This window comes from Akebia trifoliata, chromosome 6, assembly GCF_017979445.1.
Source record: "Akebia trifoliata isolate Shusen 1 chromosome 6, ASM1797944v1, whole genome shotgun sequence".
Classification (NCBI taxonomy): Eukaryota; Viridiplantae; Streptophyta; class Magnoliopsida; order Ranunculales; family Lardizabalaceae; genus Akebia; species Akebia trifoliata.
The window spans coordinates 617,753-689,139 of NC_141380.1; the positions used below are offsets into that span (position 1 = coordinate 617,753).

The following is a 71,387-nucleotide window of genomic DNA, read 5'->3' on the forward strand; positions in this document are numbered from 1 at the left end:
GTGTTTGGTGTAAATCCCAAAGTTTATTGATGGTGTAATTCACTGGATAATGCTGCTAAATATTATGCTAATCAGCACGATTAGATCATCCAAATGTTTGGGGTCCACTAAAAGAAATTTGTTCCTCCACTCAATTTTGTCGTAAGTTTTGAATTATGTTTATATCCGCTCTCACTATCATAATTTAAATTCTTTTTGGATTGACTTGTCAACTAGCGGAAGTTGAAGATTTTAACAAAATAATTTAATGACAAAGATATTAAATATACACAAAGGCATTTTCACTCTCGATTAATCAAATAGCATTAGGAGAATTGATGGTGTATTTTTGAAAGCTGTTAAGTTGCATAATTTAAATAATTTTTTATATTATTGCATTTATACCAATATTATGACAAATGATTAAATCTTCAATCGTAGTTATGAGAGGTTGGATTAGGACTTTAACATATATAGTGATTATTTAGAGAAACATTGCATCCCACCTAAACTGTTTAAGACATTCGTTTAAGATTAATTGGGTCGATAGAACTGAGAGGGAGCATCGATTGTTGTCAAGAACCCCGTGAGAGTTAGGTGTGATCGAAACGTTGAGATTGTTATATTGGCATTGATTTTTAGATGGACCCTCTTTTTATATTATGTGGATTTGACTTCGATGAAGAAGAGAATTCCATGTCATCCCATGCCATAAGTCTACGTATTCTGTCATGGTTGGCGCTCTAACTTATTTTAGTGTTTTTTTGTTTTTTCAAGAGTTACTATTGCCATGCCAACTTTTACAATCGTCACATTAATTGCGTATAATTAATTGTGATTTACATAAGAATTAGTGTGACATTAGTAAAAATTGGTATTGGAATATCAACACTCTCTCATTTTATTTCCCTTAATCCCTGAAAGTCTATTACGATTTGGCTTTTGACTCTTTTTTTAACAACTTGCCACTAAAAAAAATTAAAATAAGAATCTTACCCTCCACGATCTTTCTTTAAAAGCTATACATGCTTTTCTTGAATTTTTATAGTTGTATAGAAAATGCTTAAATTATAAGTTGTGTAAAAATCAAGGAAAGGGACATCTGATCTAGAAAAATAAATTAGTGATTAAAGTTACATTACATGTTTGATCTCAGTAATCCAACACACCAAAACTGCCACATGGGACATAGTCTTAAAACATTTTCTACTGTGGGGCACTCCCTTTGTTAAGAAGCCAATGATGAATCAAAGACAATAATTAAAAATAAGTGATTAAACTAGTTTCTCATCTGTAAGACTGTCCAATGGTCGGGCAATAAATATTGGTTCATTGGACTTCAAATGTTCACCACTTGATAGATTAGGTTATCTATCTCGTTTTTTATTTTTTTAAGACTTTAATGAGTCATATTTAACATTTTACTTAGCACATGTACAACAGTTAAATAATCATATTTTTTTTAAATGAATATATAAAAATTTAAAGTCATAATTTAAAGAGTAAATTAAATTAATCTTACAATCTCAACTAATCCATGTTGAGTTTATTAGGAAATGAATCTGTCAATGATTTTCAATGCAAATCTAAGTAATCGAAAAATGAGTCTCTTTATTATGGTTTTCTTTACTGATTTATAGGATTTACATTTCATAGACCTTCATTCAGAAGTTTCCATTAATCATGCTTCCTTCCGTATCAATCCCTTGATCTCAAGGATCCATAAATTATTTGATTCTTGGGTACACTATGCGACTCGCACGTACGGACAATTTTCTTTAATGGGCTGCCTGACTTGACAAATGATCTTTGTCTCGTTCACTTGAGACGGGTCACCTAGGCCAACTAGGTAGGATATGTCACGAAGGGAAAATCATATTCTGACAATTTCTGAACCACGTTGCAGGGATTGGCCTTACCCATAGAGCAATGGAACAGTTCCTAAGCTATTTAGAATATGAATCGGTTCCGATTTTTCAATTCCGATCCAACACACCATTCATCCTATCAATTAGGGTATAATTAAGTAGTTAGAAGTAGATGTTTTTTAAATAAGATTAGAAACTACAGGCAATGGGAAGTCTTTTGCTTCTTCTCTTTTATATGACTTTCTCTTATAGTTTTTTTATTCATTGAAAATAAGAGAAATTCCATTACCACATCAAATTTTACTAATGCCACACCAATTCATATGTAACTCATCAAAGAATTGTCATATACTTGAGGTGGCCTTAGTAAAATGTGGTGTGACAATAACAGTTCTAACAAATAATTATCTATCTTATCAAGTACTGCTGGATAAAGAATATATTTGTAGGTTTAACTCTTACTAAAATGTTTTATATACGTTTTGATATTCTTGGCATATATGGTACAGAACAAAAACTGGCCTGTCGAGTGTTGACACTCCTAGTTAACACATTTAAATTTTCATTTTTTATTTTTGGACTTTACTCCACGATTTGAGCATGGCACCTAACATGAACATGACCCTCATTGAAAGCCATATAAGTTAATGGAACACGTTAACCGAAGCACCTCGTGACAACATTTCAACCCCTTATCATAGAGATGCACGACTAGTCCCCCCCGTGTGGTGTGTACATCATACTCTTGGTGGTACTACGCACCCTTCCCCAATGTTAAGGGGCCACTGCTCTTTGCCAATCTGTGGTAGTTACTACTGCAATACAAACATAGCAATCTCATTAAGTGCTTTAATGGCTTCTTTAAATGTGCTATAGCTGCTTTATGTGTTAGCTTTTCTAAAGGGAAAATTACTCGACGAAATTCAAGACAAATTGTAAAAGTAAATTTTGTAATATACTATGTAATGGGATTCGTTTTGATTAAACTAAATAAGGATTTTATTAACGTTAAAGTGTAATAGGGTATGTGTTTGATTGCACATAGAAAATGATGGAAAATCACAAATTTTTCGTTTGATTGAAATTTTTAATGGAAGAACATTTTCTACCCTCATTTAAAAGTCCACCCTAAAATTTTGTTCTCTCCTCTTTCTCTATGTCCACCACCATTGTTGTCATCTTCATCGCTACCCTTGCTCTATTGTCGTCGTACTCAGACGTTGTTGTTGTCGTGATCCTTCTCTATCTATCTATCTCTTTTTTTTTTTTGGCTCTGCTTTAATACTTTCTTCTAGAAAAATCACCTAATTATCTAGATTTCGTTGGCATTGTGATTTTGCTCATCATCGATCGTATAATCAATTTCATCGAAGAAAACAGTGCTGAAAATATAACTGATGCTTTTATGGTAGATCTTGCTCCCAAGACAAAGGTAATTAATGAAACCTTAAAGAGAATAACTCATATGGGTCCCAAATTCATTGTGATTGTTTCATAAATTTTTCTCGAAAATGGTGACTTGGGCATTGTGTGGGTCGGTGAATGAAAGTGTTGAGAAACAAGGTGGAGGAGCAAAAGACAACCCTATACTCCACCTCTTGCTTCTGCCCTAACCTTGTCTTTTTAGCATTGCTTTCTCTCTCTCTCTTTCTCCCTTCTTCTTCTCCTTCCTTTTTTTTTTGTTTTTTTGTTTTTCTCACTTTATTTTTCAGATGAAATCAAGCACCAACACTAAACTTTTTTATTTCGATTTTCCCCATTTTTCATGGATTTCAAATTTTCTTACAATCAAATAGACCTTAAATACACTTTGGAAGTTGGAATCTGAGGGTATTTCATTAAAAGGTAAAAGTTTAAGGGCATTTTCGATCTAAATTCAATTTTCAAAGTGTATTTATTGCACTTTAACATGTGCCCTAAGGCACACGTTAACAAAACTCGTTAAATAAACATTAAAATGAATATATACATCTTTTAAAGAGAATTTTAACGTCCAAGACCTCATGAAGACATTAACATTATACAACACTTCCACTTTCCAAAAATCCTCCTACCCATTTTGTTTTTTAGTAAAAAATCAAGGGTATTAAGGTCTTTTACATAATAAATGCATTTATCATGCTTTTAATAAATAAATTTATTATGTTGACATTAATTGTTAAAGCATTAATTACAAAAAAAAAATATTTAAATTTGAAGAATTAAATCCCTTAACATCTATTATGTAAAAGAAAAACATTTATTATGTAAAAGATCAATATGTCATTGTCTTTTTCACTAAAAGACAAAATTAATAGGGGTATTATTAAAAAATGAAAGTGTTGAAAAATACTAATATCCCCATGAGATTTGAGATATGCATACCCTTTTGATAAATATTTTAAAAATAAGTTAAGATCAATACCTCTAAAAGGGAGTTTATATGGCCACACCAATTTTTACCAAGATTACATCAAATGTGTACTAAATTCTTCTCTGATATCATGAGCTGGGGTGCTCTTGGTAAAAGTTGGTATGGCAATATAATTTCTCTTTCCATTTTTATACTTTCTTCTCCTATATAAGTAACTTCTACCCTATTAGTATTTTCTATATAATAGATGTGTAAAATATTAGTAATAAAATAAATTTTAATCTTAGTTTAATACTAGATTTTTGTAATTCAGCCAACCAATCTTAAATAAGGTATTCAATACTTTTTAATTAATTAATTAATATTTTATATATGAAAACACTGAAGTAACATTGAAATTAACATAAATCGCATGAGATAGCTTAGTGGCAAATTGAGCTGTGATAAACTCCTCAACAAGGATAGGTCAAGTCTTCAAAATCCCATGAAGCAATGAAATCTTTGGGGCCACTCTTTAGGGTTTGGTTGACCCTCGACTTAATCATTTGCACGTAGGACATTTTGAGGGGGCGATGTGTGTGATCATGGGATTAGGGGTGAAGATAGCGCAGTAAGGGAAAAAAAATTGTATTTGACATTGTTTCACACATTGCTGATGCGAATGTGTACAGAACATTCGATGCTTTTCGCCGAGATACAAGTTAGAAGCACGTATGATTCTGTGCACACTAATGTGTGAAACGATGTTCTTTTAATGTCACTCTACCACGGCTAATTTATATTTTAGAATTCCGTTGATAGTTAGTAACAAAATGCCCATGACAAAGAAAGTGCATCAAACATTGTCGGTGATTTTATAAAGAAAACCTTGATTGCAATTACGTAAATATAATCAAAATCAGGGCTTATAATTAAAGGTGTTTCTTATATGCTGTGCTATTGCACGTGTGCAACGCACTTAAGGTGTTGCTTGGAAGCATTCCGCAAAACCATTTATGCCGGCGTTATAGGAGGGAAAAAAAACGCAAACGAAATCCCTCCGTTTGCTTCATCTCTCTTTGTGCATTTCAACGTCGAAGAAGAGAATTAAGGGAAAAAAAAAACTGTAATTCGAGTGTCGAAGATTTCAAGCAGAATACGAAATTTTCTTATAAACTCTACAACAGTAAGTTTCTCTTCCGATCTTCCCCTCTTTACGTTGCAAACTCTCACTATACTGATCCTTCATTCTACAGACCAGATCTAGGGTTTTGAGATTTTTGAATTTATTGGATTTTCTTTTCTGAGACATTACTTGATAGATTCGTGGCAGTTGAGCTGGTTTGGGTTTCAGATTGTTTGATTATTGGGAGAGTCTCGGTATGAGGTATGAATGTCGGTTTAATTTCTGTTTTTAATTTATTTATTTATTTATTTTGGAGTTGGAATTTCGATGCTGAGGGTTAGTAGAAATGTTAGATCCAGATCGGGAGGGGGCAATTAGGGGCAGTAGTAGAGAGAAGGAGAAGGAGAAGATGAGTGAAAGCGGAAGGTTTCAGCTGGGAACCATTGGAGCGCTGGGCCTCTCTGTGGTTTCATCAGTTTCGATCGTGATTTGCAACAAGGCACTTATTAGCTCATTAGGTTTCCACTTTGGTGAGTGAAATAATCTCTCTTATATCTTCAATTGTTGGATTTCATATTTGTTTATTAGATGCATGTAATATTTTTGTTAAATGTTAGTTACTGTTTATGTGGCTAGCTTTAATCCAGCAAAATTGGCGATGCTTAGTCTTGGTTTCAATTCCATATTGTTGTTTCCAGTCTATGATTTTTTGGTTATGTCTATAGATACAAAAAAATATTTTTTAATAGAATTATATACCTATTCTTGAGAAATTTCATCATTTGGCGCTTTGGGCAATGTTGTCTTAGTGAAAAATTAGCGCTGGAAGAGGTAAGAATCAATTACCAAAGGCATTTGATATGACCCAACACATAGAAGAACATAAGTACGAGTAACGTGTGGTTAATGTTTAAAATGCAAGTATCCTTGAGCATTTCTATAAGTTGCAAAGCCGATATGTTGTATGACACCCTACTATGCTAGAAAAATCATCAATATGTGTTAACTTATGTCACTTTAAACAGCGTTCGATGGATTAATAATGATTCAATAACATGACGCTGAATGCATCTAACCTACTCATACACCTTTTAAAGTCATTTGAGGCTTACACCTTGAGGTTCGTTCATATCAAAGGGAAACTAACCCAACATGTTTTGCACCATATTGAAAAGGCTTTAAAGTTTGTGATCCATATGGCTTGTCCACTATAGATATGGATTTTCCACTAAGACCTTGGAAAAAGGCAAATGCTCCATGCTTTCTACACCTTTATAGTGTATTGTGTTTGCATGTGCTGCCAGTGGAAATTTTAAGTTGTAGGAGCTTAAAAAGTACAATTTTATTTACATTTATTCTCCTCTATCAATCCTGATACTCCCGTTTGTTGTGATTGGGAATATCTGCAGGGATTAGTCCTATTTCCAAAGGGGATGGGGACATCCTGTCGCATAAAAAACAATCCCCCATATCCCGTAGTTAAATAATAAGATATTTTGGAGTGAACGATTGTAAGAAAAACATCTCTGCTCTCTTATGGGAAATGGATCATAATGTTTCTTAAGTTTGTATTTTTTTTTTAAATTCATATAATCATCATCATTTTTTTTATATTTTGTTTACATTTGAAAAGGCATTCACTAGCCTCACACTCCATGCCTTGATGGTTGTGCCCCACTATTTGGGCCATTAAAGCAACTTGATGATTCCTCCACGTCTAAACATTAGTCTTCAATCTATTATACTATAGTCACACTTTTGTTCCTTGATACCCCTAATTCATGAATTATGCATATGACAAAAGCAATATCCAACAATATCTGATTATGTGATATACGACATGTGCTGTAATGACTAAGTATCATATTAGACGAGAATGCCAATATTGATGAGTAGCTAGACTGGGCAAGATATAGTAGAAAAATGAATGAATCTAGGATCAGCACTAAGGGTGATAAAGTAAGGGAATTGGTTGAGGGTGCTTGGCAATGTGCAATGAAGGTCATTTATGTGAGGGACCGTACTGTTGTAGAAAGTCAGGCTCTAAAAACATGTTGTAGGATGGAAAAATGTGGTTTGTAGTAGTGAGCAAGGTTTAGAAAAGCTTGAAGCATTTTTGAGGGTTGATTCTAAGGGAGGACTTGTAAGGCTCTTTTAAAAAAAAATATGAGATAAAAATTCTAGTAGTGGAACTGACATATGGATTTTGTAACTATAGGAAGTTTGCAAACAAATATTTGCCAAATACTTTACTTGCCAGTTAGCTACATCGGATACTTGATTTTGACTTGTTATTTGAAGATTTAGTTTAATAGTTTAGGAATTGATTGATCACTATGCTTATTTAAGGGATGAATCATGTTCATGAATTTTGAATAGGTTGATTTATGATTTCTCTCAAATAAGTGGAGCATGGAGCTTAGAGATTATACCATTAAGGACATTTTTTACACAAAAGAGTAGCATAATGAGAACAAAAACAAAAAAAAAAAAAAATCATTTTCAAGGTTCAGATTGGCCCAATTCTGGACATACTTGAGGATATACACCTCGAGCTGTAGAGGGCTTTGCCCCCCTTTAAAATTTTGAGGCTATCTCCTCATGGCTAGTAGCCTATGCCCACCGTGATGGATACTCCTCTTGGGCTTGAGGTTTGGTGTTTTAAATCTTGGTAGTGAGAAATGATTTGAAGGTGTATGCATTGACAAACAGTATGACCCGGGATAAAGTGGGTGGTGGAACAAGACCCATGTTGCCAATCTCAAATAGTTGGAACAAGCTTTTAGATGATGCTGGCATTGACATACCACTTTATAAGTATTATATATATATAGTCTTTACCAATTATTATTCTTTTAAGTTGTGATATTCATAGTTAGCATCAGGTTGGCAACTACAATAAAACTGCCATTGGTGTCCAACTTTGACATTTAACTTTATAGAAACATTTTTTGATCTTTATAAATTTATTTTCTTTTAAGTTGTAATACCATGGTTAGCATCAGGTTGACAACTGGAATAAAGCTGTCGAAAATCCTTAACATGGACTTCTTGTGATATTCATTGTTAGACCATTAAGATGTTGCCCTTCTCTTTGTTATATTAGTTTGAACTGGGGAGTAAAAACTTAATTTCTGGCATGATTGGTCTTCCTTTGCTGTGCAATGTTTGGGAAAGTATGCAATGATCATTAGCAAACAAGGTTGTAAAAGTAGCACTAGTGTGCATTTTTTAGATTTCAATGCATGTATCTTCGTTGAAAAATTGGATTCCTTTTAATGTGTTAAGATCTTGATATTCTTACCTTCCATCTGCGGGTGCAGCCACAACTTTGACAAGCTGGCATCTTCTGGTCACTTTCTGTTCGCTTCACGTGGCATTATGGATGAAATTATTCGAACACAAACCATTTGATGCAAGAGCTGTGATGGGCTTTGGCATACTCAATGGGATATCCATTGGACTTTTGAATCTTAGTCTGGGTTTCAACTCCGTTGGATTCTATCAGGTAAAATTCTTTTTTTTTCCTCGTAATTCTATGCTCGGTGTGGATGTTTTTTGTGACCATTTGATGGATTTTCAATATTTTGTTGGATAGATTAGTAGAGATATTTGTTCACTCTGAAATCCTGTCGGATTGATGCTGTTTTGACTTTTTTCTACATAATTGTTCTTATCGTTTTTATATATCACTATGCTTTTCCTTACACACTAGTGTATTCTCAGATAAAATGATTTTTCTGTTACTGCAATCATTTTTGCTTGAAAACTTCATTTTTGTAGTATGGCACAATAAAGTTTTACAAGATGCTTGCTATGGGGTTATGCCATCATCATCATCATTAGAGCCTTATTACAAAAGTTTGGGTTGGCTGAACGAATCAGGTTCTTCCATTTAATTATCTAAATTCATATATTCCATTAGTTCAAGTGTGTTCATATCCACTCTCACTACCCCGATCCACATCCCTTGAAGGATCAAGATTCATGTTACATGCTTCCAAGATGGAATCCTCATCCTTTATCTGAGATTGACAATGCAGTCTAAATGAAAACTACACAGGCTGAGTTTGCTCTAGGATTATGTTACTTTTCCTCTACTGAAAATTGAACTGTAACTGCCCATCATGGAATACGCTTCTTTTTTTTTTTTCCCTCAGATTAGTATCTTCACAACATTTCGGTTGCTATTCCATTTACAATAAAAAAGTTCCTAAGATTTACATTTGACTCTTATATTTATCACGGGGGGCATGGGTTGCTTAATTGTATGAGATCCTCTATTATCTTGTCCGAATTGTATTTGAAATTTGTCTTGGTGTTCTGACCTCCTTGTTGATTTGAGCAAGAGAATATATTTGTTGAATTTTTGCTCCATTTCTTTTGTATTCCAGATGACAAAGCTTGCAATCATTCCTTGTACAGTTCTTTTGGAGACCCTTTTCTTTAGGAAGAAATTCAGGTCAGTTTGGTACACACGCTTGACAGTTACCACAGCAAAGAGGCTATTTTCTTAATTATGTACTGGTTGCCTTCATCTTTAAACGAAAATAGATATCGGATCGAAGTGTCCTCTGTGTTTTCAAGTGTGGAATCAAGTTCTTATTTCTTGCCTGAGATTTTTCTTTTTTCTTGTTTTCCCCACCATATAAATAATATATCTATCTTCTTTATCTTCATGTCTATGGCTTGTGAGATTGGTAAGGGTAATATTTTTTACCCATCTAACCTAACATCTTGATTTCTATGTGGGGTGGGATTCTAAGCTCCTACAGCCTTTTAACTGGCACTGTTATGGCCAACTGGTGTAAAAGTAACATGTCCAACTGGTGTAAAAGTAACATGTTAATGGTTCCAGCACTTTGTTACGTTATAATCTTGCTTTGACTAAGGTTCTTCTTGTCATAATAGTTGAAAAATGCCAATATATTTATTAGTATTGTCCTTGGAAAATGGTTTGATTTTTCAGTTATACAGTCAGGCATTCAGTCCTTAAGGCCTGTCAGCCCATATCTCTGGTGTTTGTTTGTGTTCATTCCCATGCTTCTAAGACTAACTTGGCAATTTTTGTTAGTCATTTGTTTTCATGATTTTTCTATTTGGCATATACGTAATACACAGTGATGAATCCAGCTTAGTAAAGCATAGGCATATGTCTTTCTAAAGAGTTCCAAATGGCGCCATAACTACCATCAGCTAATTTATCATTTTTGTGGATGTTGGAGATTCAGTCTCCAAATCTCTATGTTATATATGTCAATTGTTCTTGCACATTATTGACATGTTATTGTTGAATAGACCCCAATTGCTAATTCTTAAGGAACGGAATTTGATCTTTATATTTGTGCACGCTTTAAGCTTTAAAATGTACATATCTTCATTTATGATTTATGTTGCCTAAATTATTTTCTTGGCTACAACTGTGAGAGCTAACACTTTCTTTATCCTTATTACAGTAGGACTATCCAGTTCTCACTCACCATCCTTCTTTTGGGTGTTGGCATTGCAACTGTGACAGATCTGCAACTCAATGCTCTCGGTTCTGTCTTATCTCTGCTTGCTGTTGTCACAACATGCATTGCTCAGATTGTATCCTCAAGTGTAGTGGCCTTCATTAAGTTACGTATCTTGCACGTGTTCCACTATTTAGGGTGAATTAAGTTATGAAATGCTTGCATGTTGAACCAAAGGAATTAAACTTACTCTGCATAAGCATTATGTTTTTGGATTAGCATCGAATTGGAGGCATAACCTCATCACAAAGTTTTTGTTTCTTTTGGGGTTGTTCTTTTCTCCTCCCATAATTTTTTTCAATCACATGAAGCATAGGAAACCTAGGGTACTGTCTGGTAAACCTATCTTACATTTTCCTGTTGCATGCATTTGGGGAGTAAACCTGTCTGGCCTTGGGAATCTCTGGTGCCTGTATTTAACTAAGATTGACTATTGTCTCAATCCATTCTATCACATTCGTCTGGAGGGTCAAAACTATTGCAAACAATATTAATAAAGGTCCTGAAAAAGGTTAGTGACAATCATTCCAATTAGTAAATAGACAGTGCAGGAGATCTCAATTGGTGGGCCTACTATACGAGCGTGTGCCCCAGATATACATTTATGTCATGCACTATGGTGCACAAGATCTCCCAGATGGGTACGTTCATAGATATATGCTTGGAGATGGAAATTGGTTGGGCATCTGGTTGATCGACATGAACTCGGTTAATAACAAGGCGAAATTAGCATATAGATATTGCATACCTCTTGTTGAGGTATCTTTGGGCCAACAATGTATTTTCACTCATCAGTAAGTGGAATTGAAATCAAACTCTGCTGTTGTATCAGCATTTTCTATGAGAGAATTATCTCCTTAAGAATTTCCTACTCTATTTATAGTTAATGATGCTAACGGGCTTAATATTTTTATGGCAATATGATATATTTTAATATTTTTATGGCAATTAGTAAAGCTGGTAGGGTTCCACCTAAAAGTCCAGCCCCACCATTTTTTGTTTTTTCATGGGTAAGCTGGACTTGAACCCACAACCTCGGAGTTGCTTTGCAATGTGTCAAACCAACTGAGCTATGGGTCTAAGCCCTACCCAACCCCATCTCACCTACTTAAAAAATGCAATAATATGTGTTGCACACGATCAGACAAAATTTTCCGCTTTCTTGTTAAGATCTTAATCAATTCTCCTCAGATGACCAATACCATTCAGAAGAGGTTCAAGGTTTCTTCTACCCAACTCTTGTATCAGTCTTGCCCCTATCAAGCAATGACATTGTTTATCACTGGTCCATTTCTGGATGGGCTTCTGACTAATCAGAATGTCTTCGCCTTCAAGTATACACCTCAAGTGCTGGTGAGCATTGAAAGAATTTGCAAAACCATCTGTTCATTTAAGTTATTGGCTCAGAACTTCTAATTGCAGTTATATTCTTTTTATCCCAGGTCTTCATTGTTCTATCCTGCCTGATATCTGTCTCTGTTAACTTCAGTACGTTTCTTGTGATTGGGAAGACATCTCCTGTCACATATCAGGTCCTGGGACATCTGAAAACATGCCTAGTTTTGGCTTTTGGTTATGTTTTGCTTCACGATCCATTTAGCTGGCGGAACATTCTTGGAATACTGGTTGCTTTAGTTGGTATGATAGTTTATTCTTACTTCTGCACTCTTGAGAGCCAACAAAAATCTGGAGAAGCATCTGCACCATTATCTCAGGTACCATGTGCTATTCCTTTCCCATATATTGCCTTTTGTGTCGCTAGCATTGTTCTTGAGAGAGTTGATGATAAAGTGGTTGATTACTAGCATTTATAGACTTATTAGCACCTTAGACATTACATGTTATGTATCAGTGACCTCTGAAGACTCCATTATTGGTCAATATGATTTGCACCTCAGACATATTTCATATAATATATATAGGGAACAGAAAAAGGGACATATGAAAAAACATATGTAAAAACAATGTAATATTAATAAATTTTCAAAATATGGGTTAGAAGTTTCGGATTGAGCTGATTTTTTGTGAGGATGATCTCTATGATGGGAAGACCATCCGAAAAAAAAAATCAATCCAATCTGAAACTTCTAACCCCATTAAAAGTGATTTAGAATGTGGACCGTCGATTTTTTGCCAAATTTTGCCAATAATTTGTTAATCACTTTAGATGGATTTAGAAGTTTCAGATTGAGCTGATTTTTTGTGAGGATGATCTTCTCATCCTAGTGACCATCCTTGCAAAAAATCAGCTCAATCCAAAACCTATAACCCATATTTTGAAAAACCATTGTTTTTACATATGTCCCATGAACCGCCCCCATATATATATATATATATATCAGTGGCCTCTGATTTAGCGGTATTATGGTTGGGAGTCCTATGTGAAAACCAGAGTTGAAAGGGAAGAACACTGGCCCAGTGGTGCTGCACTTCTTTCTCAAATATTGATTCTGTGGTTTCAGTGATTACATGTGATAGTTACAATATGAAGCCTCTTTTTTTTGTTTTTTTGTTTTTTTTAAATGGTTACAGGCGAAGGAAAATGAATCTGATCCTCTAATTAGCAGTATGGAAAATGGAACTGGGATTGCAAATGATGGTGTTGTCCAGAAAGCCCCTATATGGAACTCAAACAAAGATTTGCGTGCGTAAAACCTTCCCTGATTGTGTTTATCATGTATGCTGGAAAATGCTCCAGCGATGAAGACGTCGTAAGCTAGGAAAGGTCACCATCTCATCTATTATGCAACACCTGGTGGGTGGTTGAGATCTGAAGAAACTCCATCTATCATAGTAGAAGTGGCTAGGAGAATTAAAGGATATGCATTTGTTTTTAGTAGAGCAATATTCAACATTTTATGAACGACTTGTCCCAATGATTAATTCTTGTGAGCGGGATACATATATATCCCTATCGTCAATTTGTCTAATGAGTATTGTTTTTGCACTCGGAAAAAGAGATGATTTGTTAGGCTCCTTAATTGTTCTTTCTTTTATACAGTTTTTTATTTGAATGATGCTTTTATTGCTGTAGAAATCAGTTATTGCAAATATAGGACCTGGGGGGAGTGGTATAAAATTCTATTCATGAATGGAGCTGAAATATGAGGGGGATTGACATACAAGAATCTTAAGATCATATCATTCCATTAGTCTGATTGTTTCTTTCAGGAGAGGTTTAGAGATCAATCAAGGACATACATACTCTTAAATGCTTCTAGTTGGTGCGAATAAACGTTTAATGCATCATTGACAGGCACAAAGCCTTGATACAAGAAGCTTGAGCCACAGCCCCAAATCCCCTAAGTCGCACAGCTGGCAATCCAATATGGTAAAAAAGAGATAATTTTGGGAATTTGATCAACATCTTTGGGTTTTCAATAGGGGTGCAACTTGGTTCGGGTTTTCAATAGGGGTGCAACTTGATAACGTTCCTTTTTGCCTTTCAACTAAGGGTTATTTAATGAAAAGGGAACTTATATTGACACGCCATGAAACTCTAAAGGTGGGTAAAAAAAGAAAAATTTCTTCTGAAGGAAGGCACTCTTCCTCCTTCGATCTTTTTCCCTCTTTCTGTTTTCTTCCTCTTCTCCTCATTCGATCTCTCCCTTTCTCTGTTTACTAATTATTAGGAATTTGTTGTTGTTGTTAAGGAGACTAGGATATAGTAGGATGGGTGATCTCTTGAGAAGTTTTCCATATTGCTCACTCTTTACATTTATATAAAAAATAATTTATTATTATTCTTATTATTACAAATCAATAAATTTGTAAATCGAACCACATTAATTAGTTGTTCAAAATCATAAAAATACTTTGATTATGTTATCTTCAAAATAGTCTTAATTTAAATTTAAAATTACAAAAAGGATCTTACAATAGAAAATTACAATCCCACAACTCGGTTACTTTTCTAGATTACAGAAATAGAAAAAAATATATAAATATTTTTATATTATATTACCTTCAAAATCATCTAAATGTATATTTTAAATTACAAAAAATTAAAAATATTATACATTTAAAATGAAATTATCTATTTGATATTTTTTTAAAGTATACTTTAAAGTATTTAAAAAAAAAAAAAAAATTATTCATGCATATATACTTTTTTATAATGCATAAAAGATGTGCTTTTCACATACCACCAGTAGTTTAGAAAATAAAGTGGATAACAAGATATTTATCCAAAATATCATATTTTTATTTAGATAAATTTAAATTATTAAAAAAATTAAGACCATTTTTAAAAACTTGGCAATTATCTTCTCCAAAGACTGGATATTATTGTAAAATTGAAGCTGAAATATTCAAGGTTTATACGCTTTGTGACTTTGTGGCTTATAATGGGTTGGGCTAATGATGGGCTTTAAGAGGCCATTGTGTGGCCCGCACATTTCCGGCTGGATTCCTCTAGTGGACTTATTGTCGCCTTCCGTAAGTTAAGATGACGAAATTACCCCTCCCTATAAGTCAAAGGATGCAATAGACAACTGGATGTGTGTAGTGGATAAATTCGTCATAGACTCTTTAATCGTGGACCATCAAATCCTAGGGATGCAACGTGGTTCGGTTTGAGGTTAAATTGGAATCCAACCCACATAAGTTGATTCCACTAAATAAGAATCGAAACTAAATCAAATTCCATTACAACCAAATCACTTCAAATCGAATTAAAATTGATTTGGTTCGATTCGATTCTACAGATTGTCAATATTTTATAAATTATAAGTAATATTTTTTTTTAAATAAATAAATATAAAATTTTATATAATAAATTACGAATTTATCCACAAAAAGATAATTAATTTATTCATAAAACTTACTAATATATCTTTTAACTATTAAAATAATTCATAATAATTATTATGTAATATACATTTATTTATTGTATAGGACTTCGGTTCCAATTTGATTCGGTTCAAAGTAAATTTGATCCGAGAATCGGATCAAATTGATCGATTCTCCGATTTCGTAACCCGGAAGCAAACCGCAACTTGTTGCAAACCGATTCAAACCACCCTAAAACTATCGATTTGGTTCGGTTCTCGATTTGAACCGGTTGCGCCCCTGTCAAATCCTCTTCTTTCCGTATAAAAACCCTTCAGCTTCATCACTCGCGCGGAAGAAAACCCTAGAAGTAGAATAGCCGACGGAGCGGAAAGCCTCACATCTAGGGTTTTGAGGATTAGGGTTTCAGAAACTAGTGAAGATGGTGAGCTTGAAATCAAACCCTTATCTCTCTCCCTCTCTCTCTATTTGTTCTGATCTATCAATTCTGTTTCTATGTGGCTATCCCTCTCTCTCTCTCTCTATTTGTTCTGATCTATTAATTCTGTTTCTATGTGGCTTTTTGTAGACATTCAAGCGCAGGAATGGAGGCCGCAACAAGCACGGCCGTGGTCACGTTCACTTCATCAGATGTTCCAACTGTGGGAAATGCTGCCCTAAGGTACGTTTTCTATTTCCTTCCTTTAGATCCTGTTTTTCTTTCGCAATTTTAGATTTAAAGGGATTTATGGTGTCTGGAGGCTGTTGGTGTTTTAATCTGTTAGATATCAAATGTAAATCAAGATTCTATTTTTAATCTCTCTTGTTCTCTTTATTTTCAGAAACCAGTTATTGAAAACCCTAAGTTTGTTGTTTTTTTTTTTTTGTGTGTGTAATTTGTTTTTAAAAGGATAAAGCTATCAAGAGGTTTCTTGTGAGGAACATCGTCGAGCAAGCTGCAGTGAGGGATGTTCAAGAAGCCTGCGTTTATGACGGTAACCATACCTCGATTTCCCCATCTTCTATTTTTGGCTCCCTTTGGGTGTTTTTTTTTCTTTCATTATTTATGATTCAGAATGAACTAAATAATGGTTTTCTTAAGGTTATACTCTCCCCAAGCTGTACGCGAAGATGGAGTACTGTGTTTCGTGTGCAATTCACTCTCATGTGGTTAGGGTTCGCTCTCGCACTAATCGGAGGAACCGTGAGCCTCCTCAGCGCTTTAGGCGCAGGGTACGTATCAAATGCATAATTTATTCATAGAACGATCCAAAAGTTGTTTTTGTTTCCTGCTGCATTATATATCTTTAACTTATTTAAAAAATTTAAGATGGTATGGTTAGACTTTTTATATAGATATTCATGTATACATTGGTAGTTGAGTGAACAAGTGTATCTAAGAATATGTATGAGCTTCAAATCTTACGTGTGGAATTAGGTGTGAAATAAAAAACTTAAGATTGAGAAAACTTGGCTTATACAAGTTGGTAACTACTTAGCCTAGCTGATGCTTGATAAAGTTTCTTTTTTGTTGGCCTTCTCAAACTAATTAACTCATTAGTGCCCTTTATTTCTAGGTGACTTGAGGTGCTTGATAGCTTAATGTTCTTTTGAAGTACATAATATATTTTGCTTATATATTGTTTTTGCACATTTGTTGACTTATACATTGGAGGGAAGAACATGAGATTCACTGCGGTGTAATTCATAATATTTAAGAAAAGATTTTGTGAATTATTACCAGAGTGACTGGTTAGTGTCATCCTTTGGAAACTAAGGTTTAATGCATGCGTGGCCAAATCAAAACATGAGTAGTGCAATTTTAACTTGGGACACTTTTAGAGATGAAGCACTTGTTAGGATTGATTGGTACTGTATATCTCAAAGAAAACATTTATTATTTAGGTCAAATTGTACATAAAAACGAAAAAGTTTGTGGATGATGTGACTCATATAATAAATGTTGGGTGGATAAGGTGGAGTGCTTATGGATGTTGAGTGATCTTAATTGAAGGGAAATTTTTTACAAGAAAATAATAAAACCATTTTTTATGAATGTTGGGAAATTAAGAAACATGCTTATAGAATGGGCATCACAGAGATGAGAATTTTGAGATATGTACGAGTGGATTAGGAATAAAAACATGAGAAACATGTATATTTGTAGAAGTTTAGGCATTTTCCAGTAGGAGATAAAGATGTTCCTCAGCTGAGATCTTGGCAGAAGAAATTGCCTCCAACCTCTTTATTCCTGCTTCACGAAACTGAAGCCTCATTTTTAAACCTTGTATTTCATCTTCTCTTTGTTTGGCCTGATTCACAGCAAAAGTTTCATATCCTCAAATTTCAATAAAAATGTTCATGCATGTGAAGTTTCATGCTAGAATAAAATGAAAAGTGCCCAAAACATATAATTACAATGATTTCTAATTAATATTTTTTTTATTTAAAAAAAAATAAAACTGCAGTTAGATACAACCACTTGGGGAGAAGCTTAAGTTAGTCTGTATTAACATGATTTTCACTTATCAAATGATTTCTAATTACAATGATTTTTTTTTTTTTTTTTTTTTTACTTATAAAAAAAAACATGATTTTCACACACAATTTTCTTCTAATTATACAGTTTTCATGTAGGCTTGTCGAGTTTTGCAATAGTCATATCCGACACTCAGTGTCCATAGCTGTCACTCCAATACAAGTATCCAGTTGAAAAATATAAGAAACATGTGTCATGCTTAAGTACATATAAGCTATCTGATTAAAGATTCTTTTTAATTTTAATGATAACCATATTTTTATTAGTTATTGACATTTTCAGAAATTGCATAATAGGCACGTTCTTGAAAACCTACATTGCATGGATTTTTTTCTAAACAAAACACATATCCGTTTAGTGCAAAATTGAGAGCTTTAAGAAAAGAGGAAGGTTGAAAATGGCATAGAGGTAGTAAGAAATGATATTAAGGAACATGCTTTGATTGAAAATATGTTTCATGGTTGAGTTAAGGCAAAATAGAATTTATTGTTGCCTAGCCCAGTAACTAGGATAAGGTGTAGATTGATGATGGTGGTAATGTTGAAAATATTTGTTTGCATTCTTGTTCTGTTTTTGAGTTTCAGATTTGAATGGTTAAGTAGGATTCTTGTTTGCCTATTCAATATTTGTGTCTAAGGCAAAAACAATGACGATACTGTGATATCTTTAGCTGTGTGCTTCAGTGTTTGCCTATATGGCACTGTGATATGAAATGCTAGACCGACTGTGCAACAAGAATTTGATTGCTGTGTATATTTGATTGTGCAGGATGATGCGGCGAAGCCCGGACAAGCACCACGCCCAGCTGGGGCTGCAAATCCTGTTCGGCCTTGAGATTTCTTTGATATTGAGCCCAATGTGCTTATAATTTTTTGCTTCATGCAGTGTGGGTTTTGACTAGTTTGTTTTGAAGTTTATTTTTTGCACTTTTAAGTGAACTTGTGAACTGATGAAGATTTCTTTAATGTTTATTTCAATCTGGAAATGGAAACTATGAACATTAGGAAAACCTTGATTTTATAATTAGATGCCATGAATTTTTTTTTATTTTATTTATTTAAATAATATAGTTCTCTCCATATTTATCACTTGCACACTTGCTGGGATCCGAGAATATTACATGGGAAATCATTTCTTTGTGGTTTGAACTGCTAACGGGTCTACGCCATTTGAATTCATGGTATAGGAGATGATTTGTTAGCTGACAAATTCTCTCTATTTGTAATTAGTACTTGGTGAACATATTTAATCTAAAGATTTGAATGGTCAGCCAAGTTTGCCCCCACAATTCTCAAACAAAAGAATGAAGTTCCAATGTAGATAAAGTTACTATTGCAGCGAGCCTGTAACAATGGCTATTGGGAACTCGTGAAGTCCTCACAATTTTGGTGGGTTTGGAAGTAGAAAAATGCATTTCGAACAAACCCGCCAGACAGATGTGTTATAATTAACCACATCACCACCTTTATTTTTTGAGATGGCAAATACGAATGTGTTTTCCCTTAGTTAATATTATATTATTATATTAATAATACAAGACAGACATCTTGGAGGTCGTGATGGAAGATTATTGAGATGATTTGAACAAAATGCAGGATTAGATTCGGTGCTGGTTAGGTTAAAATAACGAGCAAGAATATACCCTAATTATAACTTGCATACATGCTATGGAATGAGTAATTCCATTACATTAGTTCGTTCTCATGTAGCAAGAATCATAACTTTTGAACAAAAAAAAAAAAAACACTAGTCCTTAAAACTGCTGCATCTATGATCCTGCCTTCCTAAATAAAATTAGTAAGTATCCGTTATCACCACATTGCCCCAAGCATTTCTCAAAACGATACGAACAATCTTAGATTTGACAGCCAGTTATACTACACTGTCAATCAGGAACTTTATGCTGCAAAAACTCGTTACTTTTATATCCTTAACGGTGAGAAAGTTGATAAAGTCTTGACAAAGTAGAACAGAGGATCAAGAGGCACCACAAGCCATGCACTTTTAATTTTAAGACTTCAAATCTTTAAAAAGGTAATTGAACCACATGGATTACCACATTGACAATCTAACATCACAGCCTTCTAGATTTCATGAAAAACTTCAGATTCACAAAAAATAATTCAATTTTTTGTTTTTTAACTTGATCCAGGGTGTAAAAAATGGATGGCTACCGATCATCTAAATCTAAAATTAAAATTCAACCGTCAAAAATAATAATTTTTTTTTCCAAAATCTGTCCTCTACAACCCCGTGGCATCGAATCATGTCTTTGAATGCCACATGGTGATGCAATCAGGAAATTTTCATTTTTCATTGTGGGCAAGAGAGATTCTCTGTTCTTAATTCTATCTATTTTAGCCACATATCAAATGGCTGTGGTGCTGTGAACAAAAAAATCACTGGGGACCTTCAAGAACTTACAAAATTTCATATAACTTGTCCAAACTTTTCACCTTACATTCAATCTTCAGCCCAGTGCCAGAGGATGTTCAGCGAAAAACCATTCCCACTTTTAATTTGAAGGGTTCTTGAATTTGTTAGTTCAAAAAGTAATCGTTGAAATATACAGATGACTAAAATACCCCTTGAAAAACAATCCCCGGGAATCCTAACCCTACAGTACGAGTGACAGATGTGAAATAAGCAAAAAATATTACAAACCGACTTACATGTATGGTTTGAAAAGGGGTACCTCCTCTAGCTATTGCACAAATTCTTTAACATGAGAGATTCTAACATGTAGATGGGATCTGGATGACAACCGAGATCATTCGACCTTAGCCACCCCTCCCCCAGGCAAGCTACTTTCTGCAACAGTCTCTCTTACAAACCTGAAAAATGAAAAATTCTTTTTAAGAAATTGTCTCAATAAAACTGTAGTTCCTCGGATGATTTTTCCATACCATCTATATTTTGCATTTATGTGCATTTTATGGTGCATTGTGTATTTACTAAAGAGCAGTAATTTAACAAAAGAATGAATTGTTGAAAGAAGAAAGATACACTGTACCTTGCCAGTTTGTCCCGAGATGATTGCAAGACGTAGATAGCGAGGATAAAAGACAACACAAGCCCTGTTTCACAGAGAATTACTTAGCATTTGTACAAAGAAATAATCCTTTCTTTTTTTACTATTTCGAGACATAGATACCTTTACACATGAAAACCAAAGATTAAAAAAAGGAAAACAAGCACTATTTCTCATAGAGCTACTTTGCATTTATACAAAGAATTTCTAGTGTATTACTTCCTATTGACTTTATCATGTCACATACAAGTTAGGGACCATATCTTGACTCTGAGCTCAAGGAACATCGAATTAAATATACTCTCCACATGAGAAAATAAATACCAATTTTTGCTCATTTTTCACTAGGCATTTTAGTTGCTTAAGAGCTGATCTTAAATTTTTTAGAGAAAGGATTTGATGATGATTGCTTAAGAAAAAAAAAAGGATAAAGTCTTGAGCAGATCTCAAGGCCAACTAGAAATTTCATGAAGAAAAATAATAAAATAAAAGGCAGCTACTAATATTATCTAAGTAACCATCTTTCTCAATGGAAACAAAGAAAAATAAGTGTCATTATATTTATCATAAAAAATAAGATAAAATATCGTAATTTCTTTAAAATAAAATCTAGTAGTTTTCTAAATATCTGTAAATTTTACTCCATGTTCTTTAGAAAGGATTGATCCAGTAAGTTCAAACAAAGGAGCATTTTTATGATTCTGAAGAAATGTCAAAACATTATGCTCCATTAATTTAAATTTGATGGCTAAATTTTCCTTGCAGAGCATAACGAGATGGAATAATTTGAGGAATAACATAATTCTCTAGCTTTAAATTCAAGTTCTCCCAAATTTGAACAGTTGCATGAGATACCAATGATGACCAGGCACCAAGAGTTCCCTTTGTTTCATGAGAAAGTAGAGACAGTAATGATAATGAGCATGAGCCTGCTTTGTACCTGATCCAAATAATGCATAGAAACCAGAGGTAACATCTATCTCCGACTGCTCCTCCCTGAAATAATTATCATAATTTAAATTCAACCTCCACCCATAAAATTTTGAGATGAACGAAAGACAAACCTCCCAGGATATTCTGCATGCATCATAAGCTTTGCAATTTGCATAATAAAGCGTGGAGGGATATATACAGCAGATTTTGAAATTAGGAGTATTTTCGTTAAAATATGAACTTGTCTGTTAAAGTCCGCACTACAAAAATGAGAACCCGAAAAAAATATTTCTCAAATCACCCAACGCATCACATAAACTATGAAGCAATGTTTAAAATTGTTAGTAATATTAAAGTTGAATCTAGATTCAAATTGTCAAATTAAGATTTTTATTTGAGTTAAAAATATAAAATAATATCTAAAATTTGAAGAAGTAAAACACGCCTAACTATTTTGCAACTCATCATATAATGATTAATGGCAAGGCAAGGTTTCATAAAAAAACACAAACAATCAAAAAATGACTACCTCGCAATACAGCAGCATGGTCCTAAATCCATAGCAATACAAATAAAAGATCTTTCCTCAAAAAGACTTCATTCATCAAATTAAACAGGTTTCATTATATTATCAACAGTTTTAGTTTTCGAACTTTCAAAATGTGTGCATGGATGCACATTTATCATCATTTGTGGTGATGCTAGGTACATCAAGAGCAGATCAAATAAAGTCCCTTGCACATCAAGAGCAATTAGGATGATACTAACCATGTATATCTGACAAGCACATGTTTTGGCCAACGTTCTGGATCCCAGAATTGCATACGTATGTCTGAATGAGTTTCAACATCTGCTCAAAACAACTACAAGATGTGATTAAAAACCTATAATTTATTCAACGGATAAGGCAAATTATTAGTATATATTGAAGTTATGAGGAAATATGTAACTATAGTAATTAATAACCACCAAGGAGTTACATTAGCAACAATTAATTAACGATCCGCACAGTTTGGTCTAAACACTTGCATCACTGCGTCTGAATTAGAGGTACTATATGACACTTTCCAAGTGTTCAACAGATCCATTTAAAGCTATGTAACTTCTCTCTTTTGAAATAAACAAACAAAGTTTATTCTTTGCTGTTCCTAAGATGTTTTACCTCCATATAGTGCTGCCCATTGCCCAAACATTAACACTGCCATATAGTCCAGCCATGGCTTTATCACTGCCAAGTCAGATAGGTATATTGGCTAGGGCCCAACCAATCTCAAATTGGATCAGGTAATGACTGATCTCACAAGGCACAATTATGTCATTTCATCGAGTACTAGACAGACATCAAAGGTCTACAATAAATGTCACCTACCCCATCCAAGAGTATTTTGTCGTTCTAAACCATGGGAAACCAAACTTGAATTGACTATTACCTACCAGAGTGAAATTTTACCTACACTGCATATACACTTTGCAAAGTACATTTTTATATTAAAAGCTAACAAATATAGATGAATGCTGTTCACAGTTTCCATCCATGGAAAAGAAACTAGCTCCACGGTAGACTAAAGAAGCCATTGCCTAATGTTCAACACATATATGGTTCAATAGGCAAGAAATAGAAGATTTAACACCACCATTCAATTTTTACCACCAATTTTTGGAGTATATTTAAATAAGATCTACAAAGAACCCTTGTTCAAACCTAATAAAATAATGAATAGTAATGTGATTCAGGGCAAAAACTAATCACCTCCAACATAGATAAGTTTGCTACAAAATATAAACAGATTGACATATATGTATATAAATATATTTTAAATGAAAGAAATGGAAGGAAATATTTCATACAGTGGTGGGGCATGTCTATAACTTTAGCCGTAACACCATGTAAGTCACTTCCGGAGTACCTCTGCATAATATAGAACTTCGATATTAAGATTCTATCACACAAATATCAAATTGGAATTCAATGGCTGAAAATTTTATAACTATTCATTTCCATTGAACAAACTTCCTTAGAATTAAAATCTATAATCCTACCAAATGTACATCAATCATTGGAACTTCAGGGCTCTTCCGATTTATCACAAGAAGCCAAGGAATGAGAAATTTCTCCCTTCCAACTTGAAATGATCTGCATAAATGTCAATCCTTGTTATTAAATAAAAAAAAAAGTAATCAAATGCATTTTAAGACAACAAATTATGCATAAGGCCCATCCCTCTAGATATTACCATAAACATCCAAAAAAAAATCAAATGCTTTCAAGAATCTTGTAAAGTTTGGGAAGTGTGATTAAAAAGAAGAATCTACTTCAATTGATATGCTCTTAGGCACGAGCACAAAACATAAACTAAAGCAATGGGTGTTGTAGCGGAAAAAAAAAAAATGATTGCGGAAGAATATAAATTGGTCACATTAAAATAGTGAATAACGGATAAACAAGCAAATATTGTTGGGCTGAACTAGGAAAGTTTGGATAGAGCCGGATATAAGCAGTGGCGAAGTGTCTTGCAAAAGAGGAGTACATGGGGGGTGGTGAAGGAAGGGATCCCCAATTGGTAGGAAAAAAAAAGAAGAAGACAACAATCCCATGGGTTATCCTACACTTGCACGAATTAAAAAAATGAATAAATATAATGATTGTTTGATTTTGTTACCTTATTAATAGTAGAATATTGACAATATAATATTGTCTTCCCCTTTATGGAAGGTGGGTGCAATTACTTGTGCCATGTTCACTAAAAAAACTCCTAATGATTGCTATGATGGAGATGATATGCAACAATGACTTATAAAAAAAAAAAAATACAACAAGGAACAACGTGATGAGTTACCATTACTTGAGCATGGCAGAGATTCAGTAACAGAGAACAAATTGACAATGATCCGTGGTGAACACATAGGCATTAGTTGACAATGACAGAAGAGAAGGGGAAAGGTGATAGGAATTGATGGATAAAATAGTGATGATCATATGTGATCAACAAGGGCAAAAGTGTATGCTTTCTCAAATACAAAATGTAATTTCATAATGGTAGTTTGCATTCAATAATACGAACAAAGAGTTAAAAAAAAAAATTACTCTATATCAAAATTGCCACACAATGATAAACATTTCCACATGAATCTTGACAACCAACAAAGGGGCAATTAAACCCTAATTGAAGGCTTAACCAAATAAAATATCTCTACACAACTGAATTCAAAATTATTCTTTTGATGGATATAAAACTTGTTAAAAAAAAAAAAAAGAGTGGAGGTCAAGAGACCTACCGATAGAAACACAAAATGAAACGAAAGGGAAAAAAAAAAAAAAAAAAAAAGATAACAAAATAAGGTCCTCTCATGCAGCCTCCTTAAAAACAATATCCAACCAAAACATAAAGGCCTCAAAAGAAAAGGCCCCTAAATTCCTTAAAGGCTTTACACCACAATAACAACAAATCTAAAACACTAATGATCACCTCCTGAATTGAGCACTCCTTCCCTTCAAATACACTATTTCTCTCCCTCTAGAAGACTCCGCACATAGAAAAAGGATCCAGATACCATAGAATCGCTTCTCTTGAGATGAAAGAATGGGATTGCCATGATTAAAAGAAAGCTGAAGCTAATATAGAATACTGGAAGCACCAACTAAATTTGAACGAGATAGGAAAGGAGCCTGATCGTGAGAGGAAAGTTTCAATGGTGTTTGTTATTGATTAACAAGGAAAGGAGCCCAAAGAAATTCGAGGATGCAGAAGGCATCAGGGACTGTCAAAAACATGCTCCTGAGTTCTGACAGCAATCCAACGAAGTGGGTTTTGTTGAGTGTGTGTCACTCTTCTTTATGTGAAATTATTGGTTCTTGACGCAGTGAAGTTATGCAAATACCGAAGTAATGCTGGAAAGTTTTCTCTTAATGATAATCATTCATCAACCTATCAAAAAAATGCTGAATAAATTCTCATCAAGATTGAGTTTTTTTTTTTTTTCCCCATTTTAATTTTAGGAGTTTCTTCCATAAAATTCTAATTCGGTAAGTGTAAATAAAGAAAAAATAGTATAAATTCAAAATAAATCATTCATACATTTTATACGGATCAGCGCCCGTGTAACCTGCGGGTTTTGCTATGGGAATCAATACCTATAATAAATTAACAAAAACAAATTAAAAAGAATTTTCGAAGAATGAAGAAAAAGAAAACCTTTATAAATGAATTCGATATGAGAATAATACCTCGCGATTTACAGAGAAAATTGGGCAATGGCGGCCGATCATATCATGCCAAACAGTCCTGGACTGAAATTTCAGGAAGATCGAATCGAATGAGAGAGAGAGAGGTTAATTGAAAATTAAAAGACGATCAAAAGGGTTTTATTAGGGTCGTACCGAGTGATATTGACCCATCTTGCTCATGGGAACGATGTCTCCTGGCCTATAAGCGAGACAAATCGAAACTATCGATGATAGAGTACAAAGGAAGTATATTAAGTTTCCACTAATGGACATCCTCCAATTTCTCGCCATGGCTGCAATCCCTTGAGACTTCTCTGGTTTTCTCTCCCTCGTATCAGAATTCAGAGGAGGACGAAACCTAAAACTAAAAGATACGGTAATTGAGACATACCCCTCCACATTTTAGTGAATATTAAGATACCCCTTGCATTTTCAAATTGATGACCGTTTTTTACCTAAATGCCCTCGATTCCAAATACTTCCCTCTCCCTCTCTTTTCTTGCAGACTCCATACGCGCCTCCTCTCTTTTGATGATAGAGTCTCGCTAAGGGTCTCCCATATCCTTCATATCCTCACCGTCACCCCCTCTGACTTACGCTTCTTGACGTTGCATGGGCAAGAATCACATATCTTTTCGTGAGATACTCACTTGCACATCCTTATAAAATATGTGCAATTATGTATCTCGGGGAAAAAGATTTGTAGTTCTAGCACATGCCACTTTAGGAGGCGTATGTTAGAGGGGGGCATCAAAAAATCATTATTCTTTTAATAATAGAGTCTCACTCAAGGTCTCCATCTCCTTCATATCCTCACGACATTATTAGTTTAGTAAGTATTCAAGTGATCAATCGATTCCTCTATTTATGGGAATAAGAGTCCTTGACTATGGAGGACATGCCCCCCCCGCCCCCCTTCAATGGGAATCACACCACTTGGACAATGAATACTGAAATTTAATTCCCCCAAAAAACGGTGGTTGAAAAGTTATAGAAGTAATTCCCCTCCCCCATATGCACTACAACCTTTAGCACTTCAACTCAGAGGGCTTATTGATATCTAGTATGGTATAATCAGTGTCGAAGACTTTATAAGTGGAGCGTAGTTATAATTCGTATCATGTTTATTCTTGAGGTTTGAAGGTTGCTGAGAGAAAGAATTTTGAGGTTGAAGAGTTAGGTAATGTTCTATGGTGGTGATGAGGTAGATAAGGACTTGGTTCCCATATGGTGAAGGATTGCATGTAGAGGAGAACAGGGGATCCGACATCCCCAAAATCATTTGTGTAGTTATTTGGGATGTCATGGTCTACGTGAGTGGGTCAAGCCCAGGGAGCCTTGTAGTACTAGTGCCTTTTGTGGATAGCGGTCAAGTGAACAAGATATTCTATGTCAAGTAGTGAGGAAAAAGTTTTTACTGTCCCTATTTCAATAGTGACACGCTAAGGCCTATCTCTTTAACCTTTTTTTTGTTGTCCCCAGATCCAATGGTATAGGACCTTGATGACATAAGACGAGGGTATCTAGGACAATTTTTTCCGTGTAATGAGATTGATGGGGTTATGTCTAAATTACCAAGTATTGCTATAGAAACTTGAAATAACAATCGAAGTATCATTATGTGCGTGTGTGTGCAGAGAGAACCATTGATTTTTAGTGTGTCTTTAATAAAAGCATCCATGGTTTTCTGCACACTCAAGCATATTCTCAGTGCTACTAGGAGTATTTATGTCGAGTCGCTTAAGCATTTTCATTATCAAATGATAAAAGCAAATTGGCATTGGTTTTGGTGAGCATTCGCAATACTCTACGTTTTCAAAGTCATTGGTACACCTTCTTCACCATGATCTTCTAGTCTTCCACTAGAACATAACGTAAACTCACCAAAACACACTCACTTTGACTTTGGGTTTTGGAAATGCGATTTGATTAATTACTCAATTTTCTCTAATATTTTGTTTTATAAATCAATGATAATAAAATAGATAAAGGTTTTACCCTATATGATCTTGCCAAGTAAATTATCACGGAAGACAATGGACTTGTAGAAAATCAATAATTCTTTCAGGGGGACAATACTTTTGAAATAATTAAAATCAGGTTTTTACATGGAAAATTTAAGATGTTGAAATTCATGGAATTTTTTTCTTGGAGTGGTATTAAGAATCAATCACCACAAACATACATTGTGCTTATTTCTTAAGCTCAAATTGTCACGTACAAATTCTTCGAGTCCACTGATCCAAGAACATAACTTACAATCATTCTTTGGTAATCTTTCTCATTTTTTTTTTTTTTTTTGCATAACAGACCAATATAATGAATATGACCACTTCGAGGTATTTACTGATCGCCCATTTTTGTTGATTATTTTTTTTACGTGTGTCATTGATGTCGTACATTATATACTGTTGATGTATGTGGTTCATATTAAGTGGAACACGTATATAAAGAATACAGGCAGATGGCGGAGTGGAGAGTTTTGCGTTCTGAATGGAATGGAGTGAACGACGGCATCTGCTAAAAACATATGTTTGCTAGGGACGAATTTTGTAGGTTAGGAGTGCGGGGGCAACGCCCCCACTATATGGTACAAGGGTATTATTAAAATTTTCTAATACCTATTGTACAATTAGGATTTATTATAAATTCTTATAGTGTAATCCTAATTTGACATATAATGAAAATTCAATTTCTCGTTTTTGTGGATGTAGGCACATCGTTGAATCACGTTAAATCTGTGTGTTTATTTTTATTTCTTTTTTTATTTTTCTCTTTTGCATTATTCATCAAAATTGTCGCATGTAGCACAACATATACTTAGTATTGGTCTTACTTTATTGTAGAGTTTGTTGACTCTAAAGCAACTTCTGAGATATCCAATTTTTTTTGTCTATTGTATTAATGATTTTCTTCGTCTGATCACTTACAACTCGAGAACATTCACTGAAGAGTAGATGTTCCTCCTCTTCTCGCTTACTTCCAACTTGGGAAACTAGTGTGATTCCTACCAAAGAGCCTTGATATTAAAATTAATTTATAAAATACTAAAATAATTTTATCAAAGTCAAAAATCTTTGACACTTACCTTCTGATATTTATTTATAGAGATTTCCATCCTTACCTTTATTTGGAAATTTCTTGGTATCATTCATTCTCATGATCACTGGGATCATTTTTATGACCATAGGGATTCATTGTTATCTAATCCTTGAATCTCTGTTGTGAGTTACAACTATTCATTGTACCTCGATGGTTGTCCTTCCTCATATAAAATCAAAGATTTCTTTGTTTTATTTGTTTGTTATCTTAATTTTGCATTATAATTTTTTCCTACAATTTTACTCTGACTTTTAAGTTTGATACTATGGTAGTTTGTGCGATTATTTAAGTTGATATGTTGCATTTGTTCTTATATATTGGTATCCTATATTTTGATATTTATCTTGCAAACTTTTATTTACACAGTAATACTTGGTGTTTAAATTTTTTATAATGTGTATATGTACAGAAGTTTGTGCTAGAAACAATGCTTTGGCAAAGTCATTTTGTAGTTCAAAAAAGAAAATTGTTAATAATTTTTTTCTCCATTTTTTTACGTACTCCATATGACCGTCCATCTTATTTTATCATAATATAGTTAAATAATTAATTTCAAGATGACAAAACATATGTTAAAAATATTTTATGTGATAAAGAGTTTCTCATTCTTTAAAATTGAGAGGTTTTGAGTTCAAGTCATATTTTAGCAATTTTATTTAAAATAATCTTAAGCGGTTTGATATGATTTAGTCCGAATCAATAAATTGGGTCGGATTGAATCTGCATATGATTTTAATAAAAGTAAAATGGTTCGGATATAGACTTAACTAATATGATTCGACTCGGATTCAAATTTGGATATGGATATGGACACACTCATATCTGGCCCATATCTGACCCATTTTATGCCTTAGATTTAGGTTTTAATCTTGTTAGAAAGTGAACCAGAAGCTAAACTAGTTAAAGAAATGATTCACATCGCCAAGTAGTTTTAACCTGATCATCAAAGAAAATAGAGTTTTGAGACAAGCTTTGAAGCCTAATCTTTGTTAGAATTCAAGGATCGTTAAGTTCAGAAGCTAAGAATTGAATACAAATCGTTAGGGACTTTCAATTTCGTAATTGTAATCGTAGATTTGTTTTAGAAATATTTTTATTTTAAAGTCAATCCATTATTTAAAAAAATTATATTCAATCTAGTTATTTTGACAAAATTCATAAAGGATATATTGGAATTTTGTATATTGCACCAATATCTACAAAGTGTTTTAATTTTAATTTTAATTTTATTTATTTATAATTGATTTTGAATATTAAAAAATGATTATTGTATGACTGCACATTGATAGGCATGGCTCAACGGGCATGCACTCACACAATTTGAGCTACACATACGGGTGGCAATGGTTCGTGTTGTGTTGAGGTAAGGGTATTATGAAAATTTACCAAACCCAAACCCAACCCATTTAATAATCATGTCAAAAACTTAAACTCAAACCCAACCCATTTATAAATAGGTATACTTGACCCGGCTCATATATAACTTGTTTAATAAAATTCTAATTTTTATTGAAAAAAATATTTTCCATTTCCACCACAAAAATAAAATACTATTACTAAAAATAAAGTCACAACCCGATAAACTAATATCTACCAACATAAATTAAGTATCACAAAACATAAACTAAGTTGCATCGCAAAGAGTGGGTAATTTAAAAAACTTCTTAAATAATTGTTGATATATTTAAAACTACATGTTAACGACAAAACAAATAAACGTGTCACAACGAGTTACCGCTCCTAACCTAGACCCAACCCATTTAATAATCATGTTAGACGGGTTGACACTATAATGACCCAGACCCACCAATTTCTTATCGTTTCGAGTTGAGTTTAAGGGTCGTTGTAAGATTGCCACCCCTAGCTACACATATAAACCCTTACAATGAGTTTGGGCCTAAATTCAAGCCCAACAACGTATGAGATTTACACGATACAAATTTTAAAACATGAAAATATGTTGCAAGTTGATGAAATGCGAGATATTGAAAAGATACCAACGGTTTCTTCACAACTCGGTTAATTAATGTATGTTCAGACTGAATGCTGACAGACTGTACATGGGGTGTTATAAGAAAACCTGCATGGAACGTTACCAGAAAACCCATACTAAAAACAAAATAGGCAGTTCAGCAGAAATGATGAGGATATTGTCTGTATTCATTTTAGAAATAATACAAAAAGTTAAATAATATAACATTTATTAGTTACAGTCTGTAGCCCATAGTAAACCTGACAATACCTCCTTGCCCGCACATTATTTATACTCATGTTCTCTTTAGGCAGAGTATCGAAGAATTTTACAGTAAGTTTGAGGGGAAAAATTGTAGCATGAGTGTTTAGCGATTTGATGAAGTGAATCATGTTACGACTTGAGAAGATGAAACCTAGTGATTCATGTTTTTTTTTTCTTTTTCACTAGCCATGGAAGACGATGATTTGATAATCTCCCCCATTTACCTGGTAAGGGGTCTTATTTTATGAATAAGTTTTAATATTAAGGTTAAGTTAAACATATTTCATCAAAGAGTTCCTTTGTTTTTATTCTTACCATTTTCTATTTATTTTCATTGTCATAATTCAAATAAAAAATATCGAAACTTGAATTTTAATTATATTTTCCATTTCATAGGTAATTGTAGAACATGGATATTATCGTCAAAGAGGGCAAATGGTAAATCAATCATCAGACATTTTAAGCAGAGTCCTGCAAAGTAAGTCTTGTAAGTGTATCAACCTTTTAATCTCGTGGATGGAAATTTTCATTGATTTGTATAGCTTCTGATATATTTTTATTGTTAGTCATGGTTTAATTTTTTTTTTTTTTTTCATTTTGTAAAGTTTCATATGAAACATTTTGAATTTTTGTCATGTCGAAACGAAACCACATACAAATTGAAACATTCCAAGTTTTGACCTTTTTTTTTATAATTATAATTTAGAAATCTCTAACAGAGATATTTGGGGGAGAGAGATCTTCCAAAGACATCTGAGGGAGGGATTTGAGAGAGAAATCTGACGAGAGATCTATGAGAGGAGAGAGTTTCTTTTTTCTCTTGATGTCTCAAATTCCTTGACTTGCTTTACAAGCTTTTAGATAAAAGTTGCTTACCCTTCCTTCACCAACAAGTAAAACACCTTTGACCTTGGTCTTCTTTAGAGGACTAGGACATATAGACCATTCTTATATTCTAGTAAATATTTTTTATACCCATATATTTCAAACTGTTGAAATACCCCTTTGACCATGGTCTTCTGGGAAAGATTTTTTTTAGAAATGTTATTAATACTTTGAATGTTTCGAATAATTTTAGAATATTTCGACAATGTTTCATTTTCATTTCGATTTTTGAAGAAATTGAAACATTGGATTGAAACAAGATTTTAAACCATGGTGTTAGTTTTCAAAGTTAGTTAAGATTTTAGGTTACATGATACATAGCAAGTATTCACTTATCCCTCACCCCACTTTGTTATTGTTTTTTGATAGGTGTACTACACCAAAGTTTAAGTCAGAAGAATTGGGATCGGCTAAATGAGTCATGGTCCTTCACCCGCTCAACTTAGAGCCAAGTCTTTTGTTATTGAAAGTAAGTTTGTATTTACTTTCACTATCTTCATTTTTTCATATTATTTTTAGTAGATCGATGTACAAAACATATGTCATTGGATGGTAGTTCTTGTCTTATTTGTGTGTGAATGCACCATTCTACACCTATAGTGTTTGTGCATAATGTGTTTATTAGCCCTATCACAATAAGAAGGTTAAATATATTTTTTTCTCATGTAACTCGTAGAAAATCAAGTAATAATTTAATTCCCTAGACAATTATCATTTATTTCTTACTGTTCTTGATCCACCTTGGGTATGCGCACCGCACGTGATGTATGACTAATGAAAGCGATTTTAAGAATACTAAATGGTATCTCTTAAGAATTACATTAATTATTTTCTTTCTCGCTTTGGTCATAATAAATCTACTATATTTACTATATAATTTTAAATTAAAATGAACATGTAAGTTATATTCAAAAGAAAATGAATAGGTTCTTAACCGAAGACATCTCATTCCCACTCTTCTAGTAGTTTTCATTGGCATCTAATCCTGACCCATTGTCAATTGGCGAGGACCATTGGCTTAGAGCCGAACAACGGAGATAATATGTCAAATTTATCCCACAATGGTCCCTGTGCAGATGAGGGTGACAGTTGTCAATTATTTACAGAGGATAATTAGATACTATCTTGGTGGTGTAGTGAGGATATTTTTCCCTTTATTTGCTTGATTTTATTTTGATAATTTTGTCATTTTTATTTGTTCTGTAATTATTTACCTCTATAGCTATTAAGTTATGTATTTTTTTCCTTGGATTTTTATGAGTCTTAAATTTTACACCAGATTCATAGTAACACAGTTTTGATTCGGTAATTATTCGATGGGTTAATTTGGATACATTCATGAAAGTTTTGGCGAAAAATCGATTTTTTTTCAAGAAATATAAAACAATATTTTAAGATTTCTAACCAAAACCAATCATCTTCAACCCCTTAAAAAATCCTATCTTGTTATTGAGATTTAAATGTTGAAGGAAATAAAAATTTGAGGTTGAAGGGGAATTTTTTTTACCAAATTTCGCGATCAATCGATAAGTTATCGATTAATTTGTCAAATTAATCGGCTAGTCCCTCATTCGGAGAATTTTGTGACTATGTCAGGATCTCGTTTTGTTATAAATCTTTTGAGTTTGTTATTAAATGTCTCCTAAGTTTCTTAGATTCTCTTTAATTGTCAATACAAAAGAAGTATAGAGGCAGAGTATTAGTTAGTTTAGATGCTATGTTGATTTCTTTTGATGACACAAATTAAAAATGAACCTAGTTGTCTTGTCTGTTTGATGTGTGGTTTTAAATCTCTGACGAGACCAACTCTGGAGAGTCTTCTCGGTTTGTGAGGCTTCCGAGTGAAATTTATCTATAATTTAGTAGGAATAAGCTTATGTTTAAAAATTGGAACACTAATTATTTATTTTTCTTAGTCTTTAAGAGTTCAAAAAAGTTGGGATTAATCTAACAGTTAAGTTCCATTACAGTAGTTTATACTTTGGAGATGATAGCCACAAGCCACCTAATAAGTAAAAAAGTGTGAGTGATGTGTGATTGGGATTTCAGATTGAATTGCATTTTCTTTCTTTTAAATAGAATAATAAGTCTTCTTCTTGAAGGAGTGGTTAATTTCTTTAAACTTGAATGTGATACCCCATATGCATATTCTTTTGCTCTAATCATGGAAGAGAATTAACTCTCATCTCATTGAAGACGAGGATTTCTTCATTGATTTTTATTACTTCTCTTTTTTTAGTTCACGTTTGGTTCGGTGCCGTTGAAAACCTATCGACCAGATGGAGCAGTAGATTTGACTGCACTTAGCAGTCCAAATCTAGTGTCTGCATTGGCTGATGATGTTTGGGCCGTCCTTCAAAGAGAAGAGAAGAACGATTCTGCTGAATTTGAAGTGAGGGACATTCGATACCTTAATGCAGAGGTTAGTCTACTTTCCTCTCTAAATTATAGATAAATTATTTATAATTTATTCATCAATAGTTTACCATACCATACGAAGAATTATAAAATTTAGAAATCATGGATAAACGTATCTCGAATAGGAAAATATTCGGCTATATTACGTTCCATTGGGACCATTTATATTCTATGATTTCTCTATATATTTTTTTAAAGGTTTTAGCACATTATCAGATGAGCTTACTATTTATTTCAACTCTTCTACACACAATTTTAAATTTATTTAGTTTCACGCACAAAATTTTGTTAGCTTGTTCATGTATACAGAAACAATATTCTTTCTGTATACATGACCTTTTTAGGCTTCTTGAATATAAACATTTTCCTTTTTTTTTTAAGGCATATGGTTTGATATTTCTGGCGCTTTTTATTTCAAAGGTTGATCCCATTATTGGCAAAGACCACCTCTTTAAGTGCAGCATCATGCTGATTAAAGTTTTTTTTTTTTTTTTTTGAAAGGTCAACAGGGTAATGTAAACCCAGACCAGCTACAACCTTAAGAAACGAAAACGCCTATGATCCTTATCAATGATAGAACCGAGGTTACAAGGGAGAACTCCACTATCTATTTCAGAACATTCTATAGAGTCTTGGGAGGATGCAAGATAATCTGTCGCTTGGTTAGCTTCCCTGAAAACATGGTTGAAGGTGTACCTGTGGAAACTAGGAAGGAGCCTTCTAATGGAAAGGACTAAGTGTATAACACTCCATGGAGTACTCCATTGGTCGTTAAGAATATTGACAGCCATTAATGCTGATTAAAGCTTGGTGTTACTATGAGAGCTGACGGTGCTCATGGTTTGATGTCTACATATGCATTGGAGACATTGGTCCTGTATATCATCAATCTTTTCCACTCATCTTTATAGATGAATCTTTATTGGCAAGTCATAGATAAATTCTATTTTTTTTTTCTTTTATTTTTTCTAGGTATAAATAAATTTTTTTTACTAAACTAAGTCACCCCTCACAGGTCCTATGTAGATTTTTGGAATACTTTTGCAAATTCGACTGGGACAACTACCGCATCAGTTTAAATGGCCCAGTCTGTGTGTCTTCACTGCCAGAAATATTGGGTAAGCGATGCTCTTCTTGTGCATAATGTTTTTCTTTCATTTTTGTTTCTCTCTTAATTATTTTGCTACTAGCCAATAAAAATGAAAAAAATAATAATAATAAAAAGTGATTAAGCAACATCCCTCAATTTTCATTTCTTGTTTACTTGTAATCCTAACCTGTTTTGTGCTTTAAAAGAAAACAAAAACCTTGGGCGCAATGTGAGTAAAGGTATGCAATTTTTCTCCCATTCAAATATAAGATTCCTTCTCTCTCTCGAGATATGTATCTAATTTCTTGTGTAACTTAGCTTTTGTCATGCAATGTAAACTTGGAAATTAGAGTTTCATTTTTTTCTCTCTTTAATTTAAGCAATATTCTTTGCAAAGATCCCCCTTAGAGAAAAGCTTAAAGACACCAAAATTTTCTAGCTTAAACATTTTTATATTGCATAGATTAAGTATTTTATTTTTATTCATTTGTGCTACTTGTTAATCATCTAATGATGACATGACCACTCTCAAACAGGAAATTTCTTTCGGATACGTAGTGCTTTTACATGTGTGGAACTAGGCATTCTTTCCCAGGACGGTAAACTGATTTCAAACCTTTTTTTTGTTGTTGTAACTATATGGTTGATCTTCTGGTCTTTTTGTTGCATGTTTTTATTCTTTTTTGCAAATTTGCAGAGCCATCTTTCATACTGTGACATGCCTTCACCTGGATGGGGAAGGAATCCAGCACCAGTGACTCATGGTCAGTTGTGGAGATCACATCGTGACAAAAGACAATTCTGAGCCCTCACAACCAAAACTCCCAATTCATCTCGACTTTGAGGCTTTCAAGCATCTTCCATTGCGTGCACCCGTGTCAGAAGTGAGCAGCCAACCTTACTCCAGTGCTTCACATGGCTCTACATTGGGACCTCCATCACTGGCGACACATATCGAGACCAACATCGAGTGCGAATTCGAAAAAGTATGGGAATTCTAACTCAGGAAAATTTGATTTGGTGTTCTACAACATACCTAAGATAATGATTTAGTTTTTCTTGTGCTTGGATCTGCAGGGTGGTCTGACCAATGAAAAGGACTTCCCTGCTCTAATTGTACATAGATAGAAAGGATTAAAATCCAGAGAGACAAGTAGATGCTAACAAACCTGCCTGGGTTTGAGCTTTCTCTTGCCTTGGTCATTTGTACTTTTTTTTTTCCTGAGTGGAGATAAACTGAGAAAAATAGTTGTGTTTTTAACTTGTATGTATAATTTTTGTATTCTTTCATGGCAGAAATGATAAAAGCTTTTTGGTTTACATTTGTTCTTAATGCCCCCATGTAAACATTTGTACCTTGAATTTGAGATCTTGCAGTAGCACACACTCTTGTGGACCATCTAGAAGTATATAGACTTGCACCTGCTCAATGTGTGTCCAGACCGAGGTTAAGTTTTCGGGTTTATCTGAAGTCACTTTGATTTTTGGCTCACTAAGTGTCCAACCTTAACTTTAGCTTAACTGGATTTTCCTTCAAAATAAGAGGCAGAAACATCTTAACAAGAGTATTTTAAGGCAAAAGGGCTCTTCCCAAAATCTGCTCAACTCCAGTTGGACCAGTTGTTTGGGCAGGCTTGAATAACTTGGAACGTTCAAGAATCATCCATCAACCTAAATAACAATGATATTTTTATTTTCATGTCTTCGACTCTCTACAAATTTATGCAGATTTCATTCCAATATTTCATACGTATGAGAATTTATCACTAATGCTAGCATTTTCATTGTATTGTTACAACTCTGAACTCATGCCCGGAGTAGGCTTTGGCTTTCAAACCGAAATGTAGCCACCATTCCAATTGGAACCATTTTGGCCTGTTTTTTTAATCAAATTGATTTCCCAGGACTCAAATGATTAGGAACTCTAAATAGCAAAACTCAAATCTTTAGGCTAAGGCTTCAAGTTGACAATGATAATGAAACACAAAGGTGGTGCTCTGTGCACCTGAGACAGTCCTTCCACATGACGAGTAAATAATTCTCAAGCTAAGGTAGAGGGGACAACCATCAACACATGGGTGATTAATCGTGCATGTATTGATTCTGCTTGCGAAGCTTATTATAGAATTCATTATCAATTATTCTTATGAAAAAAATCATATCTACATTTTTGTAGACTTAAGGAATATATTTGTATTAAATAGTCATTTGATTACTTTGATTGCCCTTAAGTAGGTTAAAAATAGTTGTTGCAACACAGTCTATATCGGATTATTATTGATGTACTAAGTAATGGTAAGTCTTGAATATGGAATCCATGCCCATGTAATTGAAAAAATATTAAATAATGAAAAAAGAACAATTACTAACATCCAAAATACATACTCACATTGTTATCGATGATTCTAAATGATTATTTTAGAGAGCTTTTATTTCCACACCACTTTTGCTAACACCACCCCAAGTTGTGTGCTGATTCTTTGGTGATTTACATATGAATTGGGGTGGCATTAAAAAAAGTTGGTTGGGCAATAAAATCCCTCTTATTTTATTATAATATAATTACATGCTTTAAAGTCAATGCATTATTTAAAAATTTATATTCAATATAGGTATTTTGACAAAATTCATAAAATTTAGATTGGAATTTTGTATAATGATGTTGTTTTTATGTTATATAAGATTTTTTGTTTATTGGACCAAAATTTACTAAGTATTTTATTTTTATTTATTTATAATTGCTTTGAATTAAAAAAAATGATTATTGTATGACTACACATTGATAGGCGTGGCTCAACGGGCATGCACTCCCACAATTTGAGCTACACATAGGGGTGACAAGGAGTTGTGTCGTGTTGAGGCAAAGGTATTATGAAAATTTACCAAATCCAAACCCAACCCATTTAATAATCGTGTCAAAAACTTAAACTCAAACCCAACCCATTTATAAATTGGTATACCTGACTAGACCCATATATGACTTGTTTAACAAAATTCTAATCTTTATAGGAAAACAATATGTTCCATTTCCACCACAAAAATAAAATATCATTTACTAAAACTAAAGTCACCGCCCGATAAACCAATATCTACAAACATAAATTAAGTATTACAAAACATAAGCTAAGTATTAAAAATCTTTTTAAATAATTGTTGATATATTTAAAACTGCATGTTAACGGCAGAATAACTAAACGTGTCACAACGGTTGATGCCCCTAATCTAAATCCGACCCATTGAATAATCATGTTAGATGGGTTGACACTACAATGACCCAGACCCACTAATTTCTTGTCATTTCGAGTCGTGTTCGGGGTCGTTGAAGATTGCCACCCCTAGCTACACATATAAACCCTTAAAATGAGTTTGGGCCTTATTTCAAGCCCAATGGCGCATGAGTTATACACGATACAAATTTAAAAACACGAAAATATAGTATGTTCAGATTGAATGCTGACAGATTGTACATGGGGCGTTACAAGAAAACCTGCATGGAGCGTTACAAGAAAACCCATACTAAAAACAAAATAGACAGATCAACAGAAATTATGAAGATGTTGTTTGTATTCATTTTAGAAATTATAATAAAATGTTAATTAATATAACTTTTAATGCAACATTTATTAGTTACAGTCTGTAGCCCACAGTAAACCTGACAATACCTCCTTGCCCGCATATTATTTATACTCACATTTTCTTCAGGTAGAACATCGAAGAAATTTACAGTAAGTTTGAGGGGGGAAATTATAGCATGAGTGTTTAGCGATTTGATGGAAATGAATCATGTTACGACATTGAGAAGATGAAACCTAGTGATTCATGTTTTTTTTTTTTTTCATTAGGCATGGAAGACGATGATTCGACAATCTCTCCCATTTACCTGGTAAGGGGTCTTATTTTATGAATAGGTTTGAAATTAAGGTTAAGTTAAACATATTTCATCTATGAGTCTATTTATTTCTATTCTCATAATTTTCATTTTCATGATTCAAATAAAAAAATATCAAGACTTGATTTTTAATTATATTTTCCATTTTATAGGCAATTGTAGGACATGAATATGGTCATCGGAGAGGGCAAATGGTAGATCAATCATCATACATTTTAAGCAGAGTCTTGCAGAGTAAGTATTGTAAGTGTATAAACATTTTAATCTCATGGATGAAAATTTTCATTGATTTGTATATCAAGTGATATATTTTTTTTTTCAGTCATGGTTTAATTTTTTTTTTCATTTCATATGAAACGTATGAGATTTTTTTCATGTCGAGACGAAACCACATACAAATCGTAACATTCCAAGTTTTGATCTATTTTTAAAATTTTTTTTTTGATTTAGAGATCTCTAATAGAGGTATTATGGGGAGATAGATCTGTCAAAGATATTTGAGGGAGGGATTTGCAAGAGAAATCTGAAGAGTGAGATTTGCGAGAGGGGAGAAAGAAATCTCGTGAGGGAAATCTACTAGAGAGAGTGAGATATGTGAGAGGAAAGAGATTTGGGGAGAGATTTGCATGTGAGAGAGAGAAAGTATCTTTTTTTCTCTTTCTTCTCTTGACATCTCGAATTCCTTAACTTGCTTTACAAACTTTTAGATAGAAGTTGCTTTACCTTCCTTCACCAACAAGTAAAACACATTTGACCTTGGTCTTCTTTAAAGGACTAGGACATATAGACTAGTCCTCATATTCTAGTAAATATTTTTTTATACCCATATATTTTCAAATTGTTGAAATACCCCTTTGACCATGGTCTTTTGAAAATGAACTTTTTTAGAAATATTATTAATATTTTGAATGTTTCGAATGTTTTTGGAATGTTTCGACAATGTTTTAAATTTTTTTTTTTTTGATTTTTTGATTTTTTGATTTTTTGATTTTTGAAGAAATTGAAACATTGGATCGAAACAAGATTTTAAACCATAGTGTTAGTTTTCAAAGTTAATTAAGATTTTAGGTTACAAGCAAGTATTCACTTATCTCTCACCCCACTTTGTTATTATTTTTTGATAGGTGTACTACAACAAAGTTTTAGGCTGAAGATTTGGGATCGACTAAATGAGTCATGTTCCTTTATCTTGCTCGGCTTAGAGCCAAGTCTTTTGTTATTGAAAGTAAGTTTGTATTTACTTTCACTATCTTCATTTTTTTAATATTATTTTTAGTAGATCGATGTACAAAACATATGTCATTGGATGGTAGTTCATTGTCTTGTTTGTGTGTGAATGCACCATTCTATACCTATAGTGTTTGTGCATAATGTGTTTATTAGCCCTATCACAATAAGAAAGTTAAATATATTTTTTCTCATGTAACTCGTAGAAAATCAAGTAATAATTTAATAAATATAATACTTTAATTCCCTAGAAAATTATTATTTATTTCTTATTGTTCTTGATCCACCTTGGAAATGCTCATCGCACGTGATGTATCATGCCAAGTGTATGTGACTCTATATTAACTTCATGCTTATGTGTAAACATGAAATAAAGAGTGATTGATTATACATCTATATAATAAAATATAATTATGGGTCCCACTCCAAGTACAATTTTGAGGGATAAACATCCCCTCCGACTACAGTTGTGTAGTGGGTTCATACTACCGATCCCATCCTTCTTAACCTCTTCAACTTTATTGTTTTTTCCCACTTTCCCATTTTCAATAATATCCCTCTAATTTTATTATCTTTCCTTTTGTAACCAATCATTTCCATGAATGAAGTCGCGTGTATGTACTATCAATGGATTAGATTGACCAATATGAGAAGGATTGGATTGGACCCAAAATTGATTCATAAGCATTGAATAATACTTTTTGCCAATTCAGATTTTCATCAAGTTTGGATTGATCAAAGTAAATAAAACAATCTATATATTTTATCATATGTTATTGACTTATAGAGTTAAGGGTTTTAAGATTAAATGAAATGAAGTTTAGCCATAATGCCATAGTCTAGATTCCTAATAAGGCACCTAATGATGTGAGCTACAAAAAAAAAGAAAAATGGGTGGGAGCACAAATTAGACAGTTTTTCCTTTCAAACCCATTTTTTTTTTTTTTTTTGTTTCTTGGAACATTCCCTTCGGTTTTTTAAGTTTCTTCAACCTTTGTTGGTCATCTCTGTACAAACTCAGATAGAATTTCCTCAAAAAATTTATAGTTAAACCATTTTCTAGCTTTCCCAAATAGGACTCAAATAGACCAATAGAAGCATTTCCTCTAAAACTACTTCTCTCTCACCAAGTTGATACCTTTAGCTTCCGATTTCATGGACAATCTTCAAATTTGTTCACCAAAGCCTAGTAGGCTCTTAGCTGAAGACAGCTCATTGGCATCTAATCCTGACCCATTGTCAATTGGCGAGGATCATTGACAGTTATCAATTATTTTCAGAGGATAATTAGATACTATCTTGGAGGTGTAGTAAGGATCTTTTTCCCTTTATTTGCAGGATTTTATCTTGATAATTTTGTCATTTTTATTTGTTCTGCAATTATTTACCTCTATAGATATAAAGTTGTGTTTTTTTCCCTTTGTTTTTTGGGATTTTTACAAGTCTTAAATTGTACACCAGATTCATAGTGGCACAGTTCGGATTCGGTAATTATTTGATGGGTGGTTAATTTGGATACATTCATGAAAGTTTCGTAAAAAAATTGATTTTTTGACAAAACTTTCATGAATGTATCCAAATTTTTTTCGAGAAATATAAGACAATATTTTAAGATTTCTAAAATAAATGGATCATCTTAAACCCTTAAAAAACACCCTATCTTGTTATTGAGATTTAAATGTTGAAGGAAATAAAAATTTGAGGTTGAAAGGTAAAAAATTTCCCATATTTCACTATCAATCGATAAGTCATCAAATTAATCGGCTAGTCCCTTATTCGGAGAATATTTTGACTATGTCAGGATCTTGCTTCTATTATTTTGTTGTAAATCTTTTGAGTCTGTTATTAGATATCTCTTAAGTTTCTTAGAGAAACTTCTCTTTAACTGTCGATACAAAAGAAGTATAGAGGCAGAGTACTAATTAGTTTGGATGCTATGCTGATTTCTTTTGATGACACAAACAAAAAATGAACCTAGTTGTCTTGTCTGTTTGATGTGTGGTTTAAAATCTTTGATGAGACCAATTTGGAAGACTCATCTTGGTCTGTGAGGCGTCCGAGTGAAATTTAACTATAATTTAGTAGGAACAAGCTTATGTTTAAAAAATGGAACACTAATTATTTATTTTTCTTAGTCTTCAAGGGTTCAAAAAAGTTGGGATTAATCTAGCAGTTAAGTTCCATTACAATAGTTTATACTTTAGAGATGATAGCCACAAGCCACCTAATAAGTAAAAAAGTGTGGGTGATATGTGATTGAGCTTTCAGATTGAATTGCATTTTATTTCTTTTAAATAGAATAATAGGCCTTCTTCAAAATTGAATGTGATACCCCATATGCACATTCTATTGCTCTACTCATGGAAGAGAATTAACTCTCATCTCATTGAACACAAGGATTTCTTTGTTGAATTTTTTAACTTGTCTTTTTTTTACAGATGTTCACGTTCAGGTCGGTGCCATTGAAAACATATCTGCCAGATGGAGCCATAGATTTGACAGCAATTAGCAGTCCAAATCTAGAGTCTACGTTGGCTGATGATGTTTGGGCGGTCCTTCAAAGAGAAAAGCAGAATGAGTCTGCTGAATTTGAAGTGAGGGACATCCGATACATTAATGCAGAGGTTAGTCTACTTTCCCCTCAAAATTATAGATAAATTATTTATAATTTGTTCATCAATTGTTTAGCACATGAAGAATTATAAAATTTAGAAATCATGGATAACCGTATCTTGAAAAGGAAATTATTAGGTTATATTACGTTCCATTGGTACCTTTTATTTTGTATAATTTCTCTATTTTTTTAAAAAGGTTTTAGCACATTATCAGGTGACTTTACTATTTATTTCAACTCTTATACACACAATTTCAAAAAAAATTAGTTTCACACACAAAATTTTGTTAACTTGTTCATGTATACAGAAACAATATTCTTTCTGTATACATGACCTATTTAGGCTTCTTGAACATAAACATTTTCCTTTTTTTAAGGCACATGGTTTGACATTTCTTGCGCTTTTTATTTCAAAGGTCGATCCCATTATTGGCAAAGACCACCTCTTTAAGTGCAGCATTATGCTGATTAAAGCTTGGTGCTACTATGAGAGCCGGATTCTAGGTGCTCATCATGGTTTGACGTCTTTATACGCATTGGAGACATTGGTCCTGTATATCATCAATCTTTTCCACTCATCTTTATAGATGAACCTTTATTGGCGAGTCATAGATAAATTCTAATTTTTTTTTTCTAGGTATAAATAAATTTTTATTTAATAACTGAATCTCTTCTCACAGGTCCTATGTTTTGGAATATTTTTGTAAGTTTGACTGGGACAACTACTGTATAAGCTTAAATGGCCTAGTCTGTGTATCTTCACTGCTAGAAATATTGGGTAAGCAATGCTCTTCTTGTGCATAATGTTTTTCTTTCATTTTTGTTTCTCTCTTAATTATTTTCCTACTAACCAATAAAAATGAAATATATAATAATTAAAAAAAAGTGATTAAGGAACATCCCTCAATTTACTTTTTACTATTGGATAGATTCATTTCTTGTTTACTTGTAATCCTAACCTTTTTTGTGCTTTTGTAGTGGAGACATTGGATTAGGATGGGAGATTTACGCGGAACCATCTGAACATTGTTAACCCTTTAAAAGAAAACAACCATCTTGGGCGTAGTGTGAGTAAAGGTATGCAATTTTTCTCCCATTCAAATATAAGATTCCTTCTCTGTCAAGATATGTATCTAATTTCTTGTGTAATTTAGCTTTTGTCATGCATTGTAAACTTGGAAGTTAGAGTTTCATTTTTTCTCTATCTAATTTAAGCAATATTCTTTGCAAAGATCCCCCTTAGAGAAAAGCTTAAAGACACCAAAATTTTCTAGCTTAAATATTTTTATGTTGCATTATTTTTATACATTTGTGCTACTTGTTAATCATCTAATGATGACATGACAACTCTCAAATAGGAAATTTCTTTCGGATATGTAGTGCTTTTACATGTGGGGAACAAGGGCATTTTTTCCCATGATGGTAAACGGATTTCAAACCTTTTTTTTTCTTTTTTTTCTATACTGTTGATCTTATGGTCCTCTTGTTGCATATTTTTATTCTTTGTTTTTTTTGCAATTTTGCAGAGCTATCTTTCATATTGTGACATGCCTTCACCTGGATGGGAAAGGAATCTGGCGATTGTGACTCATGGACAGTTGTGGAGATCACATCATGACAAAAGACAATCCAGAGCCCTCACAACAAAAACTTCCAATTCATCTCGAATTTGGGGCTTTCAAGCCATTATGTGCACCCGTGTCAGAAGTGAGCAGCCAACCTTATTCCAATGCTTCGCATAGCTCTACATTGGACTGTCCTGCACCAGCATCGAGTGTGGATTTGGAAAAGTATGGAAATTGTAACTCATGAAGATTTGATTTGGTGTTCTACAACCTATCTAAGATAATGATTAAGTTTTTCTCTCGTTTGGATCTGCAGGGTTACGATGCAATCACACCATCTGACTGATGAAAAGGACTTCCCCCCTCTGATTGTACATAGATAGAAAATATTAAAATCCAGAGAGACAAGTAGATGCGAACAAACCTGCCTGGGTTTGAGCTTTCTCTTGCCTTGCCACATTTGTACTTTTTTTTCCTTGTATTTTTCCTCTTATGAGTGGTGATAAACTGAGGACAAAAAGTAGTTTTTGTTTTACTTGTATAAGTTTTGTATTCTTTCATGGCAGAAATGATAAAAACTTTTTGGTTTACATTTGTTCTTAATTCCCCCATGTAAACATTTCTGTTGCAGAAAACTCCCAGTAACTCTCAACTCGGACCAAGAACAGTCAAGAACCAAAGAATCAAAACAAAAAAACTAATGAAAACAGAACACGAAGATACCAATTTAATGTGTCTATGGCCGCGTTTCTTGTGGTGACTTGTAGTGAAGTGTCATTAATGTTAGTTGGTTATAACCGTCCATTAATAGCATTCTGTTGGTCAACAGATGCTATATATATAGGGGTCTGTTAGCCAATGTAACATAACGTGGTATTCATTTGGTCTCATTGTATAGCAAACAGAGAGAGAGCTTGTGATCATGTAAGTATGTAATGAGATGTGGTGAGTTGGAAAGCAAACTTGCAGCATATGATTTCATTGTCTACTACAGAAGCAAAATGTATGGCCTTGACAGAAGCTATGAAGAAAGTTAAGTGGATGAGTGGAATGGCAGAAAAGCTGGGATTGAAGCAGTTTGACACAAAGGTGTTTTGTGACAGTCAAAGTGCAATTCATTTGGCAAGGAACCAGATTTATCATGAGAGAACAAAGCACATAAATGTAAGGCTTTACTACATCCGAGATGTAATTGTTAAGGGAGAGGTAAAGCTGGAGAAAGCGGTCTCTGAAGAAAACCCTGATATGATCACTAAGTCCTTAGCAATTCCTAAGTTCATGCATTGTTTGGAATTGCTTGATGTCCAAGAGGGGAAACAACTAAAGTCAAGTTAAATCAGCCTAAGGGGGAGATTTGTTGTAATATTAGGCTTGTATTTAATGTGTCTATGGCCACATGTCTTGTGGTGACTTGTAGTAAGGTGTCATTAATGTTAGTTGGTTATAACTGTCTATATATATAAGACCTGTGGCCATACACATTAAATCCAAGCCTAATATTACAACAATTTGTACCTTGAAATTGAGATCTTGCAGTAGCACACATTCTTGTGGATCATCTAGAAGGATATAGACTTGCACCTGCTCAATGTCTGTCCGGATTGAGTTTAAGTCTTCGGGTTAATCTCAAGTCACTTTGATTTTTGGCTCACCGAGTGTCTAACCTGACCCCTTAAATCATACCCGGAAACAAGACTTACCTTTAGCTTAACTGGATTTTCCTTCAAAGTAAGAGCCAGAAACAAATTAACAAGAGTATTGTATGGCATTAACGTCCATGTGATGCATTGCAGTAGCTACGAGCAAAAGAGAAATAAGACCAACCCCTTTCCCTCAACCAGTTCTCTTTCTTTCCTTGACCTCAAGGTTGCAACGTGCATGAAGCTCCAACGAAGCCACAGGCTTGACCCTAAATCATCGGTGTTACTAAAACACCGAATGAGAGAGGGTGGAGGGAGTGAAGATATTATTTCAGTGGATGCTAATTTGATGGGCCCAATATCACCCCAACCTCAATGCTCGAGTGATCATACATGTAAAATACAACCATGTGGCATGTAAAATACAAAATTGAGTCTGATTGGTCACTTCTAGCAACTTGATCTGAGAATTTTTCATCATGTAGATGGGCACGGATAAAAGATTTGGGTTTCAAGCCCATGGTGATAAATGGCCAAATCCAACATCTAGAAATCACAAATCAAGAAATTTTTGGTTGCTAGGTACACCAAAGATGTAGGCCAACAAAAAGCTGTCAAAGCCCAAGTGTATTATGCTTTATATGTAGCTGGTTGGGCTGGGCCATTCGGTAGTATGTGTAAGGGATCATCAGGCCATGCCACAAAGTACTAGGATTGTTCCTAGCCAGGCCAAATTTAGGTGTCTCGATTTTCATTGTATCAACATCATTGTTCCTTGATTTGCCTAGTTGCCCCACCGTGGGACACAACGGGTTGATCCACCTAATTTTTGAACTATAGCTATGTTGTGATTTGTGGAGCTTGATAGTACTAGTCAACAAGGAGGTATTATAAATCAAGCACGCGTTCACGTCAGTCAAGTAATTATTATGCAAAATCCTAGTTAAGTTTTCTGGGGTATTTATATTTCTCATTTTTGATGAAAGGGTGTAATTTTATAATTATAAGTTTTCTCTTCATAGTGGAATCGGTATGACCCGTGGACTTGCCTCAATCTTGAAGGAACAACGTAAAAATCCAAGTTTCTATGTGTGATTTGTGTTTGATTCGAATCGGTTCTTGGTGCAATTATCCTTGTTTTTCTCAACAGCTAAGGGCCACCGCACATTTGGGGGGGGGGAGGGGGGGGGGGGAAGTTTTTTATTAGCTAATGTAAGCCTCTCAGCCTTTGTTTGTTGGGCCATAGTTTGCTCCATAATTCGCTAATAGTACACTAAAACTTGGAAGGTTGAACTATGACCCAAGAACCACACTGTATGCTATCATCAAATTGAGCCAGCAAATTACTGAAAACAATTTTGGAACTGAAAATGCACCAAAAATCAGAGAAGTGTTTGTGGTTTCAACCCAAATCCTTCATTGAAAAACATACAAACCTGAGGACCTACAAATCATTTGACACAAGATCTAGTACAGGATTTCCTAATATGAATGAAAAAGTCACTTTCATTCAAGATCCCCCACACGTTGAAGATCGACTATGTTCTTGGCAAAATACGTCATTTGTTGAGACGTCAAATTAATGGCCTACATGAATTTAGTGGTACACCTACTTGGACTTTTCTACCCTATATTGGGTACACATCGTGTATGAGGGGGAAAATTCGAACGAGGGTCCCACAAAATCTCAAGCAAGAGATTGTGTTATTTATCAATCATAGCTTTCACATCATCACGTGTAATCATATATCTGAAAAAGATTTTAAGCTTCTAAAGTCAACATTAAGCCATTAACAATTTGTTTCTTGTCTCGACCTCTGATCAGCTTTGTGGTGACGGTGGGTTGTATTTTTTTTCTTGTAATTGTTGGCTAAGGTGTTGTTTGTTAAACTGAAAAAAATAAGTGCTGAATATAAGCGTTGAATTTAAGTGCTGAAACTTATAAGTGCTGAATTTAAGTGCTGAAAAAATTATTTGTTTAGATGCTGAATCATGTTTGTTACACATTGCTGAAACTGGTAAATTGTCTTTGTTACCCTTACAATCATATTATACATTGTTTGCATGTTTCAAATGCTTATTTATTATTAAACACAATAAAATATATTATTTCTTATAAAATTAAAATACAATTTATTTTTAAATAATAAATAATACTCAAATCTTCAATTTATAAATAATAATTTCTATTTATAAAAGCCCACAAATTTCAAATTAAAAATAATAATGTCATACAAGTCACCAAAATTTGAAATCAACTTTAAAAGAACTTAATTTTGGATGAATAATTTTCGATGAAAATAAAGGATGTGTAATTATAAAAGCACCCTATGAATTAATAAGGGCAACCCACACTATAACCATTTTTTGTTTTGTTTTATATGGGTTAAACTTTTGGGAATGAGCAAATTTTTAGTGAGGATGGTCTATATGGTTTAGAGATCATCCTCACCAAAAATCAGTCTATTTTAAAATTTCTAACTCGTCAAAAATAGTTTTTTTGTTTTTTTTAAAGGGATAATTTACGGTTCTTGAACTTGTTTTGATATGATTAGAAGTTTCAAGATGTGCTGATTTTTTGTGAGAATAATTTCCTCATTGTAGAGATCATCCTCACCAAAAATCAACTCATTCCAAAACTTTTAACCCATATAAGACAAAATAATTTAGCTATGGTGTGGGTTTATTAATTTGTGGGGTGTTTATATACTTATCCATAGGGTATAATAGGTAATATCCTTTTAAGAATAAGGGCATACTTGTCCATGCTCAAAAAAACAAAGGGCATACTTGTCCGTGTTGAAAAAAGCGAAGTGCTTACCACTTCAGCACTTTTTTTCAGCATCAAAATAATGCTGAATTTTTTTTACTTATTTTTAGCAATAAGTGCTGAAAATATAGAGTAAACAAACGTGCTATTTTGACAAAAGTGCTGAATTTAATTTTTTTTCAGTAATAAGCGCTGAAAAATAGCGCAAACAAACACCGCCTAAGTCATGGTGTATAATAAACAGGGGGAAATTATCAATATATAGAGGTTCTATTTTCCATATCATCATGTTTTAAAATTATTTTTCAAATTGGTATACTTTGTGAAGAAAATAAAATAGTAAAAAACATAAAATTGCACAAAACACAAGAATTTTAGTAGTTCAACAATACGTACGGATTAGATAAAAAATAATAATTATTATTTTTACAATCCTAAAGATCTCTATTTAAAGAAAGAGTCGCGATGAATGCACATGATTGGATACACAATTGACATGGCAAAGGCATAAAATTATACATCTTTTTCATTGACATACAAAAATTGTGTGCATTCATCATTATTCTTGAAAAAATCAAGAGTGGTAAAAACATGTTTTTCTACCCAAAATAGAAACCTCTTCTTCCACCTAAAAAATTTCTTAAGAAAATATTACACAATTGCCTTTTTTCATTATCCCTTACAGTTCCACAATTCTAGGTACCACCAACAGAATACAAGACATTTAGACAACATACTTATCGTAATGAGAATTAAATGTCTTTTCAAATCAACATAATTTTTGTATTAATCCCCTGTAGAAATTCTTGATTTATCCAAAAATTTAAGGTAAAAATCTTAACCCATATGGAAACCTCATCTTCAAGCCAATTTTAAAAAGAAAACAAGATAAAAATCTCAGATTGAAGACATTATTTAAATTATGAGTCGTGTTAGAGCGCGACCTCAGTAGGGGACACCTTGATGTTGTGGCACATGCATGTCTGTTGATGCGTTTTACTTGTAATTTAGATAAATGCATGTGCACGTCACCACATCAAAATGTCTCCTGTGTGTCCTCCAATGAGGTCACTCCAGAATTAATCTTAAGTTATAATTCATAAGTTAGGGGTTATGGAGGTAATTTTTGATTGTGGGTGTTTTTTTTTTTTTTTTCTTATTTCTCAAAATTGTAAATTTTCTATTTTGAAAAATCTTTGAAAATGCATTGATCCGATAGCTTACAAATCTTTTAGGCGTGATTTGGTAAAACATCTTATAAACAATACTGATGATCATTTATTGCCGACATAAGACGCAGTACCACATCTCTTCATTATAATTATTATTGGTGATGCTTTATGGAAACTATTTATACTCGGTTTGCACCCCAAATTGTGTGGGACATGGCATTCCTTTGGGTGCCAAGTATGTGAGCCATCTCTTTGGCACACTGTAGGTACGTTAGCTTGTACCATTTGATTGATCAGTTTCAACTACTTGGTTTGTTTAATTTTTTTTTTTCTTTAATTTCTAGTTTTTTGACGAATTCTAATAATCTGACAACCCCCACGTGGCACACCCAATTCACTCTCCTGACGTGATAAGTTCGGAACCGTAGATTTGTAAGCCTTGGGATACAAAATTGCACTTCCCCATAAAATGTGTATCCCAAGGAAATGTGTATCTCAATGCGTATAGATCTATGATTCTCAAACTTTTCACATCAGAAGAGTTGATTGAGTGTGCTCGTGGGGTAGTCCGATTATCACGATTCTTTTTTGATAGGTGGTTTGCTCAAAATATTGAAAAACTCAACCCAGCAAAACAATATGTTCATGCATCTACCTGGGATCATCAAGCAACCTCAAGGCACATACATACCATGAGTTCTGTATTGTCACATGTGTCCATCAAAATCACCTAAGTTATAGGTTACCATATCACACCTCGGGTCCCACGTGGCCGTCTCACTATTTATCCCTCACTTAGGCACTATTTCAGAACATTATCCTATGTCCCTTGAAAACCTAAGATGACCTCCTTCAAAATCATCCCAAGTCAGGGTCACGATCTTAAGAATTATGCTAATTGGGTCACAATTCGTGCACCGAATTGTCCCTCCATGATGGAACTCTCGAGGATGGTAACAGCACCTTGTCTCATCCCAATTCTTGTAGAAAGAACTCAGAGCTAAGTCTAGCTACCTTGACCATGATATCTCTTGAAGTATTCCTTCCTTTCTTTTATAAGAATCTTTGTGGAACCAATTAAAAGTTATGAAATTTGTGAAGGACAATGTGTGGTATCCGCTACTTGTCTCTAGTGTACTACTCCATGACCCCATCTCCATGTTGATGGTCCCCCAAGTAACACCCAAGACAATCTTATTCTTATCCCTTTTATATGTGGCCTGTGTATCAGCCACAACACTGGGCACCATAGATAAGCTTTATGTGTGAAGTGGGGTAATCTTCAATTCGATGAAAAAACCAATTTGGGGATGTTTGATATTGGCATTTAAGTCACTTGAATTTGAAAATAACAAGACCCAGAAAGAACAATCGCTAGTACATATGTGGTCCTCTCTAAAATGTTTACTGCTACACATCATGTCCTTGTGGTCCTCTTTTACAATATTTGTGATCAAGGACTTTTTCCATCTGTATGTCACTTATTATTGACACTTCTGCCTATAGGTTCAAGACTCACCGATGCCGTGTCCCTTACTTAACCATGGAATTTTTAATTCCAATTTCCAATTTTAAAAATTAATGGTAGTTATATCAACAGGTGAAATGACCCAAATAACAACATGATGTTATTTTCCAAAGATTCTTGCCATTGTCTCTATAATGACCTTCATTTATTGTAATAATTATATTATACAAATTTGTTTTACCAAATCATACACAAAAGTTTGGTTAATTTCAAGAGTAACGATACTCTGACACTCTCATGTGACATACTCAAAATACTCTCCTAACGTGGGATGTACCAGAATCATAGATTTTCTTTCATTGGGATACACAACTACACAGATTTATGAGGATGTGTGGTTGTATATCCCGAGGCATAAAGTTTATGGTTCTAGCACATGTCAGGCCAGGAGAGTATTTTGAATATACCACGTTGAGGAGTCAAATTATCATGACTCTAATTTCAAAACCAGAAGAGTTTCTTATTGGCTATTTCTTAAAAAATGCCCCCGTATAACTTATGAAAATAACTTAGATATCCATCTTCAACCATCGGCTTTTTTTTACCATTATTTTCTTTCCAAAATCATCTTGAAGATAAGGTTTCACTCTAATTTATTCCCAAAACCAGCTTTAAGAAGAGGTTTCACTTAAGTTTTCAAATAGAAAAATCATGGGTTTTTACGAGGTTAAAATCTCATCTTAACCTCAATAAAAATGATACAGTGTATCGTAGTACATGTTATTACAATGCATTATTACAAATTACTCTAATATAAATAAACTATTTGCTCATGAATATACAATGCAAAATAGAATTTGTAAATTTGACTGTATGAGTGGCATATTAACAAAGTCAAATAAAAAGTACATTTTTAAATGAACTAAAGAAAAACAACACTCTAATAATTGTAATTAATTGCACTAAACTTGCTTCCAAATTCATCACATAATCTGTTTTTTTTTTTTTTTTTTTCTTTCTAGAAAAACAGATGAAGATAGGTGATATTGTGTAAAAGAAGAAACCACCGACAAGTCACAAGGCAAACTGTTTAATCACGGCAACCACAGATCTTTTCTAGTTTGAAGAGACAAACACATAGTAAACGAAAATAAACAGTGTTCCGAGGGGATCATTTAGCATTCAATGATCCCACATGGGAAGAAGCCATGTACCACACACTTTATAATCCTCATTGGGGCCCATGTTTTATTTCTGATCATTTTATTGACTTATACAACAAATATCAGACTGGCCTTTTATTATTGGACAAAAACACATAGATATTCATGGGTCCATTGGGCTTGAAAGAGTCTACCTTAGTCCACAAAGCATTTTGGGTCGTTGGATCATTTAATATGTTTGGTGACTAAAGAAATTATAGGTCAAATTAAGCATGGTTGAGGATCAAGCGGTAGTTAGATGTGAGCCAAACGTGTGTGGAAAATAGGTTGGGTTAATGCTTTAAGTACTAAGGAATATTAGGTGACTTTAGGCTGTTTGGTTTGGTTGGTCCATGTTTCACCACTCACAACTAATATAAGATATATAATATAATTCCAACTAATCCTTCTATTTTGACTTCTTATTAAAACAGGGGATTTGAATATACAAGACTTAAAATGTTATAATACATTTATTTATGTGTAATGATTTCCTAACGCCTTCCTCTAACACACGCCTCCATCACAAAATCATTAGATCATTTGTCTCGGGATATGTATAATCATAAATTATTATTATTATTATGTGTGTGTGTGTATATTGAGACAAGTAATACATAGTTGTGTGATGGAGGCGTAAGAGGTGTGTGTCGGACGGTGTGTCATATTATCACGATTCTTTTTTTATTTAAATAAATTAATATATTTGAATTTGTCGAAGATGTTTGGAATGGGTTTGTGGGTAGGTAGGGTCAGTGGGTCGGGTCAAAATCGTCCGACAGGGCTGCATATAAAATGACAAAGTGGAACACAAAATCTGGAGGAGACACGTCTGAAGACAATATCGCATATTTTTCGGTATAAACGTTGAATGAAACACTTTTTTTGGACTTTTCTATTGGCCAATCAACCGCTGAGATGGGAAGAGAAATACAGATTTCCTAGAGATGAGTCTTAATAAAGATGTGTTCTCATCTTAACCGTTCATTTTGTAAAATAAAAAGACAAAACTTGACCGACTTTGCAAACGACAACCCATTTCATGTCATGGTCCTCTTACTCTCAATTGTGAAGATTAAAGAGAGCTCACATTGCCACAATTATTCTTGAGATAGTACCCTTGTTTTCAACTGATGATAATCGTCTTGACGTCAGTCTTCAACCAAAGACTAATAATAATATCCTAAATGCCCCACCTCTTGCAAAAGTCCCTTGATTTTTCTACCCAAAAAATCTATGTTTTTAAGCTCTTAAACCTCTAAGGTATATTATGTGTTACCTATTCAACCTCATTATCCTTCCATAACAAACCCTCACATTTTCTACCAAAAAATCTTCAATCTGTACTTTTTAAAATTCCTATCTTATCCTTGATGTTTAAATTTTGGAAGAAATAGAATACATCAAATTGAAGATGTCTCATTCTGGAGAGAAAATAAGGGTATTTGGCTATAGGTTGAGTACGGCATTTAGAACATTTTGTTAGTCGTCCGATGTAGATGAAGGTCAAAGGGTGTATTCATTAATTTGAAACACAAGTGATTATCTCAAATTTTTAGCAAAACATGGAAGGACAGCTTTGAAATAAAAATAAAAATGAAAAAAGAAGGGAACAACTCTCACATAATTCGGCAACCACTAACCTTCAACTTCTTCTTCGATATTTCAATTGAATAAACATTCTCAGAACTTGAATAGCTTTCTTTACTCGTATATCCCTATTAGTTATTTAAATCAATTTTCTAATAGTGTCTGTAAATTTATATTAATATAAAAAATAATTTTATATTTACTTCAAGATGAGTCTCAAATTTAGCAACTTCCACAACTGTTATTCTTCCATAAATGTCACTAAAAGAGAAATACATCTTGTCTCCAAATATGGTAGTTCTATAAATAACTTCTTGATGATTTGTGGTCTTTACAAATATGGTCTTCCACAATGGTAATAATACCCTTATTTTTTGTGTTGAAAGATAAAATGGTAAATAAATTGTTTGGTCATTTATGAAGAAGAAAAAAAAAAAAAAGAGTAGGATCCCTCATCTATGGTTGTAGAAATATTGACAAAGAATCGACAAGTGTTGGGCATTGTTGAGGCCTCCCTCAAAAAAAGGGAAAGATCTCCACTTTAATCCCCCTAGTTGGCCATCCACAAGAATTTATCCCAATTTACCTAGTATGTGTGGTTTATGAGATATTGCATGTGCCCGGGGGATTTGGACGAGATATGGTGTTCTAAGAGGTTAATTGTCTTCCCCCTAATGTTGGGCCTACAGGTATAGACACCCCACCAATAAATAAATAAAAAGATATTAACAAAGATTTCATTAGGTTTCATTTCCATTAGAAACTATTTTAAATTTGAAAGTTACAATATTATAATGGTGTGCCGATTTTTAAACAGAATTTAAGAGACGGTTTGCATTGTTTCATAAAATTGTCACACAAAAATCCCCAAGGTTGTACCACTCTCCATGAAGAAATTACAAACCACAATATAGTAATATAATAAGTTGATAATATAACTTTTCTTTTAACCCCAATGAGATATGATTTATACACATTTGGGCATTCTTTTTTGTGCATTTAGTAGTTTTGGACAGTTGAGATAGCACCACATCAATAAAAAACTAAATCCACTTCATTTAAATTGAATGGTTCAGTGAATGTTCGTTTTCAAAACCTCTGATCTTGATTTTAAATTTATTTTTGTGTTATTTTTATTTTTAAATCTGATCTCTACTCCAAAATCTAGATGATTTGGATGTTTTTAATTGTAAAAGTGACCAAATCAAGACGGTAGAAAAATCACTAGAGTGAACTATAGGAAAATGTACTACAAACTATAAGAAGTTTGTTTGATATAAATCTTGAGGAATTGATGGCATCTAGGATTTTTCCCCCATACTGGCTAAAGCTTGGCTAGTTCAACCTTGAAATAGGTTAGGACTTGGGACAGAGTAAGGGTTTAGCTCCTGAATTATTTCCTCTCTCCTCAATTTGAAAATATATATATATATATATATAGAGGGAAATGTTCAGCACCAAACATTTTTCAAAACATGGGTTAGAAATTTTGGAATTGGCTGATTTTTGGTGAGGATGATCTCTACGGTGAGGAGATCATCATCACCAAAAATCAGTCCATTCCAAAACTTCTAACCCCATCAAAAATGGTTTACAAAAAATGGACGATCCACGATTTTTCAACTTGTAAACATGGGGCTAGAAGTTTTGGAATTGGCTAATTTTTAGTGAGGATGAACTCCTCACCGTAGAGATCATCCTCACCAAAAATCAGCCCATTTCAAAACTTCTAACCCATGTAGGATAAAAATGGTTGGTTAAAATGGTGGCCAAAATGTTTGGTGTTGAACGGGACCATAGATATATATATTCTCATATCATAGACCTTAATTTCAGAATTAACCTTGCTTTATAATTTCTTAAATAAATTTTAACTTTATAATTAATCCGTCCACATTAGACAATAATCGAAATTTTATAGCTTTTTTTTCCCTCTTTTCTTTTCTTTCAACTTGCAAGTTGTGAGCTTTATTTAAAAATGTGCTAAAGCTTTTTCTCTCTCTCTTTTTTTTTTTTTTTTCTCCTTTATTTACGTATTTATTTTTACTGTTTGTCAACTTTTTAAGAGTCTGGTTGGACAAATCCTTCTTTCAAGTTTCAGTTTCTCTGTTTTTTTTTTTTTTACTACTTCTTTATTTGATTTCTTCAGGTGGGTAAAGATTAAAAACTGCAATAGTTTGCTTTGTTGTACCTTAAAGGATTGTCTTCTTCAGGGGGAGAAAGGACTGAGGTTTCATGGATGAAATTGTCAGATAATTTGTACGTGCGGATCTCTTCGTTATCTTTGTTTGAATTGTTTTACAGAATACAGATTCCCATTTCGGTCTGGGATCCATTTGAAATTGAGAGCAAATTAAAACTTATCTTTTGACATCTTTGGTACAAGTAGACTACCAGAGGAACAATTACAAGATATTTTTAATTTGTAAATAATCCAGTTTGATTTAATTTGGGTTTTACATTATGGGTTGTTATAATTTTATTGAGAAAGAACACAGATCTTTCCATTACGGTTAATTAAAACTTGAAAACTTAGATCCTATTGGGTTTCAATGAAGAAGGCCTACTTACAGTACATTTCTTCCACTTGAAGTTGAAAAACTCAATAGCATTTGAAGATAATTTTTCAAATTCAAAGTTCAAACTTACTGAATTATAAATTTTGAGAGAGAGAACCCATTTTCAGAGGAGCATAATTTATTGATATTTATAGAATTATACAATTCGATTTTGAAGATTTTTTACAACTGAAGGTCAGTTAAATCAAACCAGATTTTCTCAAACACCTTGACGATGAGATCGTGATACTCATTAGAATTCAAGGAGAGATAACAGGCAAGAAGCTCTTCCAAATCCTTCGAAGCGCGGATATTGTTCTCCACAATCATCTCCACCATTGAATCTCTGAAATCCCTTTGAGGATCAAACGAGGACTTAACAACTGCGAAACTATCCGAAATGTTCTTTCTTCGTGATCTCGAGGTCATTGTAGACGACACGCTCTTTCGACTATAAGCTTGAATCTTCTTACTTGCAATTCGAGGAGAATTCGCACGAAGTTTCAGTCCTGGAGAAACTGGTGATGATCTTTTGACATGAGGACTACTAGTCTTCTCTTCTTTGATGCTTCCCTCTTTGACAACCTTGACAGAGAGAGACCCATGAGCATTTCTTTCCTCTAATTTAGCTGTTCTTCTTCTAAGTTGAATGGGTTGTTCTGTTTCTTTCTTCTTGATTTCGGAGACCATATCGCTGAATTTCGGTGCTGGTTTCGTCAAAATCGGAGGGAGTTCAATCTCTGGAATCAAGTCGAAACCGTCTAGCTTATCGAATTTCCTACAAGAAGAATTAGAATTGTTGGCATCCATGTCTATAATTATATCGGTAGTCGAAGAGCTAACTTGACAACTACAAGAGCTAGACCACGAGGCGGCGAGTCCTTCGAATTTGTCGGTAATGGAGACAGGATCGGATCCAAATTCAGGTATGAGGGATCCTTGGAGGTCTGAATCAGGGGAAGTAGTATCATCCTCAGGTGTGGTATCGGACTTAGTCCAGACCGAGTCGAGAGTGGCTCGACAACTGCAACCAGCAGAGACAGAGGCAGAGGTGGTGACAACCTTAGAAGAAGAGGAGGAAGACCTGATGGTTCTCCTTCTACACTTCCTTTTGGATGATTTTCTTGGTGGGTCAGGGAAATGGGTGTGTGAGAGTTTTGGGTTAATGGGAGAATTGTGAATTCTCTCTTGTGTAGTGAAGTAGTAAGAGTGTCTAGATTGGGAGATGTATGGTTGCTTGGGTTGCGTTGGTTGTGCAGCAATTGGTGTTGATGAAGTTAGGTGTTTTTTCCTGATGGGATGATGAGAGTTGTTGTGGTTTCTTGTTGATTTTCCCATGTCTTTGAGTTTGTAAAACCAAGCATTTGGTATCATATCTGATAATCTAAACCTGTGATTACCCATCAACACCAACTTCAGGAAAGCTAGAAATTCTCCACTATGGTAGGAAAAAAGCTAAAGAGAATCTGGTTTTCTCTGTTTTTTGATTGTGTTTATCTATATGGGCTGTGAGCTTCGAGATAAATAAGAGTCCGAGAGAGAGAAAGACAGAGTTACGGAGACTTCCTTGTGGAAGCTAAGTTGGGGTCCACAAAAGACAAATGGAGATTATTACGACAAAAGGAAAAAAGTGATATTACCAGGATTATAGTTTATATTAACATACACATCAAACTAAATGTTAAAATGGGACCAAATACCAATGATGTTGCCTCTTCATCACTCATTAAAATGGCTAAAAGTCTAAATTTCTCAATTTATTTTTTTCTCGAAAGGAAAAAGCGGAAGAGTATTCATTTATTTCTTTGAAGTGTATTTATTTCTTTCTCAAAAGGAAAAAAAAGTTGAAGAGGACTACTTGTCTATTTTTATGTTTTTGAATAATGCTGTTAAGTGACCTCATGTTAGATTCTCATATCGCACTTCTTGACGTGAGGTTACTCCAACATGACTCATTTTTTATCTTTTAAAAAGGGATCATTCTAGAGTGATTGGGCAGGTCACTACGTTCCACACTGAGCTAAAATGGAGGTTTGCACAAAATCATAAATACTTTTCCTTGAGTTTACGAGTTAAAAGCATTAATGGTTTAGGGCATACCTCCATGTCTTCTCAATGTGGAATGCAGTGTCTTGCATAGTCACTTTCACATTTTTCTTAAAAAAAAGTTAAATTAACTTATTTCAACACTACCTTTTAGAATATATTGTTGTCGTGTTGTGCATAGAATCATAAATGCTTTCTTTGAGATACGATTGAAAAATATTTATAGTTATGTGCACATCACCATGTCAGTATAGTTTTAAAGGAAGGAGAGTAATTATTATTATTATTTTGATGATGGAGATTTTGAACCCGTAGGCCTAACTAATAGGGTCTAGGCAATTAACCTTTTAGAGCATCATATCTCTCGTTCAAATCCCCTCAAATACATGCAATACCCCATTAACCGCACACACTAGGTAAGTAGGGATAAATATTTGGAGGTGACCAACAAGGGATTTGAATTCAAGATCTCTCTTTTTTTGGAGGGATGTCTTGGTCACTATACTCAACACTCGATTTTTTTGAAAAAATGTTAAACTTCATTCAACATTGTGTTGATGTGGTGGTGTGCACAGAACAATAGATGTTGTTCCTCGAGATATGAGTGAAAAGAATTTGGAGGAAAAATATTTATCATTATTATGTACACACCACCACGTCAATATAGTGTTGAAGACAGTGTTCATGGCTCTTTTCATTTTTTAGGATTGATATCATATCAATTATTTATTTCATGAAACACATTTTAATGGCAATGATTAAAATTAGCAACGTCTGTTTGTCTATGAGTTCGATGTATCCATACTTTCTTATTAAACTTCCTTCAACATTGCGTTGATGTGGTGGTGTACACACAACCATAGATATTTTTCCTTAAGATTCTATGGTTCCTCGAGATATAAGTAAAAAGAATCTCAAGAAAAAACATTAATCATTATTATATGCACACCACCACGCCAACATAGTGTTGAAGGCAGTGTTGATGGCTGTTTTCATTTTTTTAAGGTTGATATCATATCAATTATCTATTTCATAAAATGCATTTTAATGGCAATGATTAGAATTAAGAACGTCTGTTTGTCTACGAGTTAGATGTGTCCATACTTTCTTGCTGCGGTCAATTATGATATTTCATACTTTTTCTTAAAACATTTATCTATACGTGTGGCTAACATTCATTGGTTGGACAAGGCTATGGTGGCCCACCCAAAAGGAGGATGTCTAAGAAAAGGACTTCTTTAACCTTGAACGTTGTTTGGGCCCTCCAATGTTTTAAGGGAAGAGAAAAACATTGATTTAATTGGGAATCACTAAGACCATATATTCTCCTATTTTAACTGATAGTTTGATGGATAGCCACAAAAGTTCGTTGAGGGGCAATGTAGGTGGTGTTTGGCTAACTATGTGAGTCCATCCCAAGTAGACTATTGCGAACAAATTAATTCCAAGTAAATTTCATATTTCATTATAAGTCATGATAATCTGACGCTCTTTTTTCAGATGCCCCCTATACGCCCCCATCACAGAATCGTAGATCATTTGCTTTGGGATACATAAGAAAAAGATTTATGATTTTATAGCTGTCATGTCAGAGAGCGAATGGAGGGTGTCTGAAAAAAGAGTGTTAGATTATCTATAGTCTTTCATTATAACTACTTCATGAGCTAGTTTATGGTGAGAACTAAGAACTAGTTTGATGAAATCTATAAGTTCATTGGAGACCCAAATTTAGGGTAGCCTAAATACAAAAACATTTGATGTTTTCCTCTTGACATTACCTTCTTACACACTTAGTAAGGATGGTTGCACTAACCCATGATATTCAAAATCATCTTTTGTTAGATCTATGAACGAAAAAAATCAATGATTAGGAATAAATAGTCATAAATTATCAAAATTTAACAACTAAAAGTCCTCAATCAAGTTGAATGTGTATATATGTAAATGCACCAAAAGATCAACCTATGGTGTTTATAGACCAAAAAATATTTAATAAGACATTATAATTATTATTGCATCAATCTTTCGGCTTTGATCTCTAAGGAAGTATTCATCTCATACCCCTTCACATAGCTTATCATGCAAAGAGTTTGCATCCATCTTGGATTCATTTACAGTGCATAGGTCCATCAAGGCATAGAAAACATTTATGAGTCACTAACCCCATAAAAATTTTCCTCATAGATTTTATGTTTCTCATGTAGATCATCGAGCCATGCTCTTGTAAGTGATATGAAATGACAAATTGTGTGAAAATAAAAATAGTGATGTATGCTCATTGATCTAATTCATCAAAAATTATCAAATATTAAAATCAACAACATAGAAAAATGTTTAAAAAAAAAAACAGGTGCAATCAAACCAAGAAAACAAATCGAAAAAACAAACACAAGACAAGATACAATTACACAAAGATTTTACGTGATTCTCTCAAAATTAAGATGTGTCTATAAATCACACCGATTCCACTATGAAAATAAAATTTGCAGTTACAATTTACAGCTTTACACCAAAAATGAGAAATATAAATATCCCAAAAAACCTAATCAAGATTTTACATAATATCAGTGAACTTACAAAAATACTCTTGAAAATTTTCCTTTGAACAATCCCCAACGAGCTCAACACCAAGTTCAATCGCTGTGAACGCGTAGCTTGATTTACAGTACCTCCTTGCTGACCAATACTATGAGTCTTTACAAACCACCAAAAAAAAAAAAAAAAATCATTAGATAATTCAACTTAATGTTGCAAAAGTTACTTGTATAAATGGCCAACAACACAAATTTTATTAGTTACTATTTGTGTGCATGGAGGATCAGTCTCACTCCAATTATACTTGTTTTCTTCTAACACATAAGCATTATAAACCGACAATCTCATTGCAACATTTATGGCTTTAGACATTAATGAGATCTCATCATATCTTGAGGATACAAAATTACAAGTAGTCAATTAACATATTAAAATAGATATTAATGGAAATTCTATTCACTTCTAAAATAAATAAATAAAAAAATTACACCAACTTTCAAAATAAATATCTATCCGTGAGTCGTGACCCGTCTAATACATAATTTAATTATAAAACCCAACAATGTTACCTGGTTAAATCAATTGTGGGCTCACTGAAAGTGTGGTGCCAACATATAGGGCAGGTAGCAATGGATGGAGAAGCAATAGTGGAAAAACTGGACCACAGACAACATGATTGAAAGCATGGGTCATCTCGCAAGTGCAGGATCAAAAGGTTCCATTTGAAACCAGAGGTGCAACATAATTGAACTTCATTAGCCCAGTTTTAGACCGTCCTTTGTGGACCCATATTTTCGTAGGATCGGTACCTCATTGATCGGATCTATCTCTATATTTAGACCCAGCTAAGAACTTAGGGATGTAGTTATAACTAGAAACTTACAGTGTTGTTGCTTGTTCGTACACTTAGGTTGGGCCCTCTAGAACCCAAATTTTAGGATCACCATAGATTAGATGTGTGACGTTTAATGAACCATTCAATCATTAATAGAAACCTAGAACCTAGGACCTAGAACCTAGTTTGTGATGTCCAAGATTCCAATAAATTATTTTTGTAATAGGTTCTACATACTGGATTATGAGAAATGTTAATGATTTTGGCAATTATTTGTCTAATCATTTATTTTAAAAATAAAAACAAAAATCAATTATTTCAGAAATAAAGGAAAATCTTACTCATATAAACAAAAATAATTTGTCATTGTTTTGGATCTCTTCCAAAAATTCAATATTTTTTTTTATCCAAACCGCTAATTACCAAAATGGAAAAAAATATATTTTGGCTCTAATCGGATTAACCGACAGTCCTACATCGTCACAACATGTGGAGGCGATGTGGTGAGCTACATGTTACAATTAAAATAAGCAAGAGCATAAATTGGGATATACCAATAATTTTGAAAAACTGTTTTTCAAATTCAAATAATATGGTTGTTTTACCATTTCTTGAAAACATTGGGAGTTATTTCTAAAGTTTTACATTCTTAAATTCAAATTCTTTTGAAAGATTTTGTTTCTTTTCTACTGGAGTTGACACTCTTTAAGGCATGCTTTCGCCATGAAAGTTTGGTCAACCCCTAGGTATGACACACTGAAAATACTTCGACGTGTGACTGAAGCATTTTTCCAACATGGGTTTTAAACCTTCATAAGGGCCTATGAACAAAGCCCATCATGAAAAACTTGTTCGAGTTCCATAGTGAGAAATCATCCATTTGGTTGAGTTTTTCGGTACATAGGTGTAGAAAGAAGTGGGTGAAACATTCACTGCTGATTGGGTCCAATAGATCACATCTCAATGCAGTTTTCGCATGATCGAATTTTCTCTTCTAGAGAGGAATAAATTTTTTTTCCTGGTCACTTTGGAATTTCTAATGAAACCATTAGTGAAAAAATCGAAATAGCAAAGACAACACCATTGCACAAAACACAAGGATTTACATGATTTGGTAGTGTACCTACATGCACAAAACAAAACAAGAACAATCACTATTTTCTCATAAATTTTACAGACCTAGAGATCTTTATTTATATAATCGAGAATTACCAAAACACGTAAAATAACATGTAAAACTCCCCAAAACAGAAACCCCTCCCCCCAAAGACATTTACACAACATCATCGGTATTGGCCGATAATACAAGGGCATGAAAATCATACACATTCTTTAGGCAACTGGAAAAACCATTCACGGAAAAAAAAAAAAAAAAAAAAGCTTAATTGCTCTTCTCATGGTGGTGTGGAATTATGCATGAAGGCAGGGGAATTGGGTTCTGTCTTGTCTCAATGTGCTCCAACTTTTAGGTCCAACCCTTGTTCATTAATTATTAATAAGTTTAAATGACAGACCAACGATTTGAATTAAAGCTTAAGTTTGTTTTGTTAAACCTTGTGCACCATCACATGCATGGGCCATAAAGTTGAGTACAAATCCATCTCATTTAGTCCATAGACCATACTCGGTCCATATCGATTTGTCTAAAAGCCAATCAGGTCAGCCTGACCCATTTGAGTAGAGTATGCAAATGTACACTGTTAATTATGGCTTGTAACTGTAGAAATATTCACCAATAGTTATGGTTCTTGGGGTTTGCTCAAATCATTTAATTTGTTAATAAAGCCCAACCTTTCTTTGTGGTGAGTTGGGCTGAACTTTTATCTGGGTTGGGCTTAGTCTGTGATTTAATATCTAAATCTAATGTCTAGGTGAATGGTTTTAGAGTATTGAATTATGATCCATTGTAATGAATTGAGAGAAAGATGAGAGAGAGTGTTTGGAAAGATTTGGATTGTAAGTTTTTATAAAGTGAGGAGAAATCAGAAAATATGAACGAAGGCATGTGTAGTTGATCAGGTCAATGGTCAAACACACGGCCAACTCTTGCCCGCACATTGGGCTTTTGTCTTCTTTGAAAATTTTGCCACTGTCGTCGAATTCTCAATATGTTATGTGGAAAGACTTACACTATGAACAGCCTTGTTCAAGTCCATCAAAAACGTTGATGGCAATGCCCAATAACGATCGGTATCCTTAGTTCAATAACTCATCATCATAAAGCCATTAGAATGGATTCTAATCCTAATTACCAACCCAAATATAAATAGTATCATTGGGTTGAAAAAAAGGTAGTTATGGATAGATGACACATGTCTCCTAGAGATACGTAAAGAAAAGATCAGCCATCCATTGTTGATTAGAAATCCTAAAAAAAAGTTATGAAGAGTTGGAGGGTTACACATATATTTTCATAAATGCATCTATTTCTTATTTTGTCTTTAATAATTTTTAATTAATAAATATATTAGGGACCGTCGTCGTTATTTAGCTCAATTATTAATAAGTTGTTTGTTGATTATGATCATTCAACTCCATAAAGTATAAAAGATTAATTGATCGAGAACAAATGTATTTGTTTCTCATGCTCAATCCTATTTAGCTGATCAAAATGTACGTGTTTGTTTCTCATATTTATTTGTTAATTTACAAGATATCAAGAATAACGATGATCATACTCGCAAGTTCATTAAAAGGGTAGCCATGGAAGCATTGAATGATTCCCTAGATCTATCTATCCAGAAAACTTCTTCTTTCTTCTTCTTCTTTTAATTATTATTATTATTATTATTTAATTAATTGATGGCTACATTTCTCTTGTAATTAATTCCAAAATGCAGTTATGTCCTCCATGGGGACGTCAGATGGTTCACATTGTATACGATCATGAGGACATTTGTTAACAAGGCTTACAGCCAAACAAAGAAGAAAAGCAGAAAGTCCCAAGGAGTTGACAATTTAAGGGACAATCTAACGTGGGGACCCTACCTTTTGTCTCTGCCTATGCCCTGCATATAATACCCAAAAGGGTGCAAATTTCGTCAATCACGCTTATACACAATTATTTTATTTGCAAAGAAAAATCCCAAATTCCTTTGTGTTCATTGATTTTTATTAGTCTTTATTTATATAAAAATGGTGAATGATTTTGTTATCTTCAACTTGGTGATGAGCGGATCCCACTTGGCACCCCTCCTAGTGAGCAAATCGGCTTTGATCAGATTATTTTAGTATAAGAGATATAATTTATTTTATATAAAAATATCTTCTTTTGATTTTGATTTGTAGATTGAAGCATTATCTTATATTGTAGAAGAACATAGATGATTGATTGATGCTTTGTAGATTGTAGAAATATAAGATTGAATAAATAATGAGATAAAATTTTGGTAAATAAGATTCGTTCCATAGGGACAATCGTGATTTAACTTTTCCTTCAAATTGAAACTAAATAGAATTTTGAAAATAGATTAGAAGAATTACAACTAAGAAGTGAAAAAAATTAAAACAATAGTAGAGATTGAAAACAATGTAAAAGAGTTTAGAAAAATCAAATCAACCTTTGTAAGTCATCATATTGTTGAATAATTCTAATTTTAACTTAATCCACATAACAAATCATTGTTTGTAAATTGGAAGATAAATCGATTAATTCTTGAAGGTAATTAGAAAATATCAATGTGAATCCTAAACTTAAAGGAGATTATCCAACTTATATCTCAAATTCAACACAAAGCATGATTAAGCTTGAACTCATTTAAGCATGAATCATCAAAGTTAGAATTGGAAGTACAAATTGGGTGATCTCACCTTAAGAGACTTCACAATAACACAATTAAAGTAGGAACAATGTAATTAAAACAACAATATTAAGATTAGCTCGCTCCGATGTCATTAACCTCTCTAAGGAGAGTCTAGCCGATCATCGCAAGGAGCAAGTTGTACCAATAGTAAAATAAAGAAAACATAGTAGAGAAGAATATGAGATAAGTCTATATTATAATTTGATTCCCAACTTAATGATCATTTAATGGAGTTACAAAGAGAATTTAAAGAAGAAAGATGAAAAATAAAATAAAACACTCTTGAGATCTCACTTCTACAAGAATTTTTTCTCCCAAAGAAAAATCAGAAAAATGCAAAGAATTTTGGAAGAAGTAGAGGGACCCATTCCTTTGGAACAACCACTCAATTTATAATTTTTCTAATCAGGTTATTGAGTCGAGTTTTTGCCTTAGTTGATTCAAGAAGAATTTATGGTTGCAACGACCTAAAAGTCTAGAATTTCTAACTCGTATCTCGAGGCACAATTCCTCGAGATTACCGCGACGCGGTGACATGGCGCTCTTTGACTCCGAGTTTTGGTTGGTTACTTCCATTTGACTCATATATTGTAATAAAAATTGTTACAAGATTCTTTGTGTTCGAAATAGCCTCTCTTTACCTACAAAAGGTCGAAAATTCTATTAGTTTCGTTAATTTGACAATTCAATATAATTTACTTTTATTTAAGGGAAAATAGCAAGTTCGTTCTGATAATCCTTGTGTAATTATGGCCTCATAAATAGTTTTATAGGACCTTATCAATAATCCAATAAGTGACACAAATTTTCAGCTAGAGCGGCAAAAAATTAAAAAGTTGAAAGTCGAGTTATTGAATTTTAAGTTGTAACGTTCACTTTCCGATAATATAAAAAAAAAGTCGTAACATTCACTATGGGCTTCATGAGAAAATGCCATTCATGTCGATGTGGTTGAAACGACCAGACTTCGAGTAAACTCAAAACTAACCCAAGTTGATTCGAATCAATTGGATTTTGTGATGACTTGACCTCGAACTTGATGGAACCAATTTATTGAGTCAACTTGGGAATTGAATGAACCGATGTCTATGGTATTATCAGTTAGCCTACTAGAATTATCCCACATTACCATGTGGGTAGGTTGCCATGACTTCATATATTTGTTAGGCCACTCCACTTAGTATCAATTGATTTTGAGTTGGAATATGACATGGTATCAAGGATCAGGTTAGTATCTCTAACCCTGTATGGAGGGGAAGAGCCGAGTGTCTTCAACCTTGGCACTGAGGTGGAATGTGAAATAGTCCCACATCGCCTAGGTACTATTGGGATTTGCAATATATAAAACGAGTGCAACCCTCTCCTTGTAAGCTAGTTTTATGAGGATAGGTTTAGCCCATGGGCCTTTGACATGGTATCAGAGTAGGTTACCTTACTTTATTGTGCAATCCCAAGGCTCGTGCATTAGGCCTTGACTTGAGGGGGGTAGTAGCCTACTAGAATTATCCCACATCGAATATGTGGGTTGGTTTTCATGGCTTCATATATTGGTTTTGAGCTGGAATCTGACATCATCACCCATAAACTTTGCCAACTAAACTAACTATCAATCACAAACAACCAACTTGCTTACTTCTTTTGAGCTGGAATCTGGCATCATCCACCCATAAACTTTGCCAACTAAACTAAATATCAACCACAAACAACCAACTTGCTTACTTCTTAAAAATAAAAATAAATACTCTACCTCTCAAGGAGAAAAGTAAATTTAATGAGGTCTATCATAAACTATATCACTAAATGGAACTTAAAATAGAGTCATGATAATCTAACTCAAAAAAACGTACTCGATCTTTAAACGATTGACATGTATGTTTTAGCAAGTCATTTTATCATTAGTCCTTAAAATATTAACATTTATCACCAAAACTAATAACAACACTATTTGTCATTTAAATTGTTTGATTCTTTTCTTATACAGAATACAAGAAAACATTTAAAGTTTATTTGCCCGCAACAAAAATTATTTACCTATCTTGAATAGGATTTTCCTTGATCTTGTGATAGAAATACTTAATTAGATTAGTTTTCATGTTGTTTGTTTGACATTGATCCTAATATGGATTTAGCATGCATATTATTTATCTAACACTGGTGCGAGTTCGAGTTTAATTTGATGTGGTAAATATTTCAAATTCAAATTTCATATTAAATTGTAATCCCAAAATAATTATTACAAAATAAAATATTAAAACAAAACTTATATTCTAATAAAGAATAAGAAATATTTCGTCATCGTGATTTTTCTCTATAGACCTAATAATGCCACACTAAGGTAGAGGACAAAATTCTATGAAATTTAAAAAAAAATACTTTAAAATATTATTTTTCATTGTTAGATTTTAATTTTAAATAATACGATAGTCGTCCAATTTAAAAACCTTGGATGAAGCCCAAAAAAAAATATTTTTTTTGTTTGAGTTTTTCCCTAAAATGGAGAGGGTTGTGATGTTCGAGTTCCAATGTGGCAATCCATTTGAGCTCAACAAAACTTAGTAAGATTTGAAATCTCACTAAGTTAGTAAAGAAAGTGTATTTCTTCGTTAGGGAATCGATGATTTTAATTTTAAATGAATTACATTTCATGAAGTGGAAATGTGTTGAGGTTTGTGTTAGGCTGAAACGGTAAAAAGATAAGAAGAGAGATGGGTTCGGTGAAAGAATTTGAACAAATATAAGAAAATAGAAATAATAATTTTTTTTTTTATGTTAAAAGGGAAGTTTGCTAAAACTGAGAAAGAGGAATCTTGGTGTTGTGGTAGGATTCCTCTTTCCCTATTTTTTAGACTCCCTAATCTCCCAACTGTTTCCGCTAATCTCTTTTTAATTTCTATATGTGGGAAACAAACACAATTTTTACTAATAGTGTATATCTTACACAGTAAATTGGATATACTTTCTCGACAGACAAACATGGCCTTAAGTAGATATAACATGTGGTCAAGGAAACAAAAGGACGCAAATGATTTAATTTCCATAAGAAATAAATGTTCATTATAATATTTAAGTTGTATTTTGAGTAATGCTTTTCTTACTTCCCCACGTGGCATATTTAAAATATTTTCCAGACGTGGCATGTGCTAGAACCATAGATCTTTTTGCTTGCAGATGTATAAAGTGTATCCCGAGGCAAAAAAATTATGATTCTAACATAAGCCACGTCATGAGAGACTTTTTAGTATGCCACGTGGGGGTCAGATTGTGACGACTCTTATATTATTCATGACAACCAATGATATGGTATCTCCGTTGTATTTTAAGTATATTACTGACTCAATTTGAATTGCTGTATTTGAGAATATTGGACATAAAAGCAGCAAAATATCATTATTTCCATATTAAAAGGCTCACGTTAAGTAGTTCTATTGAAGTACATAAGCGTTGTTCCACTGGAGACATCTAATTAAGATGGTGCCCCCACAAATCATTCACTTTCTCTAAAACTTGGTCTGTAGTCCTATTTTTTTCAAGTTGTAGGGATGGCTGAGAAGGCTTGCAAGCGAATTTCTCTGCTAATTTTAGTTGTGATTTTTATTTCTACTTTTGAATGGAGTTTGGGAGCTAGATTTAGCAGAGGTGAGTCTCATCTATACTATTTTAGTGCCCAAAAGTCTCTAAATTTGGTGGAAACTATGAAGGAAGTACCTGGTAAAGCTCAAACTGTGGCAGAGAAATTTGATTCTTTTAGCGAACGTGGCGATGTTCCAAGCCCTGGTGTCGGTCACTGAAGTATAATGGGAACATATGGAGATGGAGATGATAGGTGCGTATGCACACATGTTCATGATGGCATGAGCATGTTACATAACAATGGAAGAAAAAAAAAAAAAAGAGGCCATGTTTTTAGAGCAATAAATATATATATGGTTCATTGAGTTTGGATAATCAGATAAACATCTTTCTTCTGTTTTTATTTTCAATTCTTATAATTCCTTGTTTTTCTTATGTATCAACTCTTAATTGTGTTAAAAAGAACTTCTCTATTAGATTTTAGAGAAATTTCCCAAAACATAATCAACTGTTGATGATATTCTGATGTCGCTGATATAAAGTAGGTTTTTCAAAGCTAGGATTTCGTCGATATAAAATAGTAAGATTGTTGATATTTATTTGAAAACTGACAATCTCGATAGTTATAAAAGTGACTATCTTCACTACTTTTTAGTGAGATCCTCACAATATAAATTAGCGAGATCAACACTTTGAAAAACCTACGATCTAACTCTTAAAATGAACAGTGAGTGGAATTGAAATTTTGTCATATTCAGCTCACGAAAGGTAATTTGCCCTAGCTATTAACTAGTTGAGGAAATAAAAAAAGAAACTTCAATAAGATAGTTCTTGAGACATTGTTGGTACTCTAATA

At 33.4% G+C, this 71,387-nt stretch overlaps 6 protein-coding genes across 26 annotated transcripts; 4 read left to right on the forward strand and 2 right to left on the reverse strand.

Moving 5' to 3' along the window:
- Window positions 1-5,166: 5,166 nt before the first annotated feature.
- LOC147399376 (UDP-xylose transporter 3) lies at window positions 5,167-13,841 on the forward strand. 5 transcript variants are annotated; one of them, XM_086444709.1, is made up of 9 exons: window positions 5,167-5,365; window positions 5,502-5,566; window positions 5,650-5,835; window positions 8,629-8,813; window positions 9,700-9,767; window positions 10,762-10,894; window positions 12,010-12,171; window positions 12,261-12,533; window positions 13,351-13,841. In XM_086444709.1, exons 3-9 carry the CDS (start codon window positions 5,652-5,654, stop codon window positions 13,468-13,470), a joined length of 1,125 nt encoding a protein of 374 aa, XP_086300835.1. In that variant the 5' UTR covers window positions 5,167-5,365; window positions 5,502-5,566; window positions 5,650-5,651; the 3' UTR covers window positions 13,471-13,841. The 5 variants fall into 5 exon arrangements, with proteins under 5 accessions (XP_086300835.1, XP_086300837.1, XP_086300839.1 ...); XM_086444711.1 differs by having other exon boundaries at window positions 5,659-5,835; XM_086444713.1 differs by having other exon boundaries at window positions 5,665-5,835.
- A 2,033-nt stretch (window positions 13,842-15,874) lies between these two features.
- LOC147399377 (small ribosomal subunit protein eS26x-like) lies at window positions 15,875-19,179 on the forward strand. Its single transcript, XM_086444716.1, has 5 exons — window positions 15,875-16,033; window positions 16,178-16,270; window positions 16,499-16,583; window positions 16,691-16,821; window positions 18,896-19,179. Exons 1-5 carry the CDS (start codon window positions 16,031-16,033, stop codon window positions 18,959-18,961), a joined length of 378 nt encoding a protein of 125 aa, XP_086300842.1. The 5' UTR covers window positions 15,875-16,030; the 3' UTR covers window positions 18,962-19,179.
- Window positions 19,180-20,618: 1,439 nt separating this feature from the next.
- Window positions 20,619-26,789, reverse strand: NPU (ATP-dependent helicase/deoxyribonuclease subunit B). Its single transcript, XM_086444715.1, has 9 exons — window positions 26,470-26,789; window positions 26,317-26,379; window positions 26,168-26,223; window positions 24,132-24,225; window positions 23,940-24,000; window positions 22,860-22,941; window positions 22,099-22,154; window positions 21,141-21,204; window positions 20,619-20,961 (listed from the first exon to the last, which is right to left on the reverse strand). The coding sequence occupies exons 1-9, from the start codon at window positions 26,605-26,607 to the stop codon at window positions 20,898-20,900; spliced, it is 678 nt and encodes a 225-aa protein (XP_086300841.1). The 5' UTR covers window positions 26,608-26,789; the 3' UTR covers window positions 20,619-20,897.
- A 4,862-nt stretch (window positions 26,790-31,651) lies between these two features.
- On the forward strand, window positions 31,652-37,367 carry LOC147399379 (uncharacterized). 9 transcript variants are annotated; one of them, XR_015179044.1, is made up of 9 exons: window positions 31,660-31,881; window positions 32,051-32,141; window positions 32,909-33,008; window positions 34,779-34,961; window positions 35,459-35,834; window positions 35,973-36,075; window positions 36,584-36,646; window positions 36,745-37,033; window positions 37,125-37,367. XR_015179044.1 is itself a non-coding variant. In XM_086444717.1 (7 exons), the coding sequence occupies exons 3-7, from the start codon at window positions 32,961-32,963 to the stop codon at window positions 36,762-36,764; spliced, it is 417 nt and encodes a 138-aa protein (XP_086300843.1). In that variant the 5' UTR covers window positions 31,656-31,881; window positions 32,051-32,141; window positions 32,909-32,960; the 3' UTR covers window positions 36,765-37,367. The 9 variants fall into 9 exon arrangements, 1 of the variants encoding a protein (XP_086300843.1); XR_015179043.1 differs by having other exon boundaries at window positions 31,662-31,881; window positions 35,459-35,882; XR_015179039.1 differs by lacking the exon at window positions 35,459-35,834 and having other exon boundaries at window positions 31,654-31,881; window positions 32,051-32,132.
- Window positions 37,368-39,712: 2,345 nt separating this feature from the next.
- Window positions 39,713-45,945, forward strand: LOC147399380 (uncharacterized). Of its 9 annotated transcripts, none has more exons than XM_086444724.1 (11): window positions 39,713-39,772; window positions 39,890-39,930; window positions 40,089-40,179; window positions 41,061-41,161; window positions 43,602-43,787; window positions 44,194-44,330; window positions 44,458-44,555; window positions 44,761-44,854; window positions 45,136-45,199; window positions 45,304-45,567; window positions 45,659-45,945. In XM_086444724.1, exons 2-8 carry the CDS (start codon window positions 39,892-39,894, stop codon window positions 44,808-44,810), a joined length of 702 nt encoding a protein of 233 aa, XP_086300850.1. In that variant the 5' UTR covers window positions 39,713-39,772; window positions 39,890-39,891; the 3' UTR covers window positions 44,811-44,854; window positions 45,136-45,199; window positions 45,304-45,567; window positions 45,659-45,945. The 9 variants fall into 9 exon arrangements, with proteins under 9 accessions (XP_086300850.1, XP_086300851.1, XP_086300848.1 ...); XM_086444725.1 differs by having other exon boundaries at window positions 39,751-39,772; window positions 40,089-40,170; XM_086444722.1 differs by lacking the exon at window positions 39,713-39,772 and having other exon boundaries at window positions 39,779-39,930; window positions 44,756-44,854.
- An 11,918-nt stretch (window positions 45,946-57,863) lies between these two features.
- Window positions 57,864-59,254, reverse strand: OFP1 (ovate family protein 1). The gene has a single exon (XM_086444727.1). It carries the CDS (start codon window positions 59,144-59,146, stop codon window positions 57,926-57,928), a length of 1,221 nt encoding a protein of 406 aa, XP_086300853.1. The 5' UTR covers window positions 59,147-59,254; the 3' UTR covers window positions 57,864-57,925.
- Between the last annotated feature and the right edge of the window lie 12,133 nt (window positions 59,255-71,387).

Coding starts and splice junctions, on each gene's coding strand:
- LOC147399376 (XM_086444709.1), top strand. CDS start 5,652: ATGTTAGATCCAGATCGGGAGGGGGCAATTAGGGGCAGTAGTAGAGAG. Junction 10,895..12,009: donor CAACATGCATTGCTCAGATT/GTATCCTCAAGT, acceptor AATTCTCCTCAG/ATGACCAATACCATTCAGAA. Junction 12,534..13,350: donor CATCTGCACCATTATCTCAG/GTACCATGTGCT, acceptor AAATGGTTACAG/GCGAAGGAAAATGAATCTGA.
- LOC147399377 (XM_086444716.1), top strand. Junction 16,271..16,498: donor GTGGGAAATGCTGCCCTAAG/GTACGTTTTCTA, acceptor TGTTTTTAAAAG/GATAAAGCTATCAAGAGGTT. Junction 16,584..16,690: donor AGAAGCCTGCGTTTATGACG/GTAACCATACCT, acceptor GGTTTTCTTAAG/GTTATACTCTCCCCAAGCTG.
- NPU (XM_086444715.1), bottom strand. CDS start 26,607: ATGGCGAGAAATTGGAGGATGTCCATTAGTGGAAACTTAATATACTTC. Junction 24,001..24,131: donor CAATGATTGATGTACATTTG/GTAGGATTATAG, acceptor TATATTATGCAG/AGGTACTCCGGAAGTGACTT. Junction 20,962..21,140: donor TCTCGGGACAAACTGGCAAG/GTACAGTGTATC, acceptor TTCATTTTTCAG/GTTTGTAAGAGAGACTGTTG.
- LOC147399379 (XM_086444717.1), top strand. CDS start 32,961: ATGGTCCTTCACCCGCTCAACTTAGAGCCAAGTCTTTTGTTATTGAAA. Junction 33,009..34,778: donor CAAGTCTTTTGTTATTGAAA/GTAAGTTTGTAT, acceptor CTCTTTTTTTAG/TTCACGTTTGGTTCGGTGCC. Junction 36,076..36,583: donor TTCACTGCCAGAAATATTGG/GTAAGCGATGCT, acceptor ACTCTCAAACAG/GAAATTTCTTTCGGATACGT.
- LOC147399380 (XM_086444718.1), top strand. CDS start 39,850: ATGAAACCTAGTGATTCATGTTTTTTTTTTTTTTCATTAGGCATGGAA. Junction 39,931..40,088: donor CAATCTCTCCCATTTACCTG/GTAAGGGGTCTT, acceptor TCCATTTTATAG/GCAATTGTAGGACATGAATA. Junction 41,162..43,601: donor CAAGTCTTTTGTTATTGAAA/GTAAGTTTGTAT, acceptor TTTTTTTTACAG/ATGTTCACGTTCAGGTCGGT.
- OFP1 (XM_086444727.1), bottom strand. CDS start 59,146: ATGGGTAATCACAGGTTTAGATTATCAGATATGATACCAAATGCTTGG.